Genomic DNA, 69,821 nt, shown 5'->3' with positions numbered 1-69,821 from the left:
GTACGGTCGGCATAGCCCGTTGATGCTCTGATTCTCGCAATAATTTTGTAGTCATACCGTTCGCCTCTATGATAACTTCCGGGAGCTATTTTTTTTTCAAAGTAAAAGTCATTTTGGGGGTGAATTTTAGAAGCGACCTGAATACACTATTTAATTTATCTCGTTACCGCAGAATTTATTTTAATCGGGGTACTCGAATGGGTGAGTGAGTGAGTGAGTGAGTTAGTGAGTGAGTACCTCAGACGCCCAGCTGATCTACTTAATGGTTTTTGCATTTAATTCTTATTTCAGGCATGCAGTCTTGTGGTCTTGAAAGTATTAGAGAAACAGTTTGCTGACTCTTTCAGTGTTCTCTTTAAGGTTCATTAAAAATAGTGTACTAAAAATAGTAATTTTTCATAATAAACTTTGTTAACCACCAAGTTATCTTATATTAGCCATTAAATTCATTTAAGTGAGCACTGCTGGGTGGGTGTTGTCGCAAAAAGTACTCTTGTGGTTAAAAAGCATATATATCTGTTGTACCATGGAACACTATTTTACTGGAGACGATAATGGTAGCCAAGCATTAAAAAGAAACTGGCGCAGGGTGGTCTGAGGTGGGGTGGCATACTTGAATATTGCGAATCTTACTTTGGTGGACACTTTTGGCTTTTTACCTGCCTTAAGATCAAGCAACCCTGATGCCACTGCAGGTTGATTCAGACTGCGTCATAAAATAAACATTGTTCCACGTGTGGTGGAGTGTGTTGACCGTATGTCTACGCGCAAGCTCATGTGGCACATTTCTTACTTCACTCTGACGAAGTATTTATTCACAAAGGGGCTAATTATTGACCAGCTTCACGGGGGCTTTGCCATGATATTGGCGTATTGTTATGACTTTACTTTGTACATTTTTTACGATGAGAGAATTCTCAGAGCACGAATACTTTACTAATGCCTTCACTTGAACTCCCTTCAGTTAAAGGTTATTTAATAATAAAAGTATGCTTGATATGTCTGCACTCGTAGAGCGAAGACATAGCATAATACAGCACGTCTAAAAGTAGGTAAATAAAACAGATTAAATTGATGGTAAACTAGTTGCCTTACCTCGATAGTCCTAAACAGAAAAACAGATTAAAACGGAATCGTCACAATTTAAAACTGTTGTGTATTCGCGTCTATTGTTCCATCATAACAAGTTGTCAATTCCAAGTTCACTCGTGCTGGGTAGTTTCCTGATTACTGTACTCGTTTGCGCAATTAGGCTACGTTTCTGTGACGCACCTCGAGTGTGGACGTGATGTATGACAGAAACACCAGTCAGTAGACAGTAAATACAATGAACTAATAACGGAAGGCAAATGAACGCTCTTCGTTTTACTGTTAGAAGGTAGTAAATCTGTGTTGAATGCAATGAGTTGTGATGAAGAACCGGCCTTGGAGTCCCTGTCAGGACAAACTTCAAAGACTCAAGACCTTATAAGAAAAACTGACGGGGAGAAACTTGACGAGGACAATCTGATCTCAAACATAAAGCCATTTCAAGGTGACAGTTTGTCTTTTGACCAAGAAAATTATGGAAAGGACAGACGCAGGACCAAGTCTCTTCCTGTGTGTCAAGGCGGTGGAAAGAGAGTGCAGTTTGCAGACGCGCTTGGGTTGAATCTAGCAGATGTCAAACACTTTAACATCGCTGAGGATCCGTGTGTCCCGCCTAAGGGGATATCGAAGCTCCCGAGTTACCCTCCACTGCCGGGCCAAGAATTCGGTGATTTGTGTGAAGCTTTTGAATCCAGTCTCAGTTTTGATTGCCTGGTACCAACTTTTCAGATGCCTGTTGACTCTGCGGATTTCGATTCCCGCGTCCGCCGTCAGCGTGTTGCTTTGGAAAAGGTGTCTTCCACTCGATTTGACGTTACGGGGACCATCAGAGTGATGCAAATGGACTGTGAAACGGAAACTGGAGTGAGGTACACCTTGAACGATTGGGTAACGTTTGTAGACACACAAGCCGTGCACGTTTTGGATGAAGGAACTGCATCGCCATGGAATCACTTCACCTTCACTTTGTACACGCCCCCATATTTTGACAAGGAGTCATCGATACATTTCGCTGTGTATTGCCGGACCGACCAAGGCGAATTCTGGGACAACAACGATGGAAAGAATTATACTTTGAAAGTTAAGGTAACTTAGCTGCAAGGCCAGCAGTCTTCAGACGGAGAGATCTGACTTAAAACCGTGAAATATTGAAGTTCATCGTTTGCCAATTAAAACACCATGCGCCATTTCCTTTGATTATGTGTTCGTCATGTTCGAATGAATAACTTTTTAAATACAAAAATCAATAACTACCCCACACCAGGTAAAGGGATTTAAAAGAAAATGCTCTAAGCAGTCAGAATGTCGGCTTACTTCCTACGTTATCTCTTTATTTTAGCATTTTATCATGGACAGACACTCAAATGCATTGTCATTTTTATATTACATACATGTATAGCCTATACTACATGAAATGGTTCAAAAACACTGTAATTAATTGTTTAATAGAGTGTCAAAGAATGTTAAAGAATTCAGTGCCAAGCTTGTGTCAAGTCATTTAGTTCTCTCCTGTAGCACTGTCTATCAGTGAACCTCTGGTTGACTCTTCTGCTGCACTGTTATTCAGAAACCTCTCTGATCGTTGCCCTCAATAATGGTCTTCTGAGTGGAGTACATTTGCCCAACTGACACCTGGAAATGAGAACAACCATCAGTCTGTAATTTTTTTCAGATATGCAATGAGTTTAGAGATTCATTAAAGTCATGTGGAAAATGACAAACAGGTTGCACTTAGAGCAGTGGTTCTCAACTCCAGTCCTGAGGGCCTCCTGTCCTGCACGTCTCTGTTTTAACGCTTCATTATCACAGTGAATTGAGCTAATCATGGGCTTGATGATTAATTGATGAATGGAATCAAGTGTGTCAGTCCTGAGCTAATGAAGAGTTAAAACAAAAACGTGCAAAACAGGGGGCCCTCAGGACTGGAGTTGAGAACCACTTCCCAGTATTATTGTCCAGTAGAGGGAGCAAGTGGCACATACATATGCTAAAGAACATTACGCATGTAGCGCACAGACACACTGGTTTCATTTTTGTGTCTAGGTACATTCTGGCCAAATTAGTTAAAAACAACTGAAAGGCAAAGAATTACTTTGTTGTCCCTGAATTAATAATTCTAAATACAAGTTGCAGCAGTGGTTCTGTCAGATCACTATTAATCTGTAAATATTTGATCAGCATTTACACAATTTCTCAATTTGTTTATTAGAAAAAGTGGTATTAGACAAACAGAGCTATTCCACATTTTAATTGATCTGATTTCTTTAAAACTGGTCATATGTCTATGTTAATCTCCTTTTATCAGTTTCCATCAGTAATGAAGAATTAAGGAATGCAGAGCTAATACCATGTGTTCCAGTGGAAAAACCAATTCCTCAAAATATTCTCTAACACTTTCTATGACCATTTTAACTAGCAAAAACGTCTGAACTAACCATGCTTTCAGAACACAACTAAAGTAAAATTCAGTGACTTTTGCATTGAAACCAGATTAACAGACAAGACCTCTAAGACCTTCCAGTAATTTTCTAAATACTGATTTTTGCAATACACACACATTCTATATATATATGTAGAGAGAGAGAGCGAGAGAGCATTGCTCAGCCAAACAAGACACATTAAGAAATATCTTGTAAATGCTGAATTGCCACCTCAAACTTGTTAGTCAATGAGAGATAACTCAGAGACATGTAGTATTTAGTTTTCCAAGAATTACTACTCTTCTCATGGCTCTTTTAATTTCCTACAAATTGGTGTTTTCTGTGTCTTACAATACATGTACAGCCTACATACCATGTTCATCTTTACAACCTGACCTACACTTGACATTATGAAGAAAATAATTAGATCAAATGTATTCCGTGATGAACTCAACAGATGACCCCATGAACATAAAGAAAGGACGTTATATACAAGCTTCACTCACAACGATTCACTGACACAACAGTAGTATTCATCAATCCTACCCTATGCAAAGTTTATCTTGTAGCTTAACAATAGCCTGAACAATTTAGCTAATGCATTTCCCACCTACTAATCAAGCAGCTTGAATTTTATAGCTGAGTGGCCTATCAAAGAAACACGCGTGCAAAAACGCTTGCCTGTCTTTTGATAAGTGCCAGGCTCTCCCTGGCTTGGCTTAGAAGCATGTCGAGTGTTTTGGGGTTGTCCACGTGCAGGTTTGCCCTAAACCCGTCCTGTATTCTGCGCAGCGCGTATGTTCTGCAACACAGGCGAAACACAAGAGGAACACATGAGAATATTTTAGTTAAGTAACTTAATAAGCACGTAACCAGCCAGCCAAATGCAATTACGTGTAAGCTAGCTAACTGAATTTACAGTGCGTCAGACAGAAAACACCCCGAAAGATATAAAATGGTGTACATTTATTTCTTTTATTAAAACTCTGTCAACTGACCTGTAATTGTAGGACGGAAATTTCCTGCTTTCTTTCATAAGCATCCTATACAGAGAGATCACCTGCGACCTGCCACAAGACGCCATAATGTAAACTAATAAAAGCTTTTTTCTTCGGTAACCCATCCTAAAGAATCAGCACACATCGCCACCCACTGTTTCGGAGTATATTTGTCTTACCCAAAGTGTTCGGTTCTATATTATATTCTACTGTACTCAGCCAGGAGTTTGCATGTTCTCCCCGTGTCTGCGTGGGTTTCCTCCGGGAGCTCCGGTTTCCTCCCACAGTCCAAAGACATGCAGGTTAGGTGAATTGGAGACACTAAATTGCCCTTAGGTATGAATGTGTGTGTGAGTGTGTTTGTCTGTGTGTCTGCCCTGCGATGGACTGGCGACCTGCCCAGGGTGTTTCCCCGCCTTTCGCCCTATGAGCGCTGGGATAGGCTCCAGCACCCCCCGCGACCCTAATCACGATAAGCGGCTTAGATAATGAGTGAGAGTGAGTGTATTCAGCCATTCATCCATTGAAACTCTTAGGGGCATACAATCATTTTACCACACAGGTGAAGCCCCTCACGCAATCTTCTATCAAACATGATATTATCATACCAGCTCAAAGGGATGCCTAAATTCACAAAAGCACACTGTGTCTGAATTAAAAATAAATAAATAAATTTTATATACTATATATATATATATATATTTGTTGGGTTTTTTTTTTGTTTTTTTTTTTAGTTATGTACTCAAACTGAGAAATTGAGAAATATTCAACGAGGTATTCATTCATTTAGTATGGATAACAGAGAGATAGGGGAGAAGTACAATCGTTAGCACAACGGCTGTTAATTAGTAAGCTGAGTGAGGGATTCCTGACCAGGTTGGTGCTATGCGCCTAAGGGAAATAGGAGGAAATCCCAAGGGCCGTCCCATGGCTGCTTGAAGCATATGGGGCCTCTTCTGAGTGACTACAGGCATCACTCAGTTGAACCCATGGGGCCAAAGAGTTGAGAATACAGTTCCCATGAGATGAGGTGAATTTTTTTTATGGAACATGCTCTTGTGTGGCAGAAATTAAAGCTCTGTTTGCAGTATTGCAAACTGTTTACTGTCTTAAATTTGCCATATTAACTTTTCTACTGGCGATTAACGGTAGCTTCATCCAAAGTTTCTCTCATGTTTACATCTGAATTAATACGTCTGTGTACAGACCAATCTGTGCAACTGACTAAAAGACAGAGAAGTGAAGAATGGGCAGTATGAGATGTGTGCAGATTGGCAGAGAATGCAGGGCTTGTCTAACTTCCTCTGTCCTTTGTGTACTGGGCAGTAGGGAGTTTAATGAAGCATGTCCAGGATTCTCCAAAGGGGCCCAAACACAAATGTTTTCTCTGCTGTATGGATGGGGAAAAGTGCTCACTGTGTGCTGAGAGAATAAAATATTCATAGCGACAGGCTCTGGGATTGCGTGCAGTCAGAATAGTACACATTGAAATAATGAAATAATTTGATTGAAATGCACTGATGTTTGTTTGGAGTACTCATGCCACTCCTAAAATGACACTGGAGGTAGGTTTTTCTCTCAAAATTGTTTACATCTCTCTCTCCTCTATGCAGACTGTGTATTATCTATACTGAGCGAGCCACTATCATTTCCACAGGTTCCTTCAAAAGTAACCATTCTTCATTCCTCTTACAAACAGCATCTTATGCATAATTTATGACAAGGTGTGCCACAACAGATGCACCACTCAGCAGCTATCAGTCAAATGGAGAGGGATTCAGAGAGGCAGAGAGGAGAAAAGACGATTCCAGAAGGCCATTAGCTAAGGCCATACAGAAATGTTGCCTCACAGGTTAGTTGTCACCCCTATAAATAAAAATTAATCATTTTAATTTGAAGGACATGTTTAAAGCTTCAACATTCTTACTGTGATGACACTGATGTACTTTCAAGAGATGACATTATCTGACTTTGAAATCTTCAGAAATATTCCACATCATCTTACCTGATTCCTGTGGAAGGTTTTTTGGAATAGTATTACAAGATTGTGTGCATCATTCATGATTAAAGTCATTAAATGTGAGTATTAAAAACACAGTTCTTATTAGCTTCTGTCATAGGGAGTCGATGAAAGAGAGTTTTTGAACTAGATTCAGCCACATTAATGTAGGATGCAACCACTTCCAAGACATATCCTCACTGTGAACTGCCAACAACAGCTTGCTGACTACTATACTTGTTTAATCTCAAGCGTGTTGATACTAGACTGAGGTATGCGGTCAGTCAGGGCCTCCAGCTTGGAAATATTGGTGAAATGACACATGAGACAAGTTGTCTCTCCAAACAAGAATTTGTCTCAAGGTAATTAATCACAGTAACCCTCCATGAATGAGGAATAACCCAAACAAGCACAGCTCCTAACAAACTGTGGTTCTCTTTAACTTGCTAAGCAAATAAGGCAGCTTTAGCAGGGTAAGGAAATTGCTGCCAGGTGGTCCCTTTAATGAGGATGCAGAGATCCCAGGCTGGTGATTTTCCTGACCTGCTGTATTCACACTGTTCTGTGATGAAGCCTTTGGCACTGATGTACTTCCTCTTCACCACTAGCCCTCTTATTCCACTCTTCATGCCACAAAAATTTACTTCATGGTCAGTTCCATCATGTATTCCAGTTGTGTCATGTTTAGAGCTGGATCTCATTCCCATGTGCCCTCTCACCAGATGGTGCAGCCTCTCAAACGTCTCCTCCAACAGGGAAATGACTCCTCTGATTTGACAATGTTTTTAATATTTCATTGTACCTTGACATACCGTGGAGGTTTTCCTCTGAGTTACACTGCAGTTTCTACATAAAGCAATATTAAAATACAGAACAATAACACATTTTCTGATTCACCCCTGATCAGTTTCTCTGTCCCATAATTAATCATTTTCAAATCTAATTGTTGTGAATTATAATGACACCATTTTGAGAAGAGGTTTTGTTTTCAAATGAATATCCGTTTTGTTTGCAGTTTGTGATGCACAAAATGCTCTTTTGGACATTTTAAAAAATATGTCGTCTGTGTTCATAGTCACATCTCTTTATTTACACACACACAGTATAAATACAGGGAACACATAAACTGCTCTGCCAAGCTTGGCGTTTATCTGCAACATTAATCGTACCCTCACAATTAAACCAGTTTTATTGTATGGCATATACCATGAGTTACAGTCAAACTAAGTGGTTTACTGTGTTTGGATTTTTCAGGCCTCAGTCAAGACTCACTGAATAATTGAACGCCTTTGTGTCATTCTGAGAGCTCATGGTCTCAGCTGTGGAAAATACTGAGCCATGAACACTCAGAGAGACTGTGAGATATGCCTTTAGTGAACAGGAGGCCCAATGAAAAGGAAATTTTTGACTTAGAGACAGATTTTCAAACTGATATCTATGCTACATTATAAGTGACTACTAACAAATCATCCATTCCCTGCCTATCCTTAAAACACTTATATAATCACAATCATGAGAGAGAGAGATAGAGACAGATGTGCTTTTGCACCCAAGGGCAGCACCAGGGTGTATTTTGAACCCTCAGCAGCATACGGGCTCTATTGAGGGCTGATCTAACAGATAGAGAACATCTGCACTTCTTGCACCATTAACACTCCTGAACTTGACATACTGCAACATTTTGATTCAATTAAAATACAGGATATGGATTTATTAATAGTTGGTTTTATGAACACTTTGGTTTTAACAGATGTTCTAGCGATGATGAGAGCCAAGGGCTCAGTTACTGCACTGAACCATCATTCTTAGAGAAAAAAATATTTCAAGTTTTGTGTAAACATTGAGTGAAATGTAAAGGAATTCTGCTGGCCCATAAACAATGTTGATAGTACCTCTGTGAATTAGAAATTGATCTTTTGAAAAGTAGTAAGTATTTCATGCAGTTTCCTTTTTTCAGTTTCAATCTTCTCTTAATTAAATGTAAGTGCAAAAACATCTTAAACAACACAATCTTGAAATCAGATTACTGGTTTAATAAATCTTGAAATGTGCAACAGACTAGAAATCTTGTAGAAATCAAGTGTAATGTGTTTAATTAAAACACTTTGTGTAGTTTCCACTAGGCTACCACAACCGAGTGAATCCTGCCCCTTGCAACTTCTGGACTGTTGTCCAGAAGTTGTAAAGTCCTGCCCCTTATAACTTCTGGAATCTTAAATACACACAAACACAATAGATAAATGTACAACTCATATGAATAAATAACTCATTGTTTCAAACTAAGTGCGTTTTTATTCAATACTGATTCCCAGCAATCTGAATATATCTCATGGGTTTGGTAATTCATTCATACTGCTTTCTTTATATGTAACAAAATAGCAAACAGGGTGTTAAAACTGTACATAAATGTCAACACATCATAGTTTTTTCAATCTTTTTTCTTGTTAAACAAGTTCACTGAAAAAAAAAAAAACCCAGCATAATGCCAGTGTAAAGATCAGAGGCTTTTTTTTTTTTTCTTTTTACATCCCAATGTATTCTCACAGGTTCAGCAGATAATGACTCTTAGGCCAGGTGCAGACCACATAATGTTATCCTGTTGGCCAACTACTGAGGTAAAGGCACCTGCTCTTCCTGAGATTTAACCTCCTTCCTTATATAATCACTCAGGTGACTGATTTAATGTCATCAGTGGACAATGACTGGAAAATACATCATTCTGGATTGAGCAAAAGACATCAACACTAAATACATAACATTTGTTTTTAATTGCATCTGCCTAATTGCATATATTTGAACTAATGCAACTGTTCATTACTGTAAATTGTAAGATGTAAACCATTTCGCAAAGCTGATCGTTGCTACTGCTTTTGAGAGTGATGCTTTGTCGGAGCCTTTCCGATCTGTGAGGCAGGTCTCGGTTAAGGATGAGACGTGAGATCGATCAGTGAGTGCACATTAATTCTTTCTGATGTGCATTAGTGCATTCTGTGATTCCGTTCAAAATTTGTACCTTTTTTGTATACTCTTCATTGTTAAAAAGCAAGCCAACTTATCAGTGTGGGCAGTAGAGTTAAAAGGATTGTTACCAGCACAGATAAGTATCTAGGTGCACTGACATCTGCTGCACAGAGTTCAAACAGGCTTCCCTGAAAATTCAAACTCCTGGATTGCGTTTTGATCTCTTCCCAAACATCCTCCGCTCCATCTTGGCAATCGGCGATTGCTGTCGTTGCGCAGGAGTGAAAGTCATCCCAATACCTACAAATTAAAGTAAAAATATTCAAAGCTATGGTGAATTTGCTTTAACTGACCGCACAAAATCCAGCAGAACGATGTTATGATGAAAGCGGATCGTTTTTTTTCCGTATCGAATGAGGCTGCGGGGAAAAAACAAAGCAAAACAGAAATACACACGGTAGGCCACAACTGTGCCACATTAATTTTAATCCACTAACTACTGTTTTATAGATGTCAGAATAATTTCCAAACGTCTATAGCCCATCACGTGAGATTCCAGGAGTACATCTCCGTAACTTGGCTGTCATGTCTGTTTTGTTTCCTACAGCGGATTCCATACGTCTGTCATGGTGGCTCTAAATCTGGGTACTTAGGAAAGTGTACAATATCACTGTCAGGTCTTTATCTGTTAAACAACAATCACTAAAGCATGAAAATCTAGATAATAAGAATAAGAATAATAAGAATGTTCAATTATACTTTTCACTCGTTGGGAAACTTTTTCAGATGCCTTGACGTGAGCGCTTTCTATAAATGAATTCTCATCTCAGAGTTATAAACGTTCTCGCACTTACACCATTAATTAAAAATCGATGACAATCACCGCAGGTGGCCCTACAATGTGCCGTCTGCCTCACATGTATTACACAGATTAATCTAACAAAGAAAGCTGTGCCACGAATAAAAACTTTTCTGGATCTATATTAGTCGCTTCTCGTCTGCGCTAGCCTGCGTCCTCTTATTTTCAGAAAAAGTAAGACTTCAGAAAACAAAATTTTCACTTACGAGCAAATTGTCCTCAGGTTCTCTCTGTCGCCCAGCTCCTGTGGGAAGCTGACCATGTTTTCTCCAAGGTTGAGCAAACAGTCCGAAAAGCCTTTAAATACAGTTTCACATGTTCCAGCTGCTTGTGCTGCCAGCAGCAGAGCGCCTGAAATGAGACAGAATGGGGAATCACGTACCGTTTGATAAAAAGGCATCTTTTGTGCCAGGTGGACGGCAGCGCATCCCTTGGCATAGCACTGAATTTAGTTATCCAGGGCATAAAGGTTGTTTAAAGCATTTATTCGCACAAGCAACGTCCGATGCTTGCAGTACAGGCCCTCATTTAAAAAAAAAAAAAAGTCCGAATATATAGATGCTGCAGCCTAGTGCATACACTTCAAGTGGATGTCAGCATGACCACTGCGCTCTAAACTTTATCTGCACATTACATTTCGAGCTGTAAACAACTGTGCAAATCACAGACGAATTGACAGCAACTATCTGCTTTTTGGTTATTGTTTGTTGTTATTGTTGCTTGCTGTTATCACCAGCAGACCTGTGATGTCACACCTTGGCTAGCTCCAAGTACGCACAGTCCATACTTCAAAATGATTTAAATGTACAGTCATGTATGACATAGGCTATCACTCAGTTTAAGGTCAGTTTATCGGGTTGTAATGACATCCATTTGATATGACATCCATTTGACCCATCATCATCATCATCATCGTCGTCGTCGTCGTCGTCGTCATCGTCATTATTATTATTATTATTATTATTGCTGCTGCTAGGCTTCTTCTGCTACTACCACTGAGATTAGTTATGAAGTAGGTCTCTTTCTGTTGCAGCACTATAACACAACTCTGTTAAGAGCAGATCATAAGAAAACCACTCGAAGTGAATGTAAAACCATCTCACTCATGTTGTAATTACTCTAAATCACCGTTGTCATTGTTGATTTCACTGCTATTTTTAATTTTTTGTTTTTAATTTTTTAGTTTGAACTTTTTCAGTTTATAAGGAATCCTGACAAAATATTTGTAAGAATACTTCAAGGAATGGTTGCTGTTCTTTTAACATTTCTGTAAAACGAAATGCTTACCTATTTCCAATGTAAGAAACAATAAATTGCATTTATTGGTCAAAATTAATCCCATCCTACGAAAATGAAACCATTGGAATGTACTAGTCCTTGGGGGGTAGATTATATCCTCACATCGAGCATAACCACGTCGTAAAAGGCACTGTAAAATCTCTCCCTTCCTTCTCCGGCTCTGACAAACAGCGACGCAGCCTACCAGGAGTTTGTGAACATACAGCGGCGATGCTTTATACTCGGGACAAATTACCGGTTTGATGACGTAATGATGGGTTACGTGTAATTTCCCAAGTCTTTCAATCATTGGCTTCAGGGTTGAACAAGCAGTGCCTGTATCGCTTTAACACGACATGACTGTCACCATTTGCTGACCAACTGCGAGCTAAAATCTTCGGCGTTATATGAAACTGAACAAGTAATGAATTGAATCTCAACTAAGAAGATACAGGGCGTCAGTATCTTCGAGTCGACCTCTGGTGTCCGATATATGAAATGACTTGGGAAACCACGGGTATTGGCTGCAATGCTCAAAAAGACAAAAATATGATTAAAAAAATGAAATCTAAACCATACAGACCTATACCAAACTGTGCCTGGTATAAAGGAAGAGTTAACAGTTAATAAATGACAACTTAATTAATATTTTATGAAGGAATAACTGCAACCAAAGAGTGCTTTTTACAGGTGACTCCAAATCCCCCCTACACGGCTGGACATAATTTAAACAACTTAGGACAATACACATAACTATACACTCATGGATAAATTTATTCAGTTATCAATCAGAAATCTGAAGAATACATTTTTAAAAACCTGAATCTCAGAACATATGGAAAACGATATATTTCGTAAGACCAGGTACTCCTTGCATAGCAATTTCTAGGCAGGTATATCAGAATAAGCGTAAACAAAGCAGAGGTGTATTTTAACAACTTTACTAACAATTTAACTTTATAACATAGCAAAAATGTGATCACCAAATGGTCATTCAGATCAACTTGAAATTATTTAGAAAAAGTTGCTTACATTTTTCTTGTTTGCTATTTTATTTTATTATTTTATCTTATTGTGCTCTATGTGGAGCCTCAGTTATATTCTTTGATGCTTTTATGTGCATAGATTGATTGGGAAGTTAACCGATCTGCATCCTGAATAAAGGTTTATGCACCTGCATAAAAGTTTACGATGTTATTGCCTCGATTAAAGTGTGCACCAGATACAATTTGGGATAAGCTCGGGATGCATCGTTTCTAACATCTTTGCATCGGTAAAATCCGATTTATTTATATATAGTTATTAGTAGAGGCCATACGCCTTTACTATTTAGAGATGTGTCCAATAATTTTATATTTAGATTTTCCTCCTCTCTAAACTGCTTCTCAAGCGCGCGCTCTCACCTCCATTGCTGTCAGTGGCCAACTCTCGTCGAGCCTGTCGGCCAGGTCTCGCGCGAGACATGCTTACTGAGTTGCAGTACTAGAAAAACAAATATATGAAGTAAAATGGTACTTTTTTTAGTTAATTTATGATTTTGCTTAAGAATAACCAACGAATTGAAATCAAACTGTCTGTACCATATTGCATCGCATAGCATCATGTTCTTTTGCGTCGCACCGTATCGCATTGAATCGCATTGTGTTGAATCAAATCGTGTCGAATCACACTAGGGGTGAATCGATATATCGTATCGCATTAGTAGTTGCTTTATGTGTATCTTTAATGTATCGGATCGATGGCAATGCATCGAGATGTGTCGGCTTCAGTGATGGAGATGCACATCTCTAATAAGTATGAATACTATACAGTAACTTACTGTCTACACTGGAGGCTGGATTTCAATGTACTCACATTACACACACACACACACACACATATATATATATATATGTGTGTGTGTGTGTGTGTATGTGTGTGTGTGTAAACATAAATATAAACACACACACATATCACATATATAATTTCGTGCCTCAGCCTCCGCTTTATCACCTGCTTAATTAATTTCACAATCATAAAAAACGTGTTTTCATGTCTTCAAATGAGAGATAACGTTTCTTTTTATACATATATTGTACCCTGTGAAGGGATGGTGGGAAAACGCTGACTGATTATAGTTCACTGCTTTTGCCATTAGATGGCGACATGTTCAAATGTTTGCTTTAACTTGAAACGTTAATGATTAATATCATAATGATTGATGCTGCACTCATTACAGTATTAAGGTACAGCTGAAGTCTGATAAGAAACAAATTTCTACACAAGCAGAGTTCCATGAGGAGCGAGGTGTATCGTATCCTATATTTAAAGGTAAAGTCTTCTGATATACTGGGTGATATGGGAGCTTCAGTGTTGCAGTTTCTTATCACTTCTGCTGTTCTGGTTCTGCTGCTTAAATGAAGAGTGGATAAACTACCATATTCTTCTCCACAGTAACACATGATCTTCCATTTGAGTTCCACAGCAGTGTAAAAATGAGACCACTTGTGGACTAAGGAGGAACTTTTGGGCATTTTGGCATGATGAATAAACACTATATAGACCTTAGGCAATTGTGCAGATCACTGTAGGTCAAAGAGAAAACTTAGTATACAAACACAAGGTCGAGTTTGTATGGTTATGTAAGAACTTTCAAATGAAGGAGGCTGCTCCCTAGTGGTGGCTCACAGACACACAAAACAAACAAATAAACAAGCAAAAGCAAAACTAAACTAATAAGAAATTTTAAAAAAAGCAGTAGGTGGAGTAGTAGACAGTCAGTGTGCTGTATGTCACTCCTGGAGTTTCAGTTTCAAAACAGTTTTAAAAGAGATCACTTGTAAGCTTCAAATCTTCTGAGATACTTCCTGATTCTATTTCTTCGAACTGTGCAAAGTGGCAATTTTCTACATACTTTCATTATCTCTGTGTTGGTTATACTGTAAATATTTGTTCAGTGCGACCTCAGATATTAGCATTTCAAAAATATAAAAATATGTATGACTCAGATCTGTTCATGTTTCTGTGAGAATCAAATTAATTACTGTACAAATGAAGTATATACCTCCACAATAAAAGCATCCTTGTATTAGTCATCACATAGACCAGGTCAACCAGATGCCATAGAAGCCTGAGGGAACAAAGGGTGTGTGATAAAACTCATACCGTTTATTCTTTAACTGACGTCATTAGATTCCTTCTATTTTCTAAATTGCACCTCCTGTTCTATGATGAACATTGCCTCTATAGGTCATAGATGATACTTTTCTGAAAGAAAAAAGCACATGTTAAATGATGGCGAGAAGTGTGCGAGAGGGAGGAAATCCAATACAAGAGTCATATTTGGAGAATCAGTATATAAACTACTGCAAAGAAGCGATAAAAACCTTATTGGAAACTGCAATAATATGCCTAATATCAACAATGCTGTGTCGAACAGTTGACACTGATGGCTTCAATGAAAAGAATTTGTTGCTGTTTAGGCACAACTGCAGTGGAGAAGACCACTTTAAAACATAAATTATCTTAACTGTCTGGAAGCTCTTCAGTTGGTTTGGATCCTTTTAACAGTCTTCACATGTATTAATCATGAGGGCTCCATTTCATTTTAGTAAATGATGTACTCTCTGGGACTATGCTGACTAACAGGTGCCTGTCTTATTACAGTAGAGGCATCAGAGCCATAGACCTGTGGAGCACTGCACCACCTTCACAAAGGATGAGCTCATATATCAGAGGTTACCATGTCAAGGGACTCTTGATTTTATTTTATATTTGGTGTCCTCACATCCTATTTTGTGCCAAAAGATGTTTAGGGACAAGTAATGGTTCCTTAGCAGAAGATTTACCTGTAAATAGTTTTGCCTTCTAAAATGTCCAAATTGAACTGGTGCGTGTTTGTGTGTCTCTGTGTGTGTCTGTGTGTCTATGTGTTTATTCTGTGTACTCAGAAATGTGTGTGTGTGTGTGTGTGTGTTTAAGATTTATTTCAGGTCTTTTTCAGAACAGAGCAGCTCCCATCACCTCTCGTATTTTATTTATTTGTTTATTTTAATGTACAATAATATTACTAACTTTTCCATCCCTTGCTCGATGCTGACCCCTCCCGTGGAGATGCTCACAGCTAACGCCAGTGGCAGCAGCCTCAGTAACACGTCCCCTTGGAGACTAGGAGCAACACGTGATGCGTCTACTTATCAGGTTTAGTGAGCAGCGCTGAGGAACGTACTTAAAAGAAAGAGGAAAAAAAGTGACTTTTCTCTCTCTCGTCCGTAGTTTGCGTGAGCATTGTCAGTATATTAAAAAGAGACAGACATAAAGTGATGTTAAATAGTTAGTTAACGAACTTTGTACATCTTCGAAAACGCCATTTTGCTCGGTCTCCGGAACAAGTTTGTAGTTTTTTTTTTCTCAAAGTCCATCATCTCTTTTCACCATCATCACCATGTCACGGCGCATGCAGCCCAACCCCAGCGAAGTCAAACGTAAGTAGCTTCTTGTCCTAAAGAGCATTACGAAGTCTTTTTGAGGTGATATTTGACATTTTTAATCTCGACAACGCCAACTTTGTTCGATCGTCAAAGTTTTGTACTTTTTGATCGAAGATGTGCTGATGTTCGGGGGGTTTTAACCGCACTACTGTGCTTCCTAGTTTCACTCTCTCATCCATGGTTCGACCGCCTGAGTTCAGGAATTTGCGTTTACCTCGCGCACATGTAGTATTTTTAACAACCTAAGTTGTAATTACGCTTGTTTACTTCACGACAGTGTTGGCTAATTCTTACGGTCTATAGTAGGGGACAAATCAGTTTGAACTTTTATTCGGATGCAACAACCAGCCGAAAGTTAATATTTCTTCGTCCTAACGAAGCATCCACATCTTTGTACTTTGATCGGAGTCAACGCGTGGGGGTGAACACGCGTCCCTTTCTATTTTGACCTTGCTGGGACATTTTCCCCTCTAGACTTTACTGTTTTGTTTTGAGGTATCTGTAGTTGATTTATGTCATAAGAACTTAAAGTTATGATTATCCTATCCATAGACCTCCGCTTGCCAATTTGACAAGGGGATAAGTATGGGCAGAAAGTTGTCTCCAATGAGGAAGTCTGTGCAGATGTCGTTTTATTCGGCGCGTGTCATCAGAGAGGGCGAGTATAGCAAAATAGTGCGTATTAAACCAATAGTCATTCAAAGAGAAGATTCATTCTTAGAGGCTCGAACAGAGTGCTTGTTGATTGCTTTAGACACAGGTATTTGTCGTTACAACAGTGATGCACCGTTTTAGGCAAAATAGCAGCTTTGAAACCACTTCCCTCAGTTTAGTTTGATGCATCACAACAGTGTTTCTCCTCATTCTTGCACCTCCCGAATTTCATCTTCCCCCTATTATCGCTGGTCTTCAGAGAGTCTGAAGGAACTGCAGATCCGGATGAGCAGTTCACATTCCATTACGAAATTCTACACTAGTTTCTAGGAGGCCACGAGAGGCAGAATCATCCGACACAGATTTACTCAACTACAAATTTTACTCTGTCTGTTGTGTTGGTTTGTATATTTGGATGCTTTACATGAGGGAATGCATTTAAGTTTAAGAGACTGAAGGCTTAAAATTGTTTAAAGGGAAATGCTAAGATGACATAAGAAAACTGGAGTGACTGCCAGTACATTACAACACTGTGTGAAATTCCATCACCCCATCAGCAGCTTCAGAGACTGTGGTCCCTGACATAATCATTGATATCAGTGCTTTAGACATTCTTGTCATCCTTAAAGAAGCAGATGACACAGAGGTTAATAGATTACTATGTAGCTGAATGTACTAACACCTCTTTGTAGACCCATAAGGATACTAATAGGCTACACTGTCACTGACAACTGTTTACATCATTTTACAAAGAACAACTAAGTCAAAAAGGAACTGGTAATTACTTTCTTCCACAAAGGGTAAACTTCTTTGAATGGTTAGATGCCGTTTTTAAACAGAGTTTTTTTCTGAGGTTGTCACATGTTTACACATTTTTAAGTTGTTTTAAATTAAAAGAGAATCCCTCTACTTACTCAGTTCATTAACTTACAAAATTTTGTGACACAAGACTGAGGGTTTTTTCAGCTCATTTTCTCTTTTGCACCAGTGAAAAGACTGCTCACACAATGGAGGTTGATGTTGGGTGGAGAACTGTTTGTTCAGTGCGAATCAGATGTGTAAAGCCAGAGGCACTTTGAAAATCCAAAGACATGTTTCACTGAATGGTCCACTAGAGGACTACGGCATAATCCTCTCTGTTCTCTGTAGGGTGTCGGCTGGGGATAAGCAGAGAAAGGTCATTATAAGCATCAGGACTGCTGAGGATACTAATAAGCAACATTAGGATTTATCTTAGCTCAAAAAAGAAGTGTTTATATTCATGAAAATACAGATAGGTAGATAGCCATTTAATGTGATATCATCATAAAGACCTACTTGATTATTTAAATCTTTAGTGAGTTTGTTTTAAATTACAAAACAGGGGTTCAAATGCCTAAATAATGAACTGATATTTCACTTGGACAGTTTTTACACAATATTGCGCATATATTACTATATACTCATGAGTGTCTAATGTAATTTTATTATTCACTGCATCCACAATATAAGTATTATCTAACAAAGATTTGCTTTAAGTTTCCATTTCCCTCTAATATATAGGTAACTGCCAAAATAAAGGAAACACTTGCATAAATTAAGGATATAACGTATATTGAAAACAGGTGTTTCCACACAGGTGTGGTTCTTGAGTTAAGAAAGCAATTACATCCCCCAAAAAGCTTAGAGTCATGTGCAAAAATACAAGGCAAGCCCAGTCACCCATTATTGTGGCTGCCATGGCGAGAGAATGAGATCTCAGATCTGTTGACGACGAAAGAGGGCTGATTGTGAGGGCACGTTTGGCAGAAGTTTCAGTCATGAAGACTGCTTAACAACTTGCTAATGTTTCACAAAATGCTGAGGGAAAGACACCAGCTTGGGCAAACTGTAGTCAAAAATGCATACTCCTCTTCTGTGATGTCCTTGCATTGATTCAAAACCAAATAAACAAGCAGCTCTTAATTAGCTAACTGCAAATATCAGTCTCAAGCACGAGTAGGCAGTTTGAACAGGAACAGTCTAACATGAACTTCACAGTGAGTAACATTGATGTTGCAGCGCATAAACCCCTTATTACATCTAAAACTGTACATTTGTGAGTAGCGCAAGAAATATAGGCAGTGTTCTGCTGAGTGGCACACACAAAAAAAAGTTGTATGGTCAGAATAGTTGTTCTTCACAAGGTCCTCGATAAGTAGACAAATGCATGTGTGGCACATCCCACAAGAAACCTACAGACCTAGTTGCATGTTTCCCATGGTGAAGGGGTCCAGTGGCTCTGTTGTGGTGAGTGGTGCATTTTCCTGGCATGGTTTAGGGCCACTCAATCCCTTAGAGCGCAAAGTAATGACCAATAAAATCTGAGTGATCTTTTTTAGTGTATGATGAAGTGTTTCTAGCGTTATGAGAGTGGTCTCTTCCAGAGACTGGTCAGACCCATCAGTGGGCGCAAGCAGTCACTGACTGCTTTAATGTGCATGAAAATGATGTAAGCTGTGTGTCTTAGCTGTCCCAGTTCTCAAGTCTCAACCAAACCGAACAGCTCTCCAAGACTGGGAGTGTATTTTTTTTCCCTGAGAGAGGAGACTGCAGTAGGTAGGTAGTAGGGAGTGTTTTCTTTACCTGGCTGAATTATTCATGGTGGACGGAATATAAAAACCAGTAGATGTTGGAGCATCTCCTGAGACAATGTTTTCCATGATTGTCTTTGGAGCACCAAATACAGGAATTTCTCATGGAATAATGGTATCATCCCTCCAACAAAGTCCCGAACACTTATAGTATCTATGCCAAAGCACATTACAGCTGTTGGGGTGGCTTTTGGTGGACCAGCTCTGTCTTATAACAGATACTTGTACTACCCCATGACATAGGACAGAGAAAATGGACATGCATTGCGGTTGCTTTATAAATTGTCATTACGTTCTTGTCTGGTTAACAGTTAAGTGCGATTACATATGCATTCCTTACTTGATCCTTGGAATTGTTATCTATTCTTAAGCTTTTGAGCTTAAAAGCAGTTTTTTTGTGTAAACAGCACTTAACTGTATTGGCTGCACAATGGATCCATAACCATCAGTTTATTCCGGTACCTTTTCCTTGTATAGTTATACATTAACTGAATATTACCATTGACCCAACCCTCAGTGTTTGAAGTTTAGTTCTGTGAAATTTTGTCAATGGGAGTTTTGATTGAGACAGCTGCCTTTCACCACCTGTCAATCCATTAAATCAACTCACTGTTTTCACTTGTCACATCTGGCATGAATCTGCAAATTCACTTAGAACAGGTGTGTCAGACTGTACCGTTTGGTATTCTCAGTTCACAGACCTGTAAGATCTTGGCATAGGTTCCTTGACGGGCTTAAGGAAATTATCCCCTGAGCATATGAGCTTTCAAAAGAGACTTCTGTTGCATTTAGAATTAATAATTAGGTTCATTTATTTGTCTTTGTAGGTTAATTACACAATTTAATTTGTGGGGAATATCCTAATTTGCCCTCATCTGCTGTTGCCTAATCATTTAAATGGAGCAGCAGTTAGATATAGGGACACCTCTGTCACCTCAGTGAGCCTTTTCCCCCTATGTGATGGGTATTCTGTTCACTTATCCAGGGGTGTAGATGGGCATCCTGTTTCGCTCTGGAGCTATTTTTAACCTGTCTATTTTAGATAAGATTATGTTCCCCTTGCCTAGCTGGGGATGGGAGGTCTGGTTAAGTCCCGAGGTGTAAAGTGAATTATGGTACCTTAGAAACATCGAGGAGTGTGTGTTTTTTGTAGCAAGTGTGAACTCTAAAGTAGCTCCTTCTCCTGCAAATATGCCTCACATACTCTGCTCTAGCATCTTGTTAGCTTGAAAAGAGCGTAATGTTCACATTCCAGCTTAACGTCGAACTATCCATCTTTATTCTATCATGAACTTTTTTAGTTCCTCCTCAGATTAAAATAAAAGAGGGACGAAGGTCAGTCAGTCAGGGCTAGTTCTTTGAATGATGTACAGTCCTAGACTAAATAAGTAAGCAAAAGCTAAAACAGAGATTCTCTGTCTAAAGTGAAATTTGGTTAGTTACTCCTTGTCTGAGTCCTATGTACTGGAAATCTCAATGTCACAGTCTTTATTGCTTTATTATGAATGTTAATAAAGGGAAGGATATGATTGAGGTTGTAAAAGCTGCAATGGTGTTCAAAGATGGGATGTAAATGACAAAATGGAAAATGGAGGAAGTTTCAAAATGGGGGCAATGACATCTTTCTGCAACTTCAATTTAGAGTGAACTTGTTTTTAGGATTAGGCCGCTGAAGACGGAACCCATTCAATGAACTACTTTAACCTTTTAACCCTGACATTTTTGGTCATTCTTGATGTGCTTTGTTTGTGTGTGTGGGGTGAGAAAGGATGAGTTATACACAGTAACACAGGCTTTCCATTGCAACCCTTCCCTCGTATTACAACCCTTCCCTTGTATCACCCCGCCCCCTTTCTCCCAACCTGGCTTCGTTGCTGACTCAACAGTTTTGTTAGCTGGCAGTTGCTAAGTATGTGGATTTTTTGATAACTTCTTGTGTTGAAGGGCAAGGGTGGATAGGCCTCCAGAACCTCAGTTATTGTTCTTTTCAAGATCAGAGAGCATTCATGGGAGGGGTAAAAAGGAGATAATCAGGCAGAGGGATAGAGATGGGGGAGGATGGTGGACTCAGGAGAAGCATCGTGGAACCTGTTTCTCCAGATGTAGCAGTCTTTGTTCTTTTTGCTAGAGGGCCTGCTCAACCGAGATAACTAAGCGCAATGTATGGATGGATGGTACAGTAGTGTGTGTAGAGATAACATGTTTCGCCCACTCTCATTTACAATCATCATGCTGTAATATCTTAGCTCTGTATATGAAGTGTACAGCTACAGTTTCATAAGCTGAGCGTATGTTGTTGTTAGTATATTTTCTTGGTACTTTTTAAAATCGTGTATGGCATTTGTAACATACTTTTTTTTTTTCATTTGTGCTGTTTAAATTCTAGTGCAGTGTCTCTGGTCCTCAAGGCTCTAAGATTAAGTACATTGTAAAGTCAGCAGAGAGGAAAAACTGTTTTACAAGCAAGGCAATTTCGTAGAGCCCCTCCTTGTTCAATGTTCTATATTTTTGTGAGTTACTCAGATGACCACAAAATTTTGGTGAAACCGACCCATTTGAATATTGCGTTTTGCAGTCTCTGGCACAGTGGCCACACTGGCTATAACAGCCAAGAGGGGATTCTCAAAGAAGATTTTCACGGGTTGGACAGATACTCCTCTGTATCTCTGTAAGGGATCCACAATGGGAAACAGATGTTTTTGAATCGTTTTTGAAGGACTCTCTGGAACAGCCTCCCAGCTTCCAGTCACATTTCAGGTTACCAAAACTTAAAATAAAAAAAAAAAAAAACAATCAAATGAGGGTAATTTGGCAGTTTTGTGGTTCTTCATAAAAATCATGTTCCAGTGTCAAACCTTTTAGCCCTTTTTATGTACTGTGCAAGATGTCTTAAAGTAATGGAAATGTCTCTCAGATCAGGCTTTTGGCATTTTTGTGCAAAATGAAATTAAGTGTAACAACTGCCTTCAAAGACCTTTCTTACAATAAATACATGAATAGACATGCATTTCTGGAGCATAGCTGAGTTGATACAATGCAAGTGTTGTCTTTGGGGAGCAGAGTTCTACTCTGCTCATCACGCAGATCTTAATAGTGAGCACCACACAGTATATTCTGACTTCCACTTTTCTCTCTCAGTGTCTGAGTGCAGCAAAACTTTTTCTCTGTCTCTCTTCATTTCTAAGTGTTCTGTACCTGCATGTTTTCCTCAAAAACAGTGGTAAAGAGAGGAGTTGGAAAAAAAAACAAGGAAATGAGAGATGCTAATGGATTCCACTTGGTACATTTTAGTTTTCATTGTATTTTGGGGATCAGCTTGAGTCGGCTTGAACTTTTTTTTAAAGCTTTCCCTGTTGGTACTTGCAGGGTACAAGATTGCATTGTTTTCAGACAAGGTATGAAGGCTGGACAAATGTGAACAAGTGATCTGTGTGGAAGAGCACTGTATATAACCTGTTTTTGTTGGTCAAAGGCTTGGCCAGTAATCCTGCCACTTAGCTTTCTTTCTGAAGACATCATGTTTCTAGCCTAGGTCCCTTGCACTGTTAGAAAACAGATGAATTGTAAAATCAAGGAAGGTTTCTTGGTTAGTAGTTTTGCACTCTCTGAAAAAATGAATAAATATGTGCAGGAGAGGGAGGTTTATTGGCTTGCCAGAGAAACAAGTAATCCTAAGGGAAAAGGGCAAAGAAAACAAAACATGGAAACAAGGCAAAGGTCATTCCTGGCTCTTTAGTAGCCTGGTTCATCCTAGGGTTGCAGTAAATATTAACTCTCTTATCACAGAGTATAGGACGTGTTCTCCTAATCTAGAGAAATGTTACAGAGTGAGAGTGCAAAAGCAACCAAAAGGAAGACCAGATCTTTTTTTGTAATGCCACAGTTACATGCAAGGATGCCTTAGTTTAGTCTTAACGGTGAACAAAATCGAGAAGAAGACATAACCGAAGAGACAGCACTTTTGCATGTTAACCACCAAAATAAAGACAGTGCAATATTAGACTATAGTGTGTCCAGCCTCCCCGGATGCATTTTCCTTACCCTTTGACCCTTTGTAATGACCTCTTTATGTATCTAACAGTCCTACTGACAGATTGTGTTTCTTAACTTGTGACAGGACACGCAAACATAAAAGCCATGGAACTGTGGTCACATGCACAGTTATATGCCGCTGAGTGCTGTGCTTACCGGACTGACAGGCCACAAATGAATGCAGAGGGCCTCACGGAGTGAATGGGTTATCTCTGAGAAAAATTACCTGATGACACTTGCCCTGTTGTGCTGAGGATGCAAGATTCAGAGGACTTACTTGAGTTTATGAGCCAGCTGTAGTTTGTCTCAGCCTTTGATTGTCCTTATTGTAAAGTAATGAACTGATTGTAGATCCTGTCCTTAAATCTCATGTGTGTGCTCACCAGGGCAAAGTACATAAGATTATGAGTCAACCAGTGTTTCTCAGGGATTACCACACAGGTTGAGGCGAACTCTGCCCATGAAGAATGGAAATTGCAGTCAGTCAATTTGGCTTCTGCTGCAAAATTTTCAGTATACTTTACATGAAATATATATTGCAACAGTGTGTATTTATTAAAGGACAAAGTATTTTGACGTTTTTGTGAATACAGTAGCATGCAACCACTGTACGTTTGTGGTTTCCTAAAAAAGGCAATTTGGCCGACTCTAAGGAGCCTGCTGTACGAAATGCAGTTACAACGCTGTCCCCTCCTGCTTTAGTTGAATTGCTTTCTTATTCAGTAACAGGTTGTGTTCGACGAGCTTTTTTTTTCACTGAAGCTCCACCCCTGTACTGCAGCTTTTCCAATGCAGCACGACTCCTATGTCAGCGACACTTTTCTACTTTATGTACAGCGTATGTATTTTGTGTGTTGAGGCTTGTTTTCTCGATGCTAGATGGATATCCTCCTGCAAAGACCGGCCCCAACCCCCCACACATAGCCTTTTTTAGCGGTTTTAGCCTTTTACCTCTTATAATCAGACTGCTCTGACTGGATTGGCGACAGAGAGCACACATCGTCCTGTGCGGTAATGACGATTGGACAGGGTAGGCATAAGGCAGGGCTTGATATGGCTTAGTGTGTGAATGAGCTAGTGAATGGAGGTTTCTATGGATACCATGGTTGATGATGTGGGCCCCTTGTACTTTGAACAGGAGTCCTGCTATGTACTTGCAAGTCATGAAGACTTGATCTACCTAAATGTACTAAAGAGATTGAAATTGAGTGATTAAAAAAAAAATGAAAAAATTCAGTCAGTTTCATGCTTTAAGTAATGAGATATAGCACACTTGGAAATGCTGAGTTGATTATGTAGCCTGAATAGTCAGTCATTTTTTATTCACAGGTGAACACAAGTATGCCACTAGCCCTGCTAGAACAGGAAGGAGTTTGGGCTAGAGGGCGTGACCGATGGATAGATGAGGATTGATTCAGAAAAACTGAAGGAAAAGATGTATAAAACAGGGTGGGGGAAAATGGAGCCTAGAGACTGGAGGTAACCCAGGGGAGTTGGCATGCAGGCAGGACTCTTGGAGGAGGTAGAGACAGTAGAGACAGGGGGAGGGGGTTGCTTTGTGGGGGGGGGGGGCAGAGTGCGTAAACACATAATGCACTGCCAAATCCACTTTCTGACCTACTTCACTTCACAGCCTGCGCTGTATTGTCTCCCCCTTAGACAGTCCGCGTCTACCGTGTCACACCATATCCTTTTTTGTGTATGTGTAATTAGACGGCACCGGTAGAAGAGTATTGGGATAGAAAGAAAATGCTCGCCCTGAAAAAGAGGCGGAAGAATGAAAAACGGAATGGTGAGAAGGATTGAGAGGGAATGATTATGAAATAATGAACTGAGGCATACGCTTGGGTAAATCTGTGCTGGGGCTGAGTTTTAAATAGCCTGGAATGCACTGTGCTGGAAACCGGGTGGTGGTTCAGCAGGCCCTTGTCCTGCTCTACTGCAGTACATGTTTGTACTCTGGATGGCAGCTGTCAGTGACAGTGGGAGACAATCCCTCTAACCCTGTTATATACCTCTGCACTACCACACTCTTTCTCCTCACCCATGTTATGTAAAAACGGAGATGCATTACTTTTTGTTCTCTGTTGTATTTCAAGAAGATGGAGACTTGTTGAGGATTTTTTCAGTGCAGTACCTCAGGCTACATACAATGACTGAAAAGTTTATGGTTTAATTAACTGCACAGAAATGGAGGGTGTGGATGTAGTTTATCATAGCTGCAGAGCCAGCTTATGTTTGACCCGGTGTGAAAGCCTCTCCCTTTAATACCTCAACCGAGCTTCTGTTGAGGAATGAGGAAATCTGTCCATCTTTGTCATTGCATTGGTTCTGAATCACGATTGTTTAAAATCTCCTCCTTAGCGTTCGCAGTATGACATCATGTTTTAAGCTGGAACTGCTGGCTGTGATGCCTCAAACAAAATGGTTGCTGTATGCAAAAGAAGCCAAAGGTCATGTCAGGGCCACCTGTTAGGAGTGACAGCTGAGTGCTGCTTTGCCAGGGGCTCCATGCTCCGCCTCCCTGCCTCACTACATTAACCCCTTAGGGATGCTCCATCCTGTGAAGAAAAGACCTCTCTCTCTTTCACACACACTTACTCTCACTCATGCACACATACACATACACACACACACACACACACTTTTCTCCCTTGCTGTAATCTTCTTTCTGTTGTGTGTGTTTGTACATATTTGCTTCCCTTGAAGTTCTGACACATATTAACACTTCTCATCATGTGCTTAAAACATCACAAGTATGTTCATGTGACTTGCTGATGCAGTTAACTGTATTTTTGTGATTTGTATGCAGATCTTTTTATGTGCAGTTCTTAAATATTTCCTCTATTCTCTGAGTTGCTTTGGTCTCAAGGGAATATCAGAAAACGCAAGTACGCATCGCACTAAATGAAGGACTTAAAGTACATTTTTGTGGAAGTACAAATGTACAGGAAATGGCTTAGATGAAGCTCGAGATGAGAGGAAGCAAACCATGGGATTTTACTGAATTTAGAGAGCTTAGCTGCTGAACCAGTTTAGTAAGACTTGAGGCTCTCTCTCTGTTTCTCTCTCTCTCTCTGTTTCTCTCTCTCTCTCTCTCTCTCTCTCTCTCTCTCTCTCTCTCTCTCTCTCTCTCTCTCACTCTGATTGCTATGGGACAATATTGCCAAAATACTGATTTTACAATAAAATCGACTTTTAGTGAAAGGTTAAAACTCTCTCTCTCTCTTTCTTGTTTCTGTTTGAGCGTGTGAGTCTCTGTCTGTGGAGCAATGTAGCCCCCATCTCATAGCTGTCCTTCTGCTCCTCCTAACTTCAGCCCTAATGAAACTGATACAGCGGCACCATGGAGTGTAGAGCCAGCAGAACGCGATATATCTCTCAGCCTGCACCTGCCCAGACCCAGAGCTTTGCACTTGCCTGTGCCTGTCATCCAGAGATGCACTAACACTGAGAAACATTCTCTCCTGCTCCCCTTCTTTTCACGTTCGCCGATCTTGTGTTTCATTCTGTGCTCTCTGGATGCTAGTATTCAGTACATATGATTTTTCAGACATGTATACATGTTTTCTCCAGAGCGAAGCTCAAAACTCTGTAATTTTTCATATTTCTTATCCTCTCCCCCCTTCCTAGATTACCCTACTCTTAACAGTTGTCATAGACATGACAGGGATGAGTCTAAACACAACCGCTTCCCACTCTGCTAGCTTTGCTGTCCTGTTAGTGGTGAATTAGTCAGGTATGTTAACTCATTATCCACTAATCTCTGTTCCATCTGCCTCCACTCCCTTTCAATCCTTCTCCCTTGCTCATCCTCTTCAGTTTTCTTCTTCCAAACTTGTAATACCAGTCCGTGTTCTGTTGTGTGATGGTGGCAGGCCACAGTCTGTACCACTGCATTTAGTGTCTCCTTTCCCTGGAAAGGAAAACTTGGCAGTCAACCTGGCTAGGGATGTGTTGCGAGATGACAGGAAGTTTCCATTTGCCAACTTAACAAGAGACAAGAGGCCTTAGGCTTAGTCTCTCCCATTACTTTTACACACGAACAGTGCATCTGAGTAAACACCAGTGCTTTGAAATCATATCACTCATTCTCAAATAGCCCATATAGTTTTGAGGTGACCATCTTTTCCCATCCTTTCTGATTTTGTCTTTTCTCATGGGATTCACACAGTCTTTCACTGTGGCCCGTATGTTACTTCCACATGGACGTTTTTGTAGAAGCACAGTGAACGCCACCCATGAAAAAACATCTGTGTGGCTTGAATGATGATGGGAGTGTGCGTATCATTTTATTTTATCCTGAAATGAGTTCAAAGGGTTCCAGGATTCTGCTGTTTATGTGCTGTTATTGAGTATTGTAGTCGTTTGCGTGTTTGGAGGAGCAGAAGGCCAATACATTGGTCATATAGCAAATGAATATATACGTGTGTGTGTGTTTTTCTCTCCTGCAGAATGAACAGAGGCTGCTGACATTGCTGTCTTCTCCCCACGCCTGTCACCCTGCGACTCCATGACCCAGTGACGTGTTTATCCCCAATCTCAAAATGGGTAAATATGCCAAAGACACCTGACATCACTGACAGAGAAGTGTGTGTGCGTGTGTGTGTGTGTGTGTGTGTGCGCACGCGTGTGTGTGCGTGTGTGGGCATGTGCGTGTGTGTTTCTGCGTGCGTGCGTGCGTGCATGTGTGTGAGAGAGAGAGAGAGAGACAGGGAGAGAGATAGGGAAAGAGAGAGAGAGACCTTGTGAACAACACACACACACGCATACTTGGAAATAGTTTCACACTAAGCTTTCTAAACATTTGTCCCCTTTTCAGAGAATGCTATTTGAAATCAGTTGCCATAATAATTTGTTCAAAGGCGGCTGAGTAAACAGCGTTTGTCGGCTCATCGCGAATGTGAAAGGGTTGGAACCTGTTTGAGATGGATAATCCAAGCATATTTTTAATAAGATGTAGTCTAAGGGTGTTGCTCAATGTCTCTGCGATCTGCTGTCTCTGCCTGGTAACTGTGCATTCCAAACCACTCCCTGCTCTCCGCAGCCTGCTCCTCACAGTGCACACAGGGATCTGAGCTGCACAGTACAACACAGCAGCTAACTCTGCACCGTTGCTCTTGCTGTTCTCAGGCCACAAAATGACACATTGTTAACATGTTTAAAGGTATATGCACGTGTTGTTGTGGAGCATCTTTGGACGTTTCGTGTTTTGAACGTCTAAAGGATGGGGAGAGTGAGGCCCACTGTTAAAGCTTCTCTGAAAGGAAGTCTGTGTGAAACAGAGGGAGAGGGGTGGGGAGAGGAAAGGGTCTGCTGTGTGAGATGGGGGGATGGTGTGTGAGATGGAGGAGCTGGGCAGAGCTTTGCAGAGAAGAGAGAGAGAGAGAGAGAAGAGAGAGAGAGAGAGAGAGAGAGAGAGAGAGAGAGAGAGAGAGAGAGAGAGTGAGAAAAGTTTAGAGGAAAAGGAGGAGAAAAATGGCTCCGGCATTCCCCATGCCTTCCCACCCGCTACACCAAACAGGAAATGCATGAGCTCCCTGCTCTGGCTGTAGCAGGACACGGAGGGGGGTGGGGAGGTGTGGTGGTGGTGGTGCTGGGGGGGGTGGGGGGGGGTGGGGGGAGTTTCCATCTCTCTGTGTCTTTCTCCTGCTGACTCACAGTGATGTGCGAGGGAAAGAGAAGGGCTGGTGATGGCCAGGGGCAGATGGAATGGTCGTTTGCCCTGTGTTATCTCAACTCAGTTGGTGGGAGGAAGGTTTCCTCAAGCACTCCACTCCACACTTAACCCCTCTCTCACATCCTCTGGCCTGGACGGTATTCATCAGAGCCTCTACCATCCGCTCTCCTCTGTCACATGCCTGAGTCTTTTAGTATCTCACCTTCTGGTCTTTCCTGTCTCCGACTCATTTTCTCTTTCAACCAACTTCTCAAACACTGTTCTCTCTGTTTCGTCTGTCAATTGCAATGCAACTGCCCACTCGTACAGTGATTCTGTCCCCCTCTGTCTCTCTGTCTCTCTCTCTCTCTCTCTCTCTCTCTCTCTTTCTCTGTCTCTCTCTCTCTCAGTCTTTCTGTCTGCATTATCTCCATCTTAACCATTTGATTCCTGTTTTAACTAGGCTTTATTTCCCTCCATCTGTTGTGATTAGCTCTTTTGGCTAATGAATCAGCATCTCATTCTTTAATCCTGGCTGTGAACACAGGGAAGCCTTGCTAATGGCTGCCCTTTAATCCTCCGATTACTGAATCTGCTTCGTATGGCCACGTCGCCTCAAAGCACTTGTGAGCTGTGCTGCCATGAGCCACTGAAGCACTCGAGTGGAGTTTTTCTGTACTTCATTTGACAATGATTATAGTATTTTTTTTTTTTAATAGATTATGAATTACAGGATGGTAAAACACAGTAATATTTTAAAGTGGTCAACATAGAGGACTTGATTATCTGATGCAGATGTATTTAGAGACAGAGTAATGTGCCACTCATACACTCACATTCTGTGTATGAAAGACAGTTTAGTTTGATGAGTTTTTGTTTTGTCTGGAGTTGCGTTAGAGTCAGAACAGTCAGGTTAAAAGTGAGTTTGTAGAACTGCTTTTGGTAGCATTGGGTGAGCACTTCAGTGCTCTGCCATTTAATGAAAATGTTTTCCACCACTACTAATGCATGTCATTGATGAAGAGCATTCAACAGAAACAGAAAAACCTATTAAAAAAAATCAGTTGAGTGACAGAGTGACAGTAATGTTGAATAGCTGACAAACATCACAATAGTCTCATTTCAGCTGGTGACACATGTTGTGTCCAGCAGTGTGGAAATCATGGTCGGTAGAACTACTTCATCGTCTGATCCTTGCTGAAACACAGCAGGCTTGTATCTGTATTGGGCCTCCAATCTTTTTAAAAATACACTATATGGTTTAGACTCATTTTCTAGATTACATTAGATCAGATTTTAGAGTATTAGTATTTTGTCTCTGAAGAGTTTTAGGAAAATTGGGCATGGATTTCTCTGTTAAAGGGAACTGTTGCCCTGGTCACTCCTTGAATGAGTTGCTCTAAATGACCAGGGGTGATGATGATGACCATGGAGAAGGGGATTTCCTACCCCTCCCCCTGAAGATCACGCTCGGTTTCAGCCTATATGCTGGAGCAGAAGCACAAGGCAGTAGCAGCAGAGAGAACAACAGACAACAATCTGCCCTGTACTGCACTCTCAGCCACTTCCTGCTTTCAAACCAACCCCTGTACAGTTCTTCAACCCAGCCTGCCTTCCCGGTTCACTCAACACAGGGCAGAATTTCCAAGTTTTTTGTGGATATGTGTCCCTGCATCTCCTTTATTATACTCTCTCGCTTGCTCGCTCGCTCCCTCACTCACTCATTCTCTTCCTCATCTTCCCCTACTATTTCAGATCCCCCCCAAAAGCATTCTCTCGCTTTCTTTTTCTCTGTCTCTCTCTCTGTCTCTCTCTCTCTCTCTCTCTCTCTCAGTCCCAGCTCTCACTTGTGTGTTGCTCATCCTTTGACTCTCCCTCTTGGCCCAGCCCCTTCTTTCTTTGGGATGGGCCTCATTGCCGCTCTGTACATTACTGTCTCTGCAAACACCCACAGCTGCAGACGTTAAACCAGAGGCTTTGTGCTTTCAGTGTTGCTCATTTAGACAACCTATCACAAAAAGATTTCGGTTTAGGATGTTGTGATTCAATATATACATTTCGGAGGCATTTTAGAGCTTGCGTCGGTTCAGTACCCACAGCTTCTGCTTTCTGTAACATCCTGCTGTAACTTCACATAGAGATGGGTTTGAAAATGATGATGTTCAGATTTTCTCTCAGCTTCCCTATACTCAGAGATGATACACAAAAAAAAAAAAAAAAAATCACGGAGCAGTAATGAAACAGTTGCAAGTATTCACTTGTATTTTCTAGAACTGCCCGTTACATAAATCCGTAGGAATAGTAAAAATAATAAATGACGGTGCATTTGATTGAATGATTTTTACAGATGTTGTTGGAGTTTTGCATTTTCTTCACATTTGTTTTAAATTCCTGTCACCTTTGCTACGTTGACAGTAGTGATGTGAAAACTGCCTGAAGCCACAGCAACTGTATAGTTCTCACTGGAATGCAAAAAGCACTCACCATGCGCATGTGCTAAAAGAGGAAGTTGACAGAGACGTTCTTCCTGAGGGTGTTGCTTTAGATGCGAGTCGCTGGCTCTACAAGGATCTAATACCTCATTTACATTCGATACTTTGTGTGGTGAACTGCATGTTCAGTACAGCGGAGTACAGATCAAAATAAGTGATGGGGCCTGATTCTTCATATCTCTGGCCTTCGTCTGTTGGCCCTGAGGATAATATTTTGGTCAATTCCATTTGTATTCCTTGTAAATATGACCAGAATAACTCCAGATGAGGACAGATTACCCTATGTACATCTCTCTATAACCACCCTCGTTTTGATCACGTATCAGTTAACGAGCGCAGTAACTCTCTTTTCACAAAATGGTACTTGATCTTTCTCTCTCTCTCTCTCTCTCTCTCTCTCTCTCTCTCCCTCTGATAAACTAGTATTGGGTATCATTGGGATGATTGACACTGATGCCTGTGTTCTGTTTGTTTGTGCAGACATGGAGAACAGCTTGTCTGAGAATCATGTTGAGGATGCTGGTAGTGCTGAAACAAATGAGCATTCTGGCCAGTCTGGAGGGACAGAAAAGGACCTTTCTCCTACACAGACACAAAAGGATATGAAAGGTAAAGACGCGCAGCCTGCACATCTGTCATGGTGGGCAGGCTCACAGCTCTGGACTAGTGTGTCTGTTTGAGTCATTTTGGAATCCTGTTGTCTTTAGTCACAAACTATATTTAGAATCTTTTTTTTCCATTATGTAAATTGTCCGTTGATGGAGGAAATCTGTGGATGATCTTGAAGTAAACTGAATGTGATTCAGTGAGGAGAATCATTCTGTGAGATTATACTTTTGGTTACTAAATCAACGTGCTGTTTCAGGAAAACCGGAGAGTGATACAGACCTTAATGGAATGGTTAAAAACGAGAGTGGAAATGCAAAAACTGGAGAGAAAGAACAAGAAGTGGTGAGTGAAAAACAAGCGGAAGAAGGAGAGGACCTGACCTCTGTCAACTCGATGATGACTACTGTAATGAGTGCTGGCCAGATAAATGGAGGCATAGACGCATCCTCCTCAAAGACTCCATCTAAAACTCCCAGCAAATCACCATCTGTTAATCGCACTGGGAGGCGAAACCAGGTACAATACTCACTACTTGAGAGCTCTGAAGAGATGTACCAACCCTCAGTTATACTAGCAAACATACCATTTAAGCCAGAATAGAGGAGAGAACTGCATATACTGCATTAGGAGAGTGGATTTAAAAGCAATCCGGCGAATCTGATGTGGAATGAGTGAACGTGGCTCTCTGTATCGCGGTGGTTTTGAGAGAGGTGGAAGTATAAAGTTTAGAGGAGGGGAATGTGTGGCAGTGGCATGAACTCTGCTGAATGAGTGGCAGCAAATGGTCTGTGCGCTGACTCAATCCCCCCTTTGTCAGCAGCCGTGCATGTCTTATGCCTCCAATTAAAGTGTGGGATTTTACTGAAACGTCCCTGTGTAGGGTAAACAGGTGTCTGTTAACCCCCACCCCACCACCACCCACCCCACCCTGCCTGAGTCCCTCATTCATTCCTCTTCTCAGTCCACACCACTAAGCATGTTACCATACGGTGAAGCTTTGCGCTGTGTCACAGCAGGGCCAGTGTGGGAGCAGGCCTGTCCCATGGAATTAGTGATGCTCTCTCTGCGCCAGCACTGCTGTTGTCCATTGAAACAGATGGAAAGGCCACTTGTTGTATTATATGAAAAGAGCACACAAGTGTTTCAGGAGTATTGACGCATATCATCTTTGTCAGCACTTGCTATGTCATCTTCGACTATTTATTGTGCTGACTTTATGCAGTTTTAGGCACAGCAACGATTTTTCAGCAGTCGCCAAATTCCTTCAGGTTAGGTTTCTGCCAGGGTCCTTAAGCTCAGGGAGTTTGTATGTGTAGTTGTGTGTTTGTGTGGTTTTAGGGAGTCCAGGACATTGATGAGGTGTCACAGTTAATCATTTGCCCTACAGTCAACATTCACTGGTATTTGCCACAGAAAATCTCTTCTATGACAGTTGACTGTAGATGAAATTGAATTATGTGTCTTTGTTTCAATCACACTTTGAAGACATTAACCCCATTATCTTCAAATTTAACCCCATGAATACATTACAACTGTGTTTGATAAAGATCTGTATCGTTGATGGAGTAAGTGATGAGTTTGTCAACAAATATAGTAAAAAGATGTAATAGACCTTGCATGTGGTGCCAGTTGGTAATTCTGTTACACCTCACTCAAGCAGTCAGAGAACCAGCATGTAGCTTGGGACTGTGTTATTTTGTATGACATTGATTGATGCAGTATGGAAACAGACAGGGGATAGGAGTCACCTGCTGTGATCAGTCAGGGGGATAGTTTTATCACTCTTTCTCCTTCAGTTTGTGTGAACTCTGTCTGTATGTCACACATGTAAAGTTGTAAAAGTTGCTAAAGGTTTTCATGACTTAATGCTCTGCCTTGCTGAGATGCTTTGTCTATCTTTGTGATTTAGGAGGTTAAAGAAGAACGTTCAACCTTCATATGCCCACTCTGTGAAAAGAACTGTATGACTCAGCATCAGCTCACTATGCACATCAGACAGGTACATGTGCACACACACACAAACACACGCACACTCAAACATACAAACACTCTATCTTACTTTCTGCTACACTTGTATAAACACTAAAGCCATGGCCTAGTTACTCAGCAATCTCTTGCTGTACTCATTAACATACATCTGGCATGTACAAACATGTTGTTTTGTCTCCCCCTCCAGCATAACACAGAGAATGGAAGCACTGACCATTCCTGTAGTATTTGTGGGAAGGCCCTTAGCTCTGCCAGCTCTCTGGATCGCCACATGCTGGTACACAGTGGAGAGAGGCCCTACAAGTGCACAGTGTGTGGCCAGACCTTCACTACCAATGGCAACATGCACAGGTATATATAGATGTATACATGGTCCTTCAGTGTTTCCTGAGCCTAGAGCAGAACTCAGAGCGGTCAGGGTCAAAGTGACTTGCTATTTCATGCAGTATGTCCGCACTTGTCGTGTTGCATTGATCAGGTTTATTGTAGAAATGCCAAAATGTATTGCACAGATGATGAGAGAAAAAGGGGAATGCATAGGTCAGAACACAAGGGACAGGACACACAAAGATAAGAGGCAAGCATATGCTTACACTTATAGCTGGAGGTTAGGCGGGGCATCTAAGGCATAGATGTAGAGGTGTGTGCATTGGCCTGTGTGTGTGTGTGTGTGTGTGTATATATATATATGTGTGTGTGTGTGTGTGTGTGTTGGTGTTTGAGAGGGTATTTCTGTTTGCTCATTGCACTGTATGTATCCACATGTTTCAGTGTCTGTAATGTGGTCTTTGTGTTTATTGTGATCTGTGCATCGTTGGGATGCAGATAAAAGCCTTCCTTGTGCAGTTCAGACATGCAGGCACTCCAAATGAGTGTGGGAGAAGGCAGCAAGAGTGAGGGACACTGTCTGGAATGGGTGTTAGTGAGAACAAAGGAGAGGGAGTGGGAGTGTGTGACGGTCTAACATGTAGTTTATATGTGCATTTTGATTGTATGTTTTTTTCTTATTTTACACAGCATGCACATGTTAATGTAAATATAAATCTCTGTGATCGCGCACACACACAGACTGCGAACAGTGAGCAGTGGATTTGTCCTCTGCATTTAAACCATCCAACATAACCCGTGGTGAACACACACACACCATAGAGTAAGAATAATCTTGGTTCTGTGACATGTTTGAACAAAGTGATCTTTGTTGATAGTATTAGGTCTGTTCATTTAATGTGTTTTGAAACCTAATTTGTTTCACATAATCTGACAGTTGAAGAGGATGTTGACAGGTTTAATTTAAAAGAAAACAAAAAAAGAGGATGTTAAGCATCACAACACATCAACCACAGACAGATGCCCTCATAGGGCCCTTTGACACTTCAGTCAGTGAATATCAGTAGTGTAACTTAGTATCTCCATTTCGGTGTCCTCCACAGGGAGGGCATTTCACTTTTATGGGATGTGGTACTCTCTTGCTCCTCATCCATGTCTTTGACAGGAGGTACATAGAAAGTGGAAAATTATTAAAGGAACTGCCTAGAAAGTGGTCTAGAAGTTTTATGACATCATGATAGCTATTCAGTATAGCATTTTTTTTTTTTGCCCACTATGACGAGCTTCAATCAAGAGACTTGAGATGTGACATGGAACAGAGTTCAGGCTGTCAGAGTAGGGTCCACATATGGCGGGCCATCCCTCTGCCTCCCCGCTATTAATATCCTTGGCCGTAGAATGTAAAACAAGATTCTCACCACTGGGCTTACTGACATTTATCCTTTCTCTCCTAGTCCAACAGTCATACTCAGAGATTAGAATTCGTACACTGCTATATCCCCCACTCTCAAACACACTCCAAAATTAAAAAAGATACAGTGTGTGTAACACACTCACTCAAAATTAAATGCTTCCAGTGTACCACACTTCCACACATGGAGACATTTGGAGAGTCTTATCTTGTGGAACCTGAAAGGTAGGTTTGTTACTGCGAGGCACCGCAGGGTGGGGGGGTGCACACGTCCCGGCTTGTCGTAATGTGACTCTGTGTTCTCTCTCTCCACTCACTGCATTCAACCTCTCAGAGAGAAAGCCCTCTGCTGTCCATGTTTACAACATGCATTTCTCCCTGCCCACATACGCCTACATACTCTGCGGTCCTCATACAATGATGCACACTGCTTGTAACAAAACTGAGATTTATAAAACTGTGCCAGTAAAGGTTACAAGACAGAAAAACATTCTCAATGAAAATATCATCGGTGAATGTCCAGAATGCATTAACTTTGAACATTTATGAAAGCTTATTAGTGAAACATACTTAAGAAGTAGAATAAGCTGTGTTTTCATTTATTCATTTCATATTAATTATATATGCACACTCTATAAATATATATACTCTATTGAGCAGAGTTTAGTCTGTTCACTGTATATATGAATTAACTTTTGACATATGTGTCTGCAGGCACATGAAAATCCATGACAAGGATCCAAACACTATCCCAGCCTCCAGTCCTCCATCTCCGAGCAAACGTCGCCGACCCTCCGCAAAGAGGAAGCCCAGTCTGGAGGATGAGGGCGAACGAATCAGTCAGCTTCCCAATAAAAAGGTGTAGGACTGCAACCTTAAAGACAATGCACAAAAAGATCTGTTTCTCTGGTTTTTCTCCAGAGATTGTGCCGTAAAGAAAAGAGAGTGCAGTATGCTCTCCTGGCATTTATTCAGTATATATGCATAAAAAGATTAAACTATTTTGTACCTCTCAACTTGATGACTTCTGCTTGGATGCGCAGGTATTTTTGCACCTATGTGAACCACTGATTTGTCAAACTTTAGGTTATGATGGAGGATTTGGCAGGAGGGAGGGGGGCCGCCAAACGTGAAGAGGAGCTGCTACATTGTCCAATATGTTTCAAGACCTTCATATGTAAATATGGTTTGGAAACACACATGGAGACACACCCTGACACTGCACTCAGGTAGGAACATTTAATTCATGAATAACCTAGGAGCAACTGCAAAAATGTTAGATAAACAAGTGCTTAAGGTTGCCATTATTATGATAATATGAATTCTACCATAAATACATTTTCAGTAATTATGCTGGATCTGTAATTTTAGGTGTAATCTGTGTTGCATCACCTTCCGAACTCACCGGGGCCTTCTTCGGCACAACTCCGTTATTCATAAGCAGCTGCCCACTGATCCAAATGGACGACCTTTTATCCAGAGCAACCCATCCATCCCTCTGGGGTTCAGTGATGTGGCCTTCATTGACTTTTCTTGCCACAAGTTCCCTAAAATTGCTCAGGTAAGGACAGCATTCAATCTTTATCAGTAATACATGAGAAACAGAGGCAGTTTAAGAAATTGAGAGCCTGCGTTGTTCATTGTTTTTAAGTTTGAGCTTGTTTTATTTTTATTCTTTTTCACTGTAATTTGGAAGGTCCAATTCTTCGTACTTCCCTGTACCTTAATTAAAAATGATTTGAACAAATTAACAAAGTACTTTGTTGGCCTCCAGTAGGGCAATGAGTAGTTTTGTAAAAGCAACCATGTATTACAAACATATTTGGTTTTCTATGATAGATAGACACATTTAGACAAATTGTGGTTTATGATTCTAATTTCATTTTCTACTTCCTAGGTGTGGTGTGAAACAAATTTGCGCCGATGCTCAAGCAAGTTCCATCGGTTTGTTTGTGAGGTCTGCAACAAGGCCTTTCCTCTACAGGCATCTCTAGATCTGCACGTAGCAACACACAAAGGCATTACAGATACATGTACTGATTTACAGAAGCAAGATAAAGGTGCTTTCACCGATACACCAAAACTGATCCCTGACTCCAAGGAGAAAGTAGAGGAAACAGAATCTTGTGAAGATGCACATACAGCCAATGGGAAGATGGGCTTCATGCAGTCCCTTGGTCTCCAGCATTGTTCCCAGGTCAAGCCTGTTCAGTCTGATGAGGAAATCCAGCAAGCAATTTTCGACAGCATCCATGTTATTCGTGTTGAGCCCCCTTCAACAAATCTACCTCAAGAGTCAAATGGAAGTCTAGGCCTCTCCCTCCTGGACCCTGTTTCCCTTCAGGGAAAGAGTGGTGGCCTGAGCCTATTGTCTCTGCAGCCCCTCCAGGGTGGATTTGTTAACAGTGGGTTGGTTGTCCGGCCCAGGAGTGGTCAAACTGGAGTAGAGTTGGCTGATATTCAGCAAATTTTGAAGTTAGCAGCCTCTGTGCCCACCCAGGTGACCCTTCCCCTGCTCTCTAAAACTCCAGGAAATCCCTTTCAGACCGAGGCTAAGCAGATTCCTCCATTAAAACCTAAGCCACTGGTGACTCCTCGATCCCACATGGGTACGTCCACACCACCTCCATCTCTCATGAGTGCACACCAGGGCTCATCAGGGTGCATCAGTCCCAGTTTGCCTCCCCCTGCAGGCCAGCTTCTCAGGACCCCTAGGCAGTCCTCAGTTTCCTCAACCTCTTCACTGTCCTCTTCCCCTTCTAATCAAAGCTGGGAAAACCTCCAGCTGGGGACAGATGGCACCGTTACCTCAATCATGCCCTTTGACCCATCAAATGGCAAAATCAAGCTGGAAGAGACTGAGGCAAAAGAAAAGGGATCAAAAGTGGGATGCAACAAAAAAACTCCCGCTAAAACAGAGTACCCATGCCGGTTTTGTACTGAAGTCTTCTCCTTCCCCAGTGGCCTACAGGCTCATATGCAGCGCCACCTCGGGGCCTCACCTTACCAGTGCAGTATTTGCAGTTATGCTGCCCCTGACAAAGCTACTCTGATTCGTCACCTCCGAACACATAGCGGTGAACGCCCATATGTCTGCCGCCTCTGTCACTACCCCTTCACTGTGAAGGCCAACTGTGAACGGCACTTGCGCAAGAAACACATGAAAAACACCCGCAAAGAGATTGAGAAAAACATTGAGTATGTGACTGCCAACTCAACCATTAGTGGTACAGTTGGTGTTACTAAACTGGATCTGCTAGACCCGGCTAGCACTAGTAACACCACATGTCGCTATTGTGGGGAAGATGTAGGGAGTTACCGAGCTCTCCAGATTCATCTGCGAACACACAATGGCTGTCAGCGCAAACCATTTGAGTGCCGACAGTGTGGAGCAGCCTTTCTTGCTAAGAGGAACTGCATCCACCACTTGTTAAAGCAACATCCAGAAGTTCCTGAGAGAGAAATCGAAGAACACATTAACACCCTTGTGCCTGTTACTTCTGCTCATAACAACCCTTCCTCAAATGGCCTGCTCCTCAGTGCTAATGTACAGCTAGTTAAGCAGGACTTGGGTTCCTATACTGGAGAAGCTGACCAAGACCAGCCACTTGACTTCTCCAGCAAGACCCAGAATACAACAGACTTGGGCGTCAAAACTGAGATTGATCCTTCCTCTACATGCTTGACTAATGAAAGCCTCATGGAGCCCATTGACCTTTCAATGCCTAAGGACCCAGAGAAGAAGAAAATGAAGAAAGAAACTACAGACACCACATATGTACATTGTCCACCTGTAGAGATCAAGAAAGAGTTGCCCTTGACAAGCATAGACAAGCACTCAGATACTTCCCCTGGCTTGCAGACCTCCATTCAGCTGTCTCTGTCCAATTTGGCCTCATCTACCAGCAGTGATTCAGCCAAACCCTCCACACGACTGAAACCTCTGCTGCCAAAACCAGCTTCTGTCTCAAATCCCTCAGAGCTGCCACCTTTGGCGTCCATTGCCCATATCATCTCCTCAGTGTCTGCCACCCCTGTGTTGCTCAAAACAGAGATTAATATTAGCTCTTCTTTTGGTGTTGATAAAAGTGAGGGGGACGTAGATGTTGAGAAACAGCATGATAAGTGTCCTAATAGCAGTGTCAGCCCCAGCTCTGCTACAGATGTTTCTCTCATTGAAAATTCAAAAAGGAGAGCCAAGAAGAGATCAGCCCATGAGGAGATGTGTGATCCAGGGTTGGCCACAGACAACTGTATCGATCTAGAGTCCAGTGGAGAGTTTCCAAGTGTCGAGAAAATGCTGGCGACCACTGACACAAACAAATTCAGCCCATACCTGAGAACAAGCCAGGTGGAGCCAGCGAAGGTGGACACAGAGAAAGAAAAGCCATCTACTAGTGAGGAGGAAAAGGAAGGGAAGGAAGACAAACAGAAGATACGGCCACAGAACAAAGGGAAGAAAAATGCCTATTCAAATTCGGTGCAGAAGATGACATGTCCATATTGCCCACGCGTGTTTCCTTGGGCTAGCTCATTGCAGAGACACATGCTAACACACACAGGTAACACACTAGTAGCCACAACCTCACCTGAGGATAACACATCCCAACAACTCATGAAATGTGCAGATAAAATTGAAATAATGGGACTTTTTTTCAACATTCCAGACCATTTTGTCTGCCCATACAAATTCATTTTCTGAATTATGAACATTACATTTCAGGTTTGAAGCCATATCCCTGTCCTCAGTGTGATGCCTTCTTCTCCACCAAGTCCAATTGTGAACGTCACCTTCTTCGTAAACATGGGGTTGCCAGTCGTACACTGCAACACAATGGGTCACGGAATAAACCAAAGGTTGATGAGGGGTCACAAGGAAGTGGAGGTAAGCTCAGCTACAAGAGACTTCAAAGTTTACACAGGCTCTTAGGCAGAAAAAATGCACTATTTGATGTAGTATATTTATCTTAAGGATTTGTATGATATTTAATGCAGTATATAATATTTGGAATATAATTTTCATGTTAAAGACACCTTCAATCTATTTCCTGTGTAACTGAAGTCTGTTCTACTTATTACTTTGAAACTGGAAAGAAAAAAAGACTCCCAGATTGACCATATTAGAGAAGCGGCATTAAATGGCTTCAAAAGAAACATCCTTTGAAGCTTCGCTTTAATTCCGTTTCAGTATGCAACATTTTAAAGAATAGAGGTGTAATATGTCGCTTGCCTGTTTTGTGATCATTTTTTAGATTTGATTGATTGTGAATCATTACTCTGTGACTCAGCCTGTGCCTGTGTCTTCCAGAGAGCATGTCAGACACTGAACCAGTGGCAGCTGGAGATTCTCCGGACCTAATCTCCAACAGTCCGCAAAAGGAAGAAAACTCAAAGGCCTGTGATCACAGTCCAATGAACCAGTCGGGACCAACAGCCAAAGAGCAAACTAAGAAGAATCAAGGCCCAGAGATCTCACAACTAACAGCAAACAACAACATGGGAACAGACAATAATGACAATGATGACTCGCAAAGCAATAAAAGTCTTGACCTCAATCTGGGCCACAACTTAGTTGACTTTAAGCTCTTGGCAACTGAGCAGCAGTCACCAGAGGCCACAAACAACACAGTGGAGGCAGAATGTCAACCATCAGACTTTCCACACACATGTGCAATCTGCAAAAAGAGCTTCCGCCATGCAGCCACTCTTAGTCGCCATCAGTCCATTCATACGCAGGAGAGTCAGCCAGAGGATGGAGGCAAGAAGACTAAGCGTCAAACCTCTAGCCTGGCTACAAAAAAAGAGACAGAGCCGGAGGAGAGGACAGAAACTCTGGAGAAAGAAGGGAACAGCAGTGGCATAGACAGTGGTACTGAGGAGGAGGAAAAGGAAAAAGACAGGAGTGATATGGAAGAGGAGTGTGGCTCTGAGCTGAAGGCTTCGGAGGATGAAAATGGGTCAGCCGATGGTAAATCTGACAAGAGGAAAAAGGTCTGCAGTGTGTGCAGCAAACGTTTCTGGAGCCTGCAGGACCTGACTAGACACATGCGCTCACACACAGGTTAGTACAAAAATAGTACATCTGATTCATCTCAACAAAAATATGTAAATGCACAAAGACACTTATTCCATCTGTAAGGTGACTGTCATCCTTTTTTTATTATAGGTGAGAGACCGTATAAATGCCAAACATGCGAGCGTACTTTCACTCTGAAACACAGTTTGGTAAGGCATCAGCGTATCCACCAGAAAGCTCCCGATGGCAAAGGGGTAGAGGGTGGAGATGATGTTGAAGAAGGAGATGGAACTAGAGATGATGCTGGGCCTGAAGTGGAGGAGGGGGGCAAGTGTCAATCAAGCAGTGAGAGTGAATCAGCAGAGCTGACCATTCCAAACAGCTCCAACCCTCTCACGGAGAAAGAGAAGGAGAGCGAGGAGACTGCCCAGCCAGCAGAGAACAGCAAGGAACAAGACAAAAAACAGCCAGAGGCGGAAAAGCAATTGATGAGCATGGCAGGATCCTCAGAGGAACTTCCACAAGAAACTCAGACCGACTCTGCCTCCACAGACGTCTCTCACCGCAGTGATTCATAAACTGCCAGTGGGTGTGGCCACATCCCGACTGAGGTTCAGGAGGGAGATGTGCAGTCTTCAAGGAGCCCACTTGCTGAAATAGGATCCATGGTCCAATATTAATGATGATTTAGTGCTACTTTACCTCACTAAATGAGGATCCAAGGAGATGTGGGTCATACAAGATGCCAAACTTGAATTTCTTTTCTTTTTTTTTTTTGACATCACAACTACTATGTGGACACAGCTCACTGTGAGGATGCCTTAATTTTTTTCCAGGACATTTGAATCCGTATAAAGTTCAGCAATTGGATTATACAAATTTAATGATATTTTTATGGAATTTTTAATTAAGCACATTAAGCCTTTATATCTAAATGATTTAGTATGAATTTTCTATGATAATCAGAGGATTTATATTTCAGCATTAAAATGTTATTCCCAATTTCTATTTCTTTTATGGTAAAGAACTATGTTTGGAGGACTTTTTTTGTGCTCAAATGGGACTCCAGAGCAGAAGTGCCTGAGACATTCTCTTTATTTTTTGTGAACTCTGCAATCAGATTGACTTAATCATTGAAGAGGACTTGAGAAGAGGAATTATAATAAAGCTCAGCTTAAAAGCAGAGTTCAATTCTTTGCCAATTTGGATGATTATCTGTCATTTGTTTATTGGCAATATTTGCCAAGTGTTTGTATATTCTTTCCTTTCACTCTGAGCCTCACTGACCTATGACACTCTAGTCTTGTGGTTAAATTTGAAGGCTGACACATTTGAGACTGCACCCCCTGGTGGCCAGGAGTGTGAGGATTAATATTGAGACATTGTGTATGTGTGTGACTTTAGTGTGTGTCAGGGTGTGCATTTGACCACAGCATGTATTTGATAACAGTTTGAAGCAACGTGCACTTCAGTGCAATACCGTTTGTGTGGTTCATTGGTTTTTATGTTTGTACTTGAAATCACCCTGCTGTTCATTTTGTTTTTCAGAACATCTTCACTCTGTGTTTCACTGCCACCTTTAATTGTTCCTACGCTTTTTACAGAAACCTCAGTTATTAACAAAGGAAACCTCAACACTCAAAACAATACTCACAAACTTTACACTGTTGGCTTTAAGCTATGTTGTGGCCAGAGGGAGAATGAACTAATTTTTATCCCTCGGCACTGGTGGCTATACATTCTTATTATATAGAACTAAGTGCAACTTACAAGTTGCATCAATTACATGAGTTTATCAGAACACAGATATACACCACTGTAACTAAACAATAAGCGGGAGAATGATCTTGGAGTGCTAAATGATATTCAGATTGTAATCAGATGGCTTGATAAGATGGGGTTAGATTGATCAGACTACAAAGCAAGGTTTTTTGGCTCAGTTGCACAAATACAGTCTTTAACAGTCATCATGTCTGTAGGCTTGTTTTTATGGAATTTTTAGAGATATCACCAGCAAATCTAAGGCCAGTGTTTACTTAAGGAACCATGGCAAAATGAGAAGTCACCAATTTTTATTATAATTTTTCTTTTCCTTTTTTCTTTTTGGCTGGAACAAATCTGATTTCCTGCTTTTCGACTTTAGTTCGTGTGTGTGTGTGTGTGTGTGTCTGTCTGTCTGCCTGTGTGTCTGTCTGTGTGCAGCAGTAATGATAAAGAATACACACTGAATATTTTTATGTATTTATTGAAAAACCGAGGGTGCGGTCAAAGCTAATCTAAGAAGCCATGTAGTATCAAATTTTTTGTGTAAAGATAACTGAAAGGATGACTTAAGCACACAGACCTTCAAATGGTTGAAATTGGTAATTCTTATGGATTTTTAAGCTTGAGATACAATAGTCCTTAAATTTACACTTTTGTCCTTTGTATTTTTTTGTTTCTGTAAATTGAATTTGCATTCAATACACAAGTGCATTAACTTGAGATGTAATTACCATGGACTGATATGTTTATTGCAGATGAGTTTGAAGGGGTATGAATCTTAGAGTAGTGCTTGCATGATAGTGTAATTAGATCATTTTACCTGTTCTTATCTTTCTCAGGGGCTTTTTCAGTATATGCATACTTTAATAATCTTTTTTTCTTTTATGGGGGAAAAAATCTTGCTCACTGATATAGTAAGACAAACAATCACTACATATATGTGCACATGACTGTGAATTTGTTCAGGAAGATCTGCCATCTGTATCATCTCAAAGTTTTATGTTAATTTTATCTCATCCTGCCCTGTTTTTGTAGGGGTTGGGATATAAGATTGGTAGTTCAACAGTGAAAAAAATTCTTATGTCACTTTTAGTGGCACAAGTGATACCCTGTCACTGACTTCTGTGTCTGTCAACAGAGTTTTTCCTTGCATACATCAGATAGTTCATAATTAGGACAAAATGATTATGTTTCTGTTAATCTTTTTGCATCACACTATGTACAATCCTGTTTTATGTGGAAATCATGCAAAAACAATAAATTTACACTAAGAAAGAGTGAGAGAAAAAAAACATTTGAATGACTTTTTTCGTGGCAAAATTTTTCTGTCATGAAATTTGACTGTTAAACGAAAACCATGACACAAAAAAGCAAAAAACTCAAAGGCAATATGTAACAGTAACGTGTCTGAGAAACACATCTCAATACGCCATAAATGTTATTTGAGAAGGACACTGTAATGGAAGAACAAATACCACTCCAGGTATTTATACTGTATAGACTGTTTACTTTTTCCACTGTCTTCCATCGTCGTCAGAACAGCAAAAGAAACAAGATGGCGAAGTGGCGTTCATTATTTTAGTTTGCGTTTCTAACGCATGATCCCTCCCAGCTTCCATAAACACGTTGCCGGAAGTGCACCGCCGTGTTGAACGTGGGCTGTGCTCGCGTGTTGTTTTGGCTTACTGTGGAGTATCATTACGTGTAAACATTTGCGTTTTCATATATATTTCGGAATCAGAGTGAGGATTAATTGTGCTCTGTCGCAATGTCGGTACCTCAGATCATACCCGGGCAATTTGATGACGCAGAGGAATCAGACAGGTATGGCTGAGTTCACTCTTTGCACTCTTAGTAGTCATGAGCACGGAGACCGGCTGAATTAAATTCCCTAAAATTGTTATTACATTAAATGCTTTTCACTTTTAACCACGATATTAATGTTTGTTTATGCACGTGGTACTTCGTATCCAGTTAGATGGCTGAGTCTGAATGTCCAGTTATGGCAGTTATGATATCTAAGGATGCGAGACACAGAAATTTAACGAGTTACTGAATTTATTTTAAGAAGATAACGAAAGGTTTGTGCTGCCTTCTTTTCCCAATCTGTGTCAATACGTAATATATGATTTATACAGTGAGTCCGAACTTTGTCACATACCTGACAAAAAGTCGGCATTAGAGGTCCAGTTCAGTGGAGTGAATTTGCACGTACAGCCACGGAGTAAGAACGATGATGACGAGGAGGAGGACGAGGACGAAGACGACGATGAAGACGTTGACTGGGATTGGAATGAGGCAGGCGGAGGAAACATTACGAAGCGCTACACAGCAATGAGGACGGGAAATAACCAGCAGGTATTCGTTCAGTACTCCATGATCCATTGTGGTTAAACCGTCAGCAACATGCCGTGCTGATTTATTCAACCTACTCGAACACATCAGCCGAATGTACATCATCGAAACGGAATCTGATAAACAAAACATGTCTATTAATGTCATGTTCAATTATTTCCTTGTTTATGTCTTAAGAAGTTAATACAGAAATTGGGAGAAGTTATAGAGACTATAAAGTTTTAACACTACCCTTTCTGTGTACGTGAATTCCTCAGATTTGTACTGCTTTGTGGAAAGCACCAAAATGCCATTGTTATTACATTAGTTTTTATCAGATTTATGTTCACTTTAGTTCACCTCAGAAAACGCTACACTCTTATTAGTTATTATGAGGATGTGGTTTCGGTTTTTCACACTCTGTTTTATGTATTTCTGTATTTCCCCAGGCAAATAGGCAGAATCCAAAAAATAAATCTCTAAAGATGTCCACCCCCTCAGACAAGGTTCTCAGGAAGTTTGAACACAAGATTAACCTTGGTGAGGCCAAGTCTCCTTGTATTATCATATCACAACATACTTCTTCATGGAGACGTTATTTTAGCAGAATAACATGACATTTTAGCCAAAACTGTCAAGCTAAAAAGCTGTCCATGCTTTGTTTCATAAAGTTTATCTGAGTTGAAATCCTTAGCACTGGGGTTTTGACAGTGTATCAAAAACACACTTCCTTGACTTAATATAGTTCTGTTATTCTGTTTTGCAGATAAACTGAACTATGCAGACGCAGTGATCAACAAAGTGACTCTGATGCAGAAGCAGAGAGAAGCAGACACGTTAGTCAATCTTCTCACTCACTCTCTTATCCAAGCAGCACATCCTGCATCCTCAGTAGTCACAGGCAAACTCTCTCTGTCACACTGTACCATTTTATAATCAAAATTGTTCAAGGGAACTTGGCCTTTTGTTGTCACAGGTATCGAGTGAAGGACAAGTCAGACAGAGCAACCGTAGAGCAGGTCTGTATGTGACTCTTAGTCACGAATACAATGATCCAAACGTGTCATCAGATTAATTTTTTTTGTTATGTTCCTCATTTAAATAGCGATCACATTTTTATTTACCAGTTGGCATGATTGTTTGACTGCGTTTGTAAGTCCGTAGCACTTTTACTGCCCATAGCAAAAGTACTGAAAATGTGGCATAATCTGTTTGCTTGGTGATTGTTTGAGCAGGTTTTGGACCCTAGAACTCGCATGATTCTTTTCAAAATGCTCAGCAGAGGAGTTATCTCAGAGATCAACGGCTGCATCAGCACAGGCAAAGAGGCAAGTGCCTTCTTTTCGCTAATGTAAACTAATCTTCCAGAGGGGCAAGTACTGCCCATGTTTCAATACAACATATGCTACTGTTCCACAGAAGCAAGTTTTTCTTCAAAATAGTACATGTACTAACGTTAGTCAACTGGACAGTTGCTAAACTAACTAACAGGGAGAAGTATAACTTGTCTATTTTTCAGTTATTTTTGTCTTGAGTCACGCTAACTAATGAAAGTACTCATTTGTGAGCTTATCGTTCTGAATTTTTGATTAATTAAACTGAAGCATGTTGTAGAACAGGATCATTTCCCATATCTGTGGACGCACTTTCGGGTAGCCTTTATTCACCCTTGACTCTCAATGCAAACTAATCTAATCTGCATGCTGGAATAAAAGTGTAATATTTCTTTTCTTCATCAGGCCAACGTTTATCATGCATCCACTGCCAATGGAGAAAGTCGAGCAATTAAAATATACAAGACATCCATCCTTTTGTTCAAAGACAGGGATAAATATGTTAGTGGGGAGTTCAGGTAAGACACAAAGCAAAGTTGTGGGGTGCTGATTTTTGGCATTAGGCTCTCTGGCATAACACATTGAATTTATGTGGATGTATATGCCCAAAGTCAAGTCCTCACTGACTTTGCAACAGTCAATAATTCATCAATGCGTGTTGGTGCCACTGACTGTTAATGAATGTCCCCTAGGTTCCGCCATGGCTACTGCAAAGGTAACCCTCGCAAGATGGTGCGTACCTGGGCAGAGAAGGAAATGAGAAACTTGATCAGGTGAGCTAGAGTTTTACTTACCTTCCGTTCCATTACCGCTCTGTTGATGGCACTGATAACCCTTTTTTTACGCAGTGCTTGTGTGCAATAGTGATCACTGCTGTAATACTGTTTATGACTAATGTAGATCTGGTTATGTTTGTTTGTTTAATGCAAGGCTTCAGACTGCAAAGATTCCCAGTCCAGAGCCAATCATGCTGCGGAGCCATGTTCTTGTCATGGGCTTTATTGGCATAAATGACATGTATGTATGCCAACACACATCATGTAACACCTTGAAAGTATACATCTAGGTCAGGGGTCTGTAACCTTTATCATCAAAAGAGCCATATTTGCCCCCTCCCACCAATAAAATTCAGCTGGAGCCGCTAAACGTATTTGACCCTTAAAATAAAGATAACACAGTTTATAGAATTTTGTATATAGTTATACTCTATATACAAAAACTATCGTTTATAATGCATTTATGAAATTGTAGAAATACAATAGGCCTACAGCATTAGATTTTTTTTTGTTGTTTGCTAATTTCTGGCCACATATCAACCTTACAGGTAAGCCAGCATCGCTGGTAGTGAAAGCAAAATTAAACACTCTATTTTCCTCCAACACCTTTCTCTTCTCAGATTTATCCATGATAGCTCACCAAGGGCAGGGGTCAGATCTGCATATTAGCCACCTGCTTGGAAAAGCGCCCAGAAGTGCGAGTACACAGGATGTGACGCATACTTTAGTGGACGAAGTATTAAAATATTTTTTTTAGTTTCCACAGAAATTAAGAAGTGCTCCCTATGAAAAGATTAACCACCGCGCAACAAAAATGAGTAAACATAAAACAAAAATAACCATTATTTATTTCGGTGTAATCTGTGGTCAAAGCTACAGAGAGCCATTGCAAAGGTGCTGACGAGCCGCATGTGGCCGACCCCTGATCTAGGCCATTAGACATTAATCAGTGGTATAGAGACTGTCAAATGTTTATGATGGGCTTCTGTTTTAACAACCCCATCATAGATCTATTTTGTCATAAGTCCCCTTATAATATATACATTGTACGGATATGTCAAAATATATCTAATGTATCTTTTTCTCTCATTTTCTGCATTAGTTCTATTAATGATGATAATAATAATAATAATAAGAAGAAGAATACAGTACAATAATTATAAAATGAAATACAGTAGCAGTAACTATTAATGAATATTGTAAATAATACCGAGACTCAAACGATAAGAAATATGGCTGCCAATGTTATCATACAGCAGATCGTCATTAGATTTTATGGCCAATGTGACAGCCATTGTCCGAGTCTGAGCCGTCGTAAGTCGCATACAATGTAAGTGGAAGACACTCAGTACAAAATTCCAAAAATGGCGAATGGTCTTTTTGGTGTGTATGTTTTGAGTGCTGCTCCCTTGTGGAAACTGCTGGCGACAGTTTGAGTTTGCCCCCTGTGTGTTTTAGGCCTGCTCCTCTTTTGAAGAACGCTGCTCTGTCTGAATCCAAAGCAAGAGAGCTATACCTGCAGGTCATCCAGAACATGCGCGTCATGTATCAGGAGGCCCGTCTGGTCCATGCTGACCTCAGTGAGTTTAACATGCTGTAAGTCTGTGGATCCCGCTCAACACTCTCTGCGCTCTCACATTTTCAGATTCTCTACTAGTCCTAATATTATCATAAGCGTTGAGTCTCTGAAACGTTTAAAAAATTTGTTCATTGTTACCCTTTTGTCTATAGGTACCATAATGGAGATGCATACATCATAGATGTGTCCCAGTCTGTGGAGCATGATCACCCTCATGCCCTGGAGTTCCTCCGTAAAGACTGCAGCAATGTCAATGGTGGGTGTGCTAAGAACAGCAATCTTATTAAACAACTTTAAGTCTATCATATAGACTGGGCAGAACTGAGCTCATACCATTGCATTTCAATTATGTGTAGCACCTTGTTATAAGAATAGACAAGGCATTTCATTGTTGTGTCCTGAATTTTTTTTTTTTTTTCCAGACTTTTTCTTCAAACACAACGTTGCAGTGATGACAGTTCGTGAGCTGTTTGAGTTTGTCACGGACCCCTCCATCACAAACGAAAACATCAACCAGTACTTGGAAAAGGTGATTTAACAGTTATTTTTGTTTGAGCGAGGTTAACGTATACTTGCTTCATCCAGGCTTTTTTTTTTTTTGTACCTTTTGTGTACTACCTCAGTTTTTTGTTTGTCTTGTCACAAAAAATGTCCTGTTGAAGTGCTTTGGTAATTTGCCATCATCTTAGTGGGACTGTGAATGTATGGTGTCAGTAGGTTGACATTAGTTGATGAATATTTGTTGTGTTCTTCTAGGCAATGGAGGTCGCCTCTGAAAGGACAGCAGAAGAGCGATCCAATCAGGACAAAGTAGATGAGGAGGTATAAAACCTTTTTTTTTTTTTAAATAAGCGATTTCAATCATCAATTTTTTTTCCTTATTTTTGCATAATGTGAACTAATTGTTTAATTTTTCAAGTAACTTCAAACAGAGTGATTTTTCTGACCCGTTCTAATAGGATTTGATCTTTCTTTGGTGAATGACAGGTTTTCAAGAGGGCCTTTATTCCACGCACACTGACTGATGTCAGCCATTACGAACGAGATGTAGACGTTATGAAGCAAATGGCAGATGAGTCCTCAGAGAGCACGCAGAATGACAATGTGAGTCATTCATTATTAATACAGCACAGGTTCACCATTGATTTTTATAGTGTATGACTTCATTTGATCAGCACTGACAGTTTGATGTGTCTCCATCACAGATCCTGTACCAGACGGTAACCGGCCTTAAGAAGGATCTCTCAGGCGTGCAGAAGGTGAGGAGCGATGTCACTGAGCATCATCTCAGTACTTGTTTGCATGTTTAAATGGACTTAAAAAGTCCATGTAAAGTTTACATGTAGTGTTTAATGAGCAAATTTATGAAATTTTACCGCAATTCAGGTACCTGCATTACTAGAGGACCGTGCCGCGGAGGGTAGCTCAAGCTCTGAGGAGGAGGAAGATGAGGAAGGTGTGGAGTCTGAGGAGGATGACACAACTGAAGGGTGCAACAGTGAGGCCCCGCCACTGGACAAAAAGGTACATGTTTTTCACTTGATGGGCTTCTGGGAAAATGAAGGCAGTGGCTTTTAATTTGAATATTCTTTTTTTAACGCAAAGTTTCTCCATGACATCTTTTACCTGTCTGTCTCACAGGAAAGAAAAAAATTGGTAAAAGAAGCTCAGAGAGAAAAAAGAAAAAACAAAGTTCCCAAGCATGTAAAAAAGCGCAAGGAGAAAGTTTCCAAGATGAAGAAGGGAAGATGAACAGAGGAGATTTTGTCTGGATTCCCATGGCTCTCATACTCGCGGTCTCATGTACACTACATCATTGACGGGAGGGACATAGAAGCACCGTGAAATGCCTATTTGGATGCCATGTGCAGCCCTCCTTCTTCTGAGACACGGGAATCAGTACTAAATTGTTGCTGCTAACAGAAAAATAGCAGTTTTGTGTGGTTGGATGAATGATTATGAAATGAGAACAATCCACTGTTTTCTCCATTACATTAATTTCGTATCAGTGTTGACTTTGGGCTTTGAATTTTGCTCTGACGTCAAGGCAACAAAACTTGTTTGAATATGCTGTATAGTAGTACATTTTTATTCAAGAAATATTTTTTACATACATGATGTATTGGCTTCAATACCTAACATTATTTTGCCACAAAGTTTACATCATTGGTCCACATTTTTATCAGACAAAATTGACATATAAATAATAAAAGATATCTTTTTTTGAAGGTTCATTTCACATCTCTAATAATTTAAAATGTTAATCTCTTGTCTTTTACGTATCATACTTGTTGGCAGTGGCCCCCATGCACACCACATTGGTGGTATTTAGTGTGAGGGTTGAGCTCCTACAGACAAAAAGCATTCTGCAGATTAGGTCACGTGACCTAAACTTGTCCTAGCGAATGCCCTCTATGTAATTAGCAGGCAGCATGCCAGACTGGCCTGTTCTCTGCACTGTCCCATACATCCATCCTTCATCAATGGGCTGCACGTTGTGGATTACATCACCGTCCTGGAAGGACACCTCATCACAGTCCCGCGCCGAATAATCATACAGGGCTCTGTACACACTCTTTAAAGAAAACACAAAAATACCCTAAATGTGACGCACTAGATTTATGCACAATGAATCAGTGCATCTGAGATATCATGTATTTCTTTAATCTGAGAAAGAAATTACTGATTAAAAAGTGTCTGACTTGTTGTTAATAATTGTTCCGATCATTTAATTGCTTAATAGAGAAATGACAGAAGAGACTTACCATGGTAGCAGGATGTGCTCTTAACTGCATGGATCTTAGGGAATGCATGCTGGTCTGGTGCATGTAGCTGTGGCCCTGGGTGTACCCACTGGGGTAATATGCACCAGGAAGCACAGGAGCTACATATTAAAGAGAAGGCAAACAATCACTTGTAAAACAAACAGACTCAATACACCCTAGAACACAAAATCTGGTCCCGGAGGGCCAGGCTCCTGCTGGTTTTTGTTTTCACCTCTTTGTTACCTGTTGATTTTCACCCTGAAAACAGGGTGCATGTTCTTCAGTCAATCAGAGATTGTATTTAGTTCGTCAACAAGAAAAATAACAGGACCATGGCCCTCCAGGAGTGGATTATCTGTTATATTTTAAGTTGTAAAATGGTTAGGAATACCCCACTTCAGATCTTTGGATCATACACCTAAAGGTACTGATTCCAAGCGAAGGAAAATGTATAGACCTTTACTGAAGAAATGTGAAACTTGCCTACAATAACTCCCGGTCTACGATCCATCTCCATTATGTACTGATGCACCCCTTTGCGTACGGTGTTTCCCACTGTCTGATTGTTTGGTCTCATCTGTGCCCGCACCAAGTACGCTCCTGTCACGCTCTGAGTAACACCCTGTCCCCCTGGGAACTCAAAATCCTTGTGATACTTTGCCTGTTAAGAGAAAAAGTAAAGACTTAATTCCAAAATATCCACACATTTGTAACCATAGCCTTAACTGATAAAAAAAATGAGTAAGACAAATTGGTGCACGTTTATCTCAACTCCAGTGATGTATCAGTATTTATGAAGTCATTTGTCCATTAACTCACATTGCTAACATTATCCTGGGCCCTCTTAAGTCTCTGGAGCTCAGGTGTGTCCAGTACAAAGCTGAAACCTCTGCCCTTACTCTCTTCAAAGTCCTTCCTGTATTTCACCTGCACGGCAAAGAAAAGTAGGGTGAACTCGATAAGGCATCGTGAAAAATCATAAAAGATGTAATGTGGAGAAAGCGAGTCAAATTAAGAACAAAATCGGGCTGAATTCGCACTCTTTACTGCTCTATCTCAAAGAATACTCTAATACAAGAGCATGGCCTCCTCTATATCCTGACATAGTGGTGAAAACATTTGTCTGTGTAAAATTCAGCGCTTGTCCTAAAGCCAGGACTGGGACCCCTACAGAATGGACGAATGGACCTGGCAACATAATCTGAGTTGCCAGGTGGAGACGCGAGGGGGATTCAACAGTGTACCACAGAGCAGACAGCTGCCATTTTATTCACCACGCTGACCTCAAAGAGTCACGCCCAAACACACGCTGGCAACCCAACGATGTGATCCCACCATCAGAGGACCAGTGTTTTTCCTCCTTTGATATTATTTTCTTTTCTCATTTTATTCGTCAAAATCTTGTGATCACTATGTCAAAATAAAATGCCTCCTGAAATATTTTCTTAGGTGAGGAAGACCCTGTGTTTGTTTGTACAGAGATTTATCTCATCACAATGTGTGATGTGGCTGTGTGTGTGTGGCTGTTTGACCAGACCAGTCTTGGTGGGATACCTGGCTTTGAAGTTCACTCTGTTGTCTCAGCCTCAGATTCTCAGGGGTATCTGCCACAATGGTGAAAGTCTGCTTGGGGTAGTGCCTTTAAAAAAGGAAAAAGGAGAAAACAATGGTTGGTCATAAGTTTCCAGAGATAGTGAAGCATAATTGTAAAAGGAGTAAATGAGAGCTTTGCAAAATTTACTCTCCAGATGTTACAGTCAATCTTGTTCATGATGCATCTGCTTTTAATTAAGAAGATTCTGAGGGAAATGTGAATGAATGTTTCATCTCCAAATCTGGAACTTCAGTATGTTCAACAGCTCTGTGCTAGTTGATTAATTCTTTCATCAAAACTGTTGCATATACAGCAGCTACACATATCCTAACATAAAAGTGTACTAGAGAAACATACGCATTGCAATAAGGCTTCTTCTCATATCCTTTGTAGTTGTTCATATTGAGAGTCATTCTGCATACTTCGCAGTGGAAACATCCTTTATGCCAATACTAGAGAGACAAAACAAGTATAAGAATCGACTGGGGTCGTCATCGTCATAAAATGACACCAAATATCACTGTTATCCCAATTCTCCATGTCACTGTAACAAAATATGGCATAATTTTTAAAATAAACTTTCATCTGGAATGACGAACATACTAAGAACTTTGATACAAACTTATTAATAGGTGAGCTAGAAATCACGTACCTTGTCCAGGCAATTCACTTTCTCTGTTGCGTATACTATTTTTCCGCAGCGTGCGCAATGTGGGTTCATTTTTACGCATCCGTTAATTTCGAGAGAATGGCTTTACTTAGAAGTCCGTTGACATTACGCCTCACTTTTCATCTACTGAAAACAAAGGCTAAATTCTGACATACCCAGATTTCTCACTCCGTGTACGTTTATGTCGCAGATTAAAATCGTCTGTGTATCTGCAGGTGCGCTGGCTCGTGGAAATACATGGTCAGCGTGGATGCTCAAACTGATACGGGGCCAACCCATTCCATACGAAATTCTTGGGTGGGTTATCAGAGTAGACCAGATCACAATACTAGATACGGGTGGATAAAACAGTTTAAAAGCACTTTAATATTTGTGCCTTAGACAAGACTATGAAAAATATACACAGGGGTTATTACAATGTAACTTCGTAATCATAGTTGTTATATATACCGATTCCATGTACTTTACATTGGTGTCACAATGGCATGTTACTGTGCATTTCCCTTCATATTTGTATTTGATTTGAGACTGAGAGAACTGTCAGCTGAAAATTTCAAACACTGCTGTATTATTGTACCTACAGTGGCACAGTAAGCGCGTGGGTGTTTATGTAGTGTTGTTCTAGAAGAGTGGATTGCAAGTAAATGAAAACAACTGGTCAGTTATTTATCTTTATTTCAATACTTTCAGCCACAACATACAAACACAGTCATACCAACGGGCACTAGATGGTGAAAAAAAATGAGAAAATGAGAAAAATGCCGTTGCATTAGGGTATTTAGGGTATTTCTTCTCCCACATTCCCACATCCATTACCTCACCATGTTTATTTTGATTTACTTTATAATTCTGACGTGTATATATATATATATATATATATATATATATATATATATATATATATATATAGGTCTATATATACTGTGTGTGTATGTGTGTGTGTGCAATATATGTACATATTTGTTCCTTTGAACCATTTAAAGCTGAAAAATCATTTTGATATAAATTTGTTGTAGTGCTGGGCAAGGTGCTGAAGTCCGGTCTTCGCGGCGGATTCCTGCCAGCCCCACGTAATCAGGGGTTGATTTCTACTTACGAAACAGGTCTGCACATTCTTCAGCCAATCAGTAATAGCTGGTAGTAATAAAATCCGATAGGATTTTAGATTTAGGCCCCAGACTGTACAGCCCCGAGTTGTATGCCTCAGGTAAAATGAATAATTATTCTACCTGCTTCGTCGTCGCACTCCAAGCCGTCCATTATTTAGCAGGCTGGTCGCTCTCTTTGTCATTGTCAGGTATTATGATGTTAGTTGGGAAATAGCTCTCTAAAAAGATGCTTTTTAAGCTGTCATGACAAATATGCTGTGCGTTTAAAGATGCGGTAGGCTTACTGTGCAGTTTTTGACCCTCAGGGTTTTACGGGCAAAGCAGATGACTGCCTCGTAATGCCACATTCAACTTCAGAATGATCCTAACCCGTAATGACGGACAAAAGTGCATCTCGGTATAATGCTGAAGTCAGAGGAAACTTGTTCCACTTTCCAATGGATTGTGTAAAACATGAACTGGTGATGAGGAGCTGAAAGTGAGCCTTATTATATTGTTTATGTGAAAAAGAAGACACATATTTTTATAAATGAATGAACATTTACATACATAAAATACATAGGCTACTCTACTTTATTGGTTATTAAACTTTCCACGTTTAATAACCAATAAAGCAGAAAAATAGTTTTGGTTTTCATTTCTGATGGCACAGCTTGCGTCATGCATTACACTGACAGCACCGTGTCTATTGATCTACACATCAAGCACATTCAGCCCTTTGGTAATCTCACTATAATATGGTAAAACCTATTTTGACCTATATGTAATGTGCAACGCATTTCCTTCGTTTTCAGTAAGTTTTTTCAGTGATTCAGTAATGCTTGGTGTTTTCTTCTGCTTTACAAGTGTCTTTTTTTATTCTACCGATTCTTAAACATGCACAAAAGTCAAATCATGGATGCACCACAAAACGTATCATTTATTTGTCAACGTGCAGAGCTGAGCTTAACCTGCTACTTGAGCGGCGGTTTAACATCACAGCGCTCGTTCTCCAGCTGCAGTATTTTAGGGCTGCACCGAGAATAGGATGGACGCGGTGCCGGTTTTAAGCAAATTCACTTTGAAGTGCTGGATCCTGTGAATTAAACTCTGACGTCTTGATAAAGCGAAATTCGTCAGATTGAACTAGTGTAAGAATACCGGAGGAGGAATTTGAGTCGTGCCTCTACCCAGTCAGCCCTTTAATCCACGCTAGCTAACGGTTTCCGACATGGCTGTTAGCCGGTTTCCTACATCTGCAATCTGCAGGGAGGTGATACGAAATCTCGGCGTTTGATAGCTTCTTGACCCCTTTTTAAGTTTTGGGTGTATTTGTTTTGCTGGATTTAAAAAAAATAATGGACAAAAAACCAATTGCTTCGCTTTGGCTGCTGAAACTGATACGGTTATCTTGAAACGGAATTGGAATGTGGTACCATGGCTTGGCAATGACCTCCTTCAAGCTAACGTCAATGACAGCTAGCGCAGCTAGCTAGTCGAATACCTGTAGTAAGAGAGGGCATCTGTGATATTGCATCTGTTCATTTTGTTATGAAACATTTGCACGGGGAGTGCACGAGCATGGATAAATAAAGAAGAGGAATTACCTGTCAACAGTCTAATGGACACTGGCTGTAATTTTAGGTCTGAAACTACGGCCAGTTAGCATACAGTGCCCTACTCTAAAGCGTGCTACCACTTTCATTCATTCGTCCATTTATTTCATTGCCAGCCACACCAAACATGGCATCTGCTGCCAGCAATCTCGCTGCATCCATTGCCAGCAAAACTAAAACGAAGAAGAAACATTTTGTGGCTCAGAAAGTTAAATTATTTCGTGCCAGCGACCCGCTCCTCAGTGTATTGATGTGGGGAGTTAATCATTCGGTAAGTATGATTTCTTTTAGTGAAGTACTGAATGCGTTGCAGTGTGGCGGGATGCGATAAGAATTTTGAGCTTAACATTTGTATTTGTGTAACGCTACTACGGTTATTTGATGTTCTTTTAAAACATATACTGTATTCTTCACATAGCGACTGTAAAATGTTTCTTTTTTTGTTTGTTCGTTTAATGCTTTACCCACGTCCAAACGTCTTGTTCGAACTGTCAAACGTCGCAGAAACCTGTTTCTAGACGGTAACTGAGCATCAATCAGCCTAACCAGGTTCCAGGCGTTTGTCCGATGTGATGCAATCCTGCCGCTCAAGTGACAGATAAAGACAGGGATATACGATCTGTTCAGGGTATCAGGTGTTGCTTGATTTGCCTAGAACGGATAAGCTGATCATTCCCAGATCTGTTTAATGGCGTGTACTGCCAGGCAGAAACAAGAAATTACGTTGTAATTTTGTGTGTATTTTTGAAAACAGTATAATCCCCTTGGAGAATACTTGAGGCACATGTATTATGGAAGAACAATAAAACAACGTACAGCAAGCTTTATTACTGTTCGCAAATGTAATATAAATGTATGATGAATATAAAAATGATTAATATGAAAAACATAGTGCAAAATGGGACCAGTGAAGCTGTAACTGAATATTCATCTTTTTCAAAGGTGGTGGAAAATCTCTACGTGTGTGACATGCTTATAATTGGCCTCCAGGGTATTTCACATCCAGGCTTGGTGTCTGCAGGCCTTGTTCTAATCCCCTGATGAACTCGTTTTCAGAATGTCGTCAACTAATTTGTCTTATAAAAATGTGCAAACAGTATCCTGCAAGAAAGGGCTACAGAAAGTTTTGGCAACTATATACTTTCCTTCAAAAGATAATTAGTCGGCATGAAGTTGTTTTGAATTGACTTTAGATAAAGAAGTTGTGTTAAGCTAAATCATAATGTGTTAAGCTTCTTTCTGTAAAGGGCGTTTCTGTATAAGTGCATGACTGTGTTAGTGTGTATGTAACTGACTTTTTGGCCCCCCACTGCATATTTTCTTAATAATATCCTGCAAAAATAATGTCTCAGATCCAGGTTATGGATGCTGTTGTTCTGCTGTTGTCCATGAAACCTTTTAAACTCAATACAATCTTAGACTCCAACTTGATCTCTATTGTACCACCACAGGTATATGGATGGCAAGATGTACAGATGTCTCATTTTTGTATCTATTTTTAAATTAGCCCCTACAAATTCCCTACCTTTGCCCTATCTATAACAAGACCATACAAATATTATACAACAGTACATCTCCATCATACACAACCCATCCACTGTTGGGCACATGCATTCTCTTTGACACTTTGCAAACTTTTTAACAATCCAGTTGTGAGATTGTGCAGGGGGTCATGTCTAATTGATATAGCTGCCAAGATGACCTAATACCACCCCTAATCTAAACTGTTTCTGTAATTTCAAAACAGAGACCAGTCACAAGTGTTGAAAGCATTGGGCTGTTGTTAACATATCAACAGGTCTTTCCGTTATGGTGGAGTTTTTCTGAAAGGCGAGGTTAAGTCCAGCTGTGCAGGGTTTGATATGTCTTGTGTCTGGAGGCCTGGAGGCTCAACACAACTCTCCTCTTTGTTTTGGTTTTGTTGGTTTGTTACCTGTCTAACGAAACCTTCAACAACAAGCTGAATAAAGAGAAAAAGTTTTTGACAGGCATGGTCTTGGCACTGGCCAAGACGAATCAACCCAGTAGTCCATCCAATCCATAAATACTCAGCACTACTTTAGGGTTTGTGCCACTTTCAATGCCAGATGGCTCATGTAACTTAGACTGAGTTTAAGTATACCAAGCTGGCCTGCTACTGCTAGACAGTTGTAATAATAGTGTCTGAATTAGCTAACCTGTGTAATGGCTCGAAGCCTGACTTAATTGTTTAGCTATTTAGCACTTTCCTCCTGTTTGCAGCTGAGCATCTTACAAGAAGTTGTTGCCTTTTTTAACACTCAAGGTGAACTCCACAAATTCTTATTGGTAACAACTGACTGCAGCAATTGCTTTAAGTCTTATATTTCTGGTTTATAAATGCATATCTTAACAATAGAATTGTGCATAGTGTGCAGTAATGTGCACCAATACGATGTACACATAAAATTTGATTGTGGGGATTGCCAGAGAGATGTTTTTTCAGTGAGTCTGTTTTTTTTTTTTCAGTGAGCGCACCGACACTATCAAAATGTTGTCCTACAAGCTTTCCATTCCACCATGTAACTAAAGGTGCTCATTATTGTTTCAACGAATTGGAGTTCACAGCCCCCTTATCTGCATTTTCAGCACTTCAAAGTGGGAACACATTCAGGCTGTGAGTGATGCTGAGGGGGTTTGAGTTGTGTCAGTATGTGGAGTGGCTGATTCATCGTGACTCTCAGCCCTGGAGCTGAGAGAACATCTCTAGCACAACTGGTTAGGATGTTCACCCCTAGGCGCTCACAGCATAGACTGCTTCTCCTTTACTGCAGAGGCAAGATGACTTTCACATTGATCACAGGCTGGATATCCTGTAAAGCTGCTTTGTGACAGTCTTTTGTGAGAAGTGCCATGAAATAGAACTGAACTGAGTCGATATACATATATATATATATATATATATATATATATATATATATATATATATATATATTTTTTTTTTTTTTTTAATCTATGATATTAAAGACTTGTATTTGTATGTTATGTTCTAACATGCCGTTCTTTGAGCCATATAGTGTTATGCTTAATATTTCCAGTTAGTGAACTCTGTATGTTGGACACAGCTCAGGCTGATAATTGCACTGTATTTAAATGACAAGATCGATGTCATATTTTGACCTAATTAAAGCTTTCCCAATAGCCCTAGGGTGTAGATATATTTTAGGCCAGGAGACAGCCACCCTCCCCCCCCCCCTTTTTTTTTGTTCTGCACACAGCTTATTCTTTTCTTCAGTCTTATCACCCTTTTTTCATCTTCTTCTTTTGAGCTTTTCTCCACACATTTCCTCTTTCCAGACCACTCTCCTCTCCACACTTTTTCTCCTCTCTCCAATCCTATTATCCTCTCCTTTCTCGTCCTCTCCTCTCTTATCTCCCCTCCCCCCTTTCATCCTCTCATTCTCCGCTGACTCAGAGCAGCCTTCTCTTTGATATGATTGCATAAGATGCCACTAAGTAAAGCTCAAATTGGAGATGAAAATGCAGAGAGAAAGCATGATTTTGGAAAAGGCTTTTTCCGTCGACATTCAGAAGTCCTGGCTTCTGTTAGAAGAGATTGTTTACACATGTTGGCTATCTGACCTAATGAAAGCTTTGAGTGGAGAAGCTAAGGTGAAATTTTGCAGTTAGGCATGGTAAGAGTCTGTCCACTCTCAGTCCTGGGAAAAAGTTTAGACGATCTGACAAAATCATCATCCAAACTATAACTGAAGACATGGACAGAAACGGTTGCACTGGGAAACAGCTAACACACAGAACATAGACCTTAGCCCATCCTTGTAGGTTTGATAGAAGACACAGAGAAATACTGTGTGTGTGTGTGTGTGTGTGTGTGTGTGTGTGTGTGTGTGTGTGTGTGTGTGTGTGTGTGTTTCTGTCAGAGGGTAATTGACCCTGGGCTGTCCTCCTAAGTTCCAGTTTCATCAGCTGCAATTTGAGTGGTACTCCCAATGGGCCCTTCTCTCTCTCTCTCTCTCTCTCTCACCCACTGTTTAGCCTGAAGTGTCCACTACGACTGTGACTTTATATTTCCTGGCAGGCCCAGCCCCAGATAACAGTGGAGGTGGTGATGGGTGGCATTATGACTAGAACCTGTGAGTTCATAACTCACCATAGCCCTGCCCCACCTCCCACTCTTGCAGCATTGTGATGTACACGCAGAATTTTAAAGAATCTTAAACTGCCGCGACATACAAACAGGAAAAAAAAATCTGATGAAAATCTGAGTCTTCTGTCAGATAAGGGTGTCTGTAGCATAATTTCTGTGAGTAATAATTTCAGCAGAGTATTTCACAGACACTTTTGCCTATAGTTGTATGTACTCGCTGGAATGTTTGACTGCCAGACATAACTAACCCCCTGATGCAGCAGAGACAGATGGATGCAGCAGGAAGGTGCACAGAAATAGCTTGATGCGGAGAGAGTGAGGGTGTTGATTTGTGTGACGGAGGAGGAGTGTCAGAAGTGCAGGTTGGATGCTGAATTCAAGGGCAAAGGAATATTGTGCTGACCTCACCTGCGCTCTGGATTTAGCCTACCAGCTGGACAGAGCCGCGCTGTCTTTATTGTCAGAGATCACTGGGACACTTTCTGATACCATGTTCTTAGCATTGAACAGAGCATGAGAGTTGACATGGCTTTGGTTATGCTAATTTAATAATACTGGTTTTGTAATCATGTAGATTTAGTCCTGAAATATCTAGGATGCGTTTTCTCTTAGATTTCTGATTTGACTGAAATTTCAGAAATTATTAGTTTGACAGTTATTATGAGAGTTAGGCCTATTAATCTGATGTAACGGAAAGATGGTCCAGTTGTCCTGTAGAATAGAGAATTTCCCAAATGATGTGTACTGTACTGTGTACAGTTAGCTGTAGGCCTATTATATTTGATTGCTTTGCTTGATGCTGGATAGAATTGCTTGACAGAAGTCCACTGTCACGCCATATTTTGCATGACACCTTCCCTTGTGCAGAGTGCAGGCAGTTATCAATAAATGTGTTTAATTTAAGCATCGTACAGCCAACAGATTTAGAGAAGCACACCCAGAGGCCTTTTCACACACCTCTCAGCGGTACATCACTGTTAAATCATTTTCGTTTTACCGGCTTTGTTGTTTCTGCTGAGATAATAATTAGATTTTGGGGACTTTCCCTCCTGAATGAATTTTCCATATGTGTGTATTGTTTGAGTTGGCAGAGTGGTGGTGCTAAGATTTTAATCTTTAATCGTGTCTTCTTTTGGCTTCTAGATAAATGAACTTAGTCACATTCAGATCCCTGTCATGCTGATGCCAGATGACTTCAAAGCGAACTCAAAGATCAAGGTGGACAATCACCTGTTCAACAAGTGAGAAAATCTCTGTTTTTGTTTTTCATTTCTTATTTCTAGTCTCATGAAAGGCTACTTCATTTTCAGGTATTGTTTTTTAACTTATGATACCATATCTTTCATAAAACAGCACTAAGGAACATGATGCCATTGTTTTAGCTATGTGAGTCTTATTCATAGTCTAACTGCTTTTTGTCTCATTTTCTCGTCCCTTTAGAGAGAACATGCCGAGTCATTTTAAATTCAAAGAATACTGCCCTCTAGTCTTCCGTAATCTGAGGGAAAGGTTTGGCATAGATGACCAGGAATATCAGGTACCTTATCTCAGTGATACATCAATACCTTGATTTGCATTACGTTGAAATATGCACCAAATTCCCACAAATTGTCTAACATTAATCAGTTTAATCAAACATTAACCATGAAACTTCCTCTTTCAGTGTTCATTTAGAAAACAGTGCCCTTGGCTAATATCCCAGAATGCTCTAACAGAAGTCTTTTAATGTCAGTGACATATCTTAAAACCTTCACACATTCAGTGGATTATGCTTTTATGGTGCATAGAATTGGCTTACATATAAAGTAGTCTCCACACCCTCTCTCACACCTGATCTCATAGACCTGGACACAAGCCGATAGCGTGAGGACCTTAGTTACTCTTTCTTTCCCTGGTAGAACTCGCTCACACGGAGCGCCCCCATACCCAGTGAGTCTCAGGGACGGAGTGGAGCCCGCTTTCACACCTCCTACGACAAAAGATACGTCATTAAGATCATCACCAGTGAGGACGTGGCCGAGATGCACAACATCCTAAAGAAGTACCATCAGGTAACTCCTCCGCTCGACAGACAGGCACGACTCTGCAACTTACGCCAATAACTCCGGGGTTCATCTGACATTTCTGCTTTTGTCTCTGCAGTATATCGTGGAGTGTCATGGCAACACACTCCTCCCACAGTTCTTAGGCATGTATCGCCTCACGGTGGATGGAGACGAAACATACATGATTGTTACACGTAATGTCTTCAGCCACCGGCTGGCCATTTACAAGAAATACGATCTGAAGGTGAGAGCCATGTATGAAAAAAAAAAAGAAATTAAAAGAACATTGCACGATCCATCAATGAGGCTTGAGGTTGCTTTTTTTCCATTGTATCTAATCCTTCAGTCAGCTTGCCATACCTAAAGAGAAAGCACCCAGTGCACTGGAATCACACTTTTGTTTGTCTTTGAGAAATCCCAGATTCCCTATACTAACTTTTTTTTATGCAGGATAGATATTGAAATTGGAACCTTTTTAGCTGCCCCTCAAAAACCGGGTCATTCGGTACCTAATCATTAAAATCTTCCACACAGAGACCCAGCACTTGAACATGGCATGATGAGGATGACTACCTCAAAGATAATAATTCACTTCTCTGCTTTACATATTTCAGGGATCCACAGTGTCCAGAGAGGCTAGTGATAAGGAGAAGGTAAATATACGTAGATATTTATGCAATACATGCATAAGAAAGCTTTAAGATTCACTTTATAAGGAGAGCAGAACACACGAGAGTGTTCGAAATAACAAAGGCTATCATCGTAATGTGCAAAATTTTGCATATGTGTATATGAAAAAAGAGCATGAACAAGACCTGACAAAAAGCATGCACTTGCATGTCAAATACATTGCATGTCTGAGTTTAATAATTTCAAGTTCTGAAAGTTTCCATTCGGACTAAGGACTCCCCTGCATTTGTCAACCGAGCATTAATGAAACCCTACTAGAAAATTGCCCAAACAAAGCTATTTCATTTGACCACTTTTCCGTTCCTGTTAAAAGGTCTTTCTTTATGCTGACCTTAATTTAATGCCATTCATGATTTCCTTTGTTTTATCCCTCTTCTTGCTTCTGAGTGTAGAAACCTGTATTTTGATAGGTCAATGGTGTCTCTTAAGATGAATAGCAAATAACAAAATTGCTGTGAGAGTTATTTGCATGATTCTGTGACATCATCAACCTATGGCTCTGGCAGGGCCAGGCAATGGTATGTTCCACTTCCTCCCTTTGCAGTGGTGCACTGTGGGTGTCCACAGTGTCCTATCAAGAACCTCTGCCACAGCTCAATTCATAGACAACAAACTTGAGAGTTTGCCTCAAAATGCATAACTGCACAAAAATGTTAAAAAAAAAAAAAAGAAAGAAACAAAGAAAGAAAGAAAAGGAAAGAAATGGTGAAATATGGCAGGGGGTCATGAATGTCTTTGCATTTGTCAGTTGATATTAATGCAGAAACAATAAAGTTCTGTCTGAGCAGATTGAAAGTGGATGTGGTTATTGCTTTCTCTTGCCCTATTTCAGTCACTCTCAAGAAGCAAAACAATATCCTGTAATTTTTCTCATACTTATCTCTCATGGTTGAGCATGAGGTGGCAGTGCATGCTTACCTAAGTTTGCATGATATCCCCACTGGCATGATGCAATTTCCTTGCTATTCAGACCTTTGTATAAAATGATTCTTATGTGCTGTATATGATACTGTTGTGCAAATATGATTTGGAATATATTTGTAAATATGTGTCATATACAGAGCATTTTGTATTGTAATGTATCATTTATAACAGATTGTAACTTACTCATTGAAACGGTCATTTCCATTGTTTCTTATTAATGCTCTGCAGGACCATAGTCATTGTGCCTGCTCTTAATCACATTGTTATTGTATCACAGTATCTGTATTTTGATATATTTTTTTCTTTTTATCATGTCCTAAGGGCACATTTCTGTTATCTAATAATTATTGTTTAAAACACTCAGTGAAATGTTCTGACTGCACGTAACTCTGAAGTATGTACGAACTATTGAAGGATGTAAAGTATCTGGCTGTCAGGCTTAGCCAGTGGTTCTCTGTCTTTTCCTATAGCCTGGTTGTTTTGCACATTTTTGTTGTGGCCCTGCACTGGTGTGCAATTCGGTTAGACATGGATTTAATGACCAACTGATGAGCACAACTTTATGTGCCAGTGCTAGGTTAAAACAAAAACAAAAAAAAACAGGAAGGTGTATAGGAATAAAATGAGAACTACTGGTTATATTAGTGTAATTAATTCATAGTCATTCTAAAAATGATTATTGATGATTATTCTATAGGAATTGGACTTACGATTGGTTTTACATGCTGCTGAAATCTTAGTCAAAGTTTCACCATTAGTTGGGGTTGTCATCCCCTTGAAACAACAGAATGCTGATTGCCAGTCACTTTGCATTTATATGTATTGTTATATCTATGGACCTGTGTTTCCTGGAATGTCAGGATTCATAGAGAAATGCAGTTAGCTTCCCAATGAGAAGATATTCCTCATGCAGGAACCCAGAGCACCGAGAATGACTTTTCAGCTGTTACTCGTAACAGTGAATATACACATTTGCACATGCACAAAAAAAGGTGATTTAGTGAATTCATATCTCTGGTCTTAGATGCGGGTTTAAGATCCAGGAATCACAAACTCCTGATGGTAGTGATTAGCATCATAAGTGAAGCTGCATGCCTCTCCCCTGCCTTTTCTAGCAGCCACGGCCACCCGAAGAGGGGGCTCCACCAAAATCACGCATGAGCCAAAAGCTGCAAACCATCCGGATTGCCACGCGCTTTTACTGCGCCATCAGACACGTAAGGACACGCACGTTGAAGATCTGTCTCACATTGCTCCCTCCCCTTCAGCCTGCACTGAATGTCATCGCCTCACACTTTGCCATGGAAACTTAGTGTCGGTTGGATCCTATGGGAGAGCTTAAAGCCATGTGTGTGCTGTGAGCTGTCCTGTTCCAGAAATAATGGCTGAGTCCCTCCTATGCGATTAGCTTCCGCACTTGTCCTCTGGTCCCAAAAGAGGTGTTCTATATTAGATCTGTTACTCACTGGGGCACTTTCTCTGGTCTCAGTAGTAGAATTGACGGGGATTCTCTTGAGCAGAGGGCTTTTACTTTGCTTTGGATGATGGAGTGGATGGAAGGCCACTGTTCTACACTCGTCTGGTAAAATTTTAAAGCATTAAATAATTTATCAACATAAATTTGCAAACAGAGCGTATAAGAATCCTTCTTTGCACAAAGTAAAATATTTGTCACTGATACTGATTTTATTGTGCTTTAGTATTTTTGTTTTTTATTTGTTTGTTTTCAGGTAATAGATACTTCTGTTACACCATTTGGTGCGGAGTCTTAAGAAAACTGACTGCTTCCTGTGCCTCTTTATTAATTCATAACCTGCACATCGCCTTAATCAACTGTCATTGTCTCATGGTTGTCTCAAATTTACACAAGTTATTATGTGACTAGCTATGCATTCCATCTTAGAGTCAGAGAAATCAGACTAAGAAGAAGTTTGAGTTGGCCAGTTTTTATCTGAATATCTGAAGTGCTGTTTTTCTGGTAATATGCTTATCTTTTTGGAACCAAAGCCTAGAGGAACTGGAAGAAGCCTGATTACATCTTGTTCTAAATCTGGACTGGTCAATTATGAAGGGCATTTGCAGTCTTGATTGTTTTTCTTTGTTTCTTTCTTTCTTTCTTTCTTTCTTTCTTTATTTCTGTCTGTCGGTTGGTCGGTCTGTCTGTCTGTCTTTCTTTTTTTAACTTCAGATCAGCACTGAAAATGTTGATCTCATGGATTAATCTCATGCATCACGATTGCACACTTTATGGTTCCTTCATTTCACAATCTTTACTGTTTTACACTGTAAATTACATCATTACAAAAGGATATTGTTACTTGTTAATAATCAGTTGCGTGCCCTCACTCAGCTGAATCAGTGTCTGATTCAGTCTCGTAAGATCTGGGATAAAACAAAGAACAGAAATGGTGTACAGACACTGTCGTGCACTGTATTACCAGGCACTTATATGTCATAATGTCCTTTTATGAAGATCTGGAAGATATTATTCAAAAGATTTTAACATAAGTGTCTACATTTTAGAGAAACTGATCGATGTGCCATTACAGTGCCATTGAAGGGAAATCACACGTTTCATATGCCGTAAGACACATTTTACCCATCACTTGGCATAGATAGAACAACTTGTCAGGAACTTTGTCAGGTTAATTTACCGCCGCCGATTGTGCATGTCAGAAATCATGCATCTGACTTTGGTGGTCATGAAGCAAAGTGATATCTAAGGAGATTTCAGATCCACATCTATTGACATACTGTGTCATACCATTGACATCCAAGAAGTTTTGACACATTTAGCCAGGGTCAACGATAAGGTAGTTTGATTCACTCTTTTTCTCCCTCTTTTGAAACAATCTTTAGACCAAGGAGCTACCAACTTATAAAGACAACGACTTCATCAACGATGGCCAGAAAATCTATATTGATGAGGAAAACAAGAAGATGTTTCTGGAGAAACTGAAGAATGATGTGGAGGTGAGTAGGCTGTTGAGCTTAAGCTGGAATCGTGATGAATCTAGAGCGTTGATATTTTGGACAGTGCCCTCTTTCTGTCACCTTTTAGTGAACGTGACATTTGTTCATTTCCTCATTGTCTCCACCCCCCCCCCCCCCCCCACTGCTCTTGCCACCTCTTATCTCTGTTATTGCTCTTTGTTTTTTTCTCTTTCTTCTTCTTATTGCGCAGTTTCTAGCCCAGCTGAAACTAATGGACTACAGTTTATTGGTGGGGATCCATGACGTGGAACGAGGGGAGCAGGAGCAGCCTGAAGAAGAGAGTGAGGATAACGAGGCAGCGGAAGAAGAAGGTGGAGAGAGTGATGGTGGAGCCACTGGCAGTCCTCCAGACAGCCCCAGTAACACACTGGATAGCAACAAACCTCTGGGACCTGGAGAATTTGACCCCACAATCGATGTCTATGCCATAAAGAGCCATGACAGTGAGTGAGAAAGGCAGAATTCATGGTCCCTGCTGAGGATCTTGTTTGTAACAGTCCAGTTTAAAGGGCTGGGCATTCGTTCATGTTAGGAATTTAAGACTGGGATTTAAGGATGAATATGGAGTCATGGTTTCCTTTGCCACATGTATTTGACTGCCAGTCTGTACTAGAAAACGGTCTGAATAGGCTATGTGCATTTATTTCATTTTAGATGCCCCCAAAAAAGAAGTGTACTTCATGGCGATTATTGACATCCTCACACCCTATGATGCGAAGAAGAAAGCAGCCCATGCAGCTAAAACAGTGAAACATGGGGTATGGTCTGGACTTACACTGAATACTCACTATGATATGGTCTGACAGATTGATTAAAACCAGTGACTTTCTCTTTTCAGTAAGTTACTGGAGATCAGATAGCACTGAAACGATTACTTAATCATTCCTTTCAAACCAAGTTACCGACTCAATTTTTTAGATCTGACTGAGAAACTTTCTTGTTTCTTGACTTTCTTGTTTCTTTTGTCTTCACACAGGCAGGGGCAGAGATCTCTACGGTCAACCCAGAGCAATATTCCAAAAGATTTTATGACTTCATCACCACCATTCTGTCCTAGCCTGGGCCTGGGCCAGGTCACTTGGTTATGGACCAGAGTGTCTGTAATCAAGACAGAGCTACTACTAGGTGATGAATCAGACAACCCCTCCTTCACCTCATTGATCCTGCTCAGGATCAACTGGGGAAGTTTGTTTACAGTTTCCCTTCCCTTTTTTCATTTTTCTTTCTTTTTTTTTTCCTTTGTTTCTTTTTTTTTTTTTTAAGTAGTTTTATGGCACAATGAGGTTACTGAAGGCTATCGTATGTACGTATTTTGTCATGTGTCACATATACCTTTCCTACCTTACCTTTATTTTAGATATTGTTGAGTGAGAAGTTGAGTGGTGTTCTTGTGGCCAACTAAAATTACATGTTATTCTAACTGGAACCCTTAATGCTGCTTAACATTAATTTTTTCAAGCGCTGAAATGAAAAAAAAAAAAAAAATACCAACATAAATGAACAGATTCACCTAGCAACTCAGTTCATCAGAAACCAGCTTTACCATACATGTCATCAGTGTGGCTTTTTTTTTTATTTGTTTATTTACTTGAAGCACTTGAAACATTCGAGACATTGTTAGGCTCTACATGCAGTGAATTTCCAAATT

General features: G+C 40.5%; 8 protein-coding genes across 8 annotated transcripts in view; 4 read left to right on the top strand and 4 right to left on the bottom strand.

Moving 5' to 3' along the window:
• rpp40 (ribonuclease P/MRP 40 subunit) overlaps nt 1-543 on the bottom strand; it is a 2,802-nt gene extending 2,259 nt beyond the window's left edge. Inside the window, exon 1 of the mRNA XM_030773952.1 lies at nt 1-543. This exon is cut by the window's left edge and continues 178 nt beyond it. The gene's annotated coding sequence lies outside the window, so the exon portion shown is untranslated.
• Nucleotides 544-1,348: 805 nt separating this feature from the next.
• Nucleotides 1,349-2,554, top strand: LOC115811534 (protein phosphatase 1 regulatory subunit 3D). Its single transcript, XM_030773776.1, has one exon. The coding sequence runs from the start codon at nt 1,402-1,404 to the stop codon at nt 2,182-2,184; it is 783 nt and encodes a 260-aa protein (XP_030629636.1). The 5' UTR covers nt 1,349-1,401; the 3' UTR covers nt 2,185-2,554.
• A 6-nt stretch (nt 2,555-2,560) lies between these two features.
• On the bottom strand, nt 2,561-4,594 carry lyrm4a (LYR motif containing 4 a). The gene is made up of 3 exons (XM_030773777.1): nt 4,508-4,594; nt 4,191-4,311; nt 2,561-2,721 (listed from the first exon to the last, which is right to left on the bottom strand). Exons 1-3 carry the CDS (start codon nt 4,591-4,593, stop codon nt 2,653-2,655), a joined length of 276 nt encoding a protein of 91 aa, XP_030629637.1. The 5' UTR covers nt 4,594; the 3' UTR covers nt 2,561-2,652.
• Nucleotides 4,595-6,952: 2,358 nt separating this feature from the next.
• Nucleotides 6,953-11,668, bottom strand: nrn1b (neuritin 1b). The gene is made up of 4 exons (XM_030774688.1): nt 11,614-11,668; nt 10,533-10,677; nt 9,626-9,767; nt 6,953-7,129 (listed from the first exon to the last, which is right to left on the bottom strand). The coding sequence occupies exons 1-4, from the start codon at nt 11,666-11,668 to the stop codon at nt 6,953-6,955; spliced, it is 519 nt and encodes a 172-aa protein (XP_030630548.1).
• A 4,207-nt stretch (nt 11,669-15,875) lies between these two features.
• On the top strand, nt 15,876-44,917 carry rreb1b (ras responsive element binding protein 1b). The gene is made up of 13 exons (XM_030773261.1): nt 15,876-16,067; nt 27,826-27,922; nt 32,003-32,131; nt 32,388-32,647; nt 34,041-34,130; nt 34,308-34,471; nt 36,573-36,717; nt 36,945-37,087; nt 37,230-37,419; nt 37,756-40,420; nt 40,582-40,743; nt 41,167-41,919; nt 42,025-44,917. The coding sequence occupies exons 2-13, from the start codon at nt 27,919-27,921 to the stop codon at nt 42,450-42,452; spliced, it is 5,133 nt and encodes a 1,710-aa protein (XP_030629121.1). The 5' UTR covers nt 15,876-16,067; nt 27,826-27,918; the 3' UTR covers nt 42,453-44,917.
• A 416-nt stretch (nt 44,918-45,333) lies between these two features.
• Nucleotides 45,334-51,549, top strand: riok1 (RIO kinase 1 (yeast)). Its single transcript, XM_030775512.1, has 17 exons — nt 45,334-45,462; nt 45,777-45,996; nt 46,422-46,512; nt 46,739-46,808; nt 46,949-46,991; nt 47,208-47,300; nt 47,712-47,824; nt 47,999-48,079; nt 48,237-48,323; nt 49,541-49,678; nt 49,814-49,917; nt 50,084-50,190; nt 50,418-50,483; nt 50,649-50,765; nt 50,867-50,920; nt 51,048-51,185; nt 51,303-51,549. The coding sequence occupies exons 1-17, from the start codon at nt 45,407-45,409 to the stop codon at nt 51,411-51,413; spliced, it is 1,689 nt and encodes a 562-aa protein (XP_030631372.1). The 5' UTR covers nt 45,334-45,406; the 3' UTR covers nt 51,414-51,549.
• Nucleotides 51,550-52,059: 510 nt separating this feature from the next.
• Nucleotides 52,060-54,741, bottom strand: nebl (nebulette). Its single transcript, XM_030775716.1, has 7 exons — nt 54,673-54,741; nt 54,378-54,472; nt 53,981-54,065; nt 53,246-53,353; nt 52,910-53,087; nt 52,427-52,545; nt 52,060-52,236 (listed from the first exon to the last, which is right to left on the bottom strand). The coding sequence occupies exons 1-7, from the start codon at nt 54,739-54,741 to the stop codon at nt 52,060-52,062; spliced, it is 831 nt and encodes a 276-aa protein (XP_030631576.1).
• A 2,774-nt stretch (nt 54,742-57,515) lies between these two features.
• pip4k2ab (phosphatidylinositol-5-phosphate 4-kinase, type II, alpha b) lies at nt 57,516-69,230 on the top strand. The gene is made up of 10 exons (XM_030775349.1): nt 57,516-57,665; nt 62,664-62,761; nt 62,961-63,057; nt 63,419-63,571; nt 63,663-63,809; nt 64,180-64,218; nt 68,039-68,152; nt 68,364-68,616; nt 68,828-68,931; nt 69,150-69,230. The coding sequence occupies exons 1-10, from the start codon at nt 57,522-57,524 to the stop codon at nt 69,228-69,230; spliced, it is 1,230 nt and encodes a 409-aa protein (XP_030631209.1). The 5' UTR covers nt 57,516-57,521.
• The last annotated feature ends 591 nt before the right edge of the window (nt 69,231-69,821 follow it).

This window comes from Chanos chanos, chromosome 5 (genome assembly GCF_902362185.1).
Source record: "Chanos chanos chromosome 5, fChaCha1.1, whole genome shotgun sequence".
Lineage (NCBI taxonomy): Eukaryota > Metazoa > Chordata > Actinopteri > Gonorynchiformes > Chanidae > Chanos > Chanos chanos.
The sequence above is the reverse complement of the archived record's forward strand: the minus strand, read 5'-3'. Positions and strand labels throughout refer to the sequence as shown.

Coding starts and splice junctions, on each gene's coding strand:
- LOC115811534 (XM_030773776.1), top strand. CDS start 1,402: ATGAGTTGTGATGAAGAACCGGCCTTGGAGTCCCTGTCAGGACAAACT.
- lyrm4a (XM_030773777.1), bottom strand. CDS start 4,593: ATGGCGTCTTGTGGCAGGTCGCAGGTGATCTCTCTGTATAGGATGCTT. Junction 4,312..4,507: donor TTTCCGTCCTACAATTACAG/GTCAGTTGACAG, acceptor CCTGTGTTGCAG/AACATACGCGCTGCGCAGAA. Junction 2,722..4,190: donor TGGCACTTATCAAAAGACAG/GCAAGCGTTTTT, acceptor TCTCATTTCCAG/GTGTCAGTTGGGCAAATGTA.
- nrn1b (XM_030774688.1), bottom strand. CDS start 11,668: ATGGGATTAATTTTGACCAATAAATGCAATTTATTGTTTCTTACATTG. Junction 9,768..10,532: donor AACCTGAGGACAATTTGCTC/GTAAGTGAAAAT, acceptor TTTAATTTGTAG/GTATTGGGATGACTTTCACT. Junction 7,130..9,625: donor TTGAACTCTGTGCAGCAGAT/GTCAGTGCACCT, acceptor TGTGGCATGAAG/AGTGGAATAAGAGGGCTAGT.
- rreb1b (XM_030773261.1), top strand. Junction 37,420..37,755: donor AGTTCCCTAAAATTGCTCAG/GTAAGGACAGCA, acceptor TCTACTTCCTAG/GTGTGGTGTGAAACAAATTT. Junction 40,744..41,166: donor GGGGTCACAAGGAAGTGGAG/GTAAGCTCAGCT, acceptor TGTGTCTTCCAG/AGAGCATGTCAGACACTGAA.
- riok1 (XM_030775512.1), top strand. CDS start 45,407: ATGTCGGTACCTCAGATCATACCCGGGCAATTTGATGACGCAGAGGAA. Junction 46,809..46,948: donor AAGCAGAGAGAAGCAGACAC/GTTAGTCAATCT, acceptor TTGTTGTCACAG/GTATCGAGTGAAGGACAAGT. Junction 51,186..51,302: donor CCCCGCCACTGGACAAAAAG/GTACATGTTTTT, acceptor TCTGTCTCACAG/GAAAGAAAAAAATTGGTAAA.
- nebl (XM_030775716.1), bottom strand. CDS start 54,741: ATGAACCCACATTGCGCACGCTGCGGAAAAATAGTATACGCAACAGAG. Junction 54,066..54,377: donor AAGAAGCCTTATTGCAATGC/GTATGTTTCTCT, acceptor CCTTTTTTAAAG/GCACTACCCCAAGCAGACTT. Junction 52,237..52,426: donor GAGCACATCCTGCTACCATG/GTAAGTCTCTTC, acceptor TTTTCTTTAAAG/AGTGTGTACAGAGCCCTGTA.
- pip4k2ab (XM_030775349.1), top strand. CDS start 57,522: ATGGCATCTGCTGCCAGCAATCTCGCTGCATCCATTGCCAGCAAAACT. Junction 57,666..62,663: donor TGTGGGGAGTTAATCATTCG/GTAAGTATGATT, acceptor TTTGGCTTCTAG/ATAAATGAACTTAGTCACAT. Junction 63,058..63,418: donor TAGATGACCAGGAATATCAG/GTACCTTATCTC, acceptor TTTCCCTGGTAG/AACTCGCTCACACGGAGCGC.